The sequence below is a fragment of the Thunnus maccoyii genome, chromosome 8 (assembly GCF_910596095.1).
Source record: "Thunnus maccoyii chromosome 8, fThuMac1.1, whole genome shotgun sequence".
NCBI lineage: Eukaryota > Metazoa > Chordata > Actinopteri > Scombriformes > Scombridae > Thunnus > Thunnus maccoyii.
In genome coordinates this window covers 13595163-13667251 of record NC_056540.1, presented here as the reverse complement: position 1 = coordinate 13667251, position 72089 = coordinate 13595163, and the positions used below count along the sequence as shown (strand labels likewise).

Here is a 72089-nt window from a genome sequence, read left to right as displayed (position 1 = left end):
AAATCTGTATGAAGTGAACAGTATGATATACAGTTGAGGCTATACATTAATGGAAATGATTTGGCTTCAGTGTTAGAGGTGTAATCTTTACAATATAATCACTGTTATTATAATATAATAAAATGGCCAGTGCCATTTAATCAATTACTGTTGAACCTTTCAAGTAGGAAAACAATTAATGTTGGATGTAAGTGTTTTCTCTGATTTGTGTTTAACCTGTGGTTAACCTGATAACTCTGGAAAGTAGAATGGTCTTCTATTCTTTCCCCGGCTTCAGAGGCCCTGTCACTTCACATTAGCGCTAACAGTCAGCTGCACCCCGGCCTGCTCTGTCTGGCAATCAGCTCGAGAGTCTGAAACACCTGCTCGTGTTAGGCAGTTTCCATGGAATAATGCAGTAATTCCATCAGGAATTGATTGGGATTGGGAAAAAAGGGGAGAAGGGAAAACAAATATGCGCCTGCACATACAGTAGACTCGATTGGAAAGAATGCCACTGTTTGTTTTTTCAAGCGAAGGAAAAACCTCTCCTCTTTTACCGCAGGAGATCAAAGAGGTTTGGTGATATGAGATGGTCTGCATGCACTGCTCCAAAGTGAATTACGCCCCCCCCTCCCTTTCCCCTGGTGCAGTCTCAAACCCCCTTTGATAATTGTGAAAAAAATATGAGCTGTTATATCTGCTTTGCCGTGGGTATCTGTCTTTATTTATATGAAATAAGTCAAAGTTCAGACGTAAGGTTTAGCTCTACATTCTGATTAAAAAGCTACTTGCTGTTTGAGATTCCGTGCATATCCAAGGACTTTAAATCAAAAGTGGAACATCGACAGGCAGAGCAAATTATACATGAAACCTCTCAGCTCCTCACACAACTTTATGTCTTTGCGGTATTTCCTGGATCATGTCAGCTGTTTTTGGAGGACATGATTCTCTTTTAATTCCTCCCAAAGCACATAGAAGACTCCCTCCTTCTTCTGACACTTTTACAATCCATCAGGATTTGTTCTGACTTTTCCTCAGACGCTAACTGTTTTTCATCAGCGGTATCCTTATTGACACACAAATACACTCGTGCCCACAGTTTTAATCTTAATAGTTCAGTCGGTCCCTCTAGCTTTAGGTGTTGAAGGAGTGTCTTTCCAAGGTTGTGCCTCAGATGTGTGGGAATCATTCTCTCTCTGGCTCCCATGTTTCCCACCATTCTGACAAATACAAGTATTCCCACACCTTCCACAGGGGAGGATAAGTGTTGGTGTTCTTTCCAGGGTAGAACGCGTTGCAGGGAAGACATGATATCAAAGTGCTGGGGGAGGATTTTGGAGAGAACTACAGTGAGGTAGCAGACCTTTTTGGCCGTAGACAACTCTTCACACGTCCCTCATCCCACAACAACACCGCTAACACTGTCATTCTCCCGGCGGAGGACGGAGCATCTTGCTCAAGCTGGATTTCTCCCTCAGAACATGCAATCTGAATTCCTTCGTTCCTTTCTGAGTGTCCCTCTCATGACCTCGTCCTGTCCAAGTGTTATTTATCTTGACATTTTGTACTTCAGAGCAAACTATGGCCTCTAGTGGTTGCAAGAAAACACAAGATCGGATTTGTTTGCAGCTGATATTTCCATGTTACACTCCTTCCATATCAATGGGAGTGGTAATGACTGAAAAATGTATCTCATCTGATAGCAAAATCACGATTAACTGATGGAAAACCATCTCTCTTTGTGTCTGTGCGCGTGGAACTTTCCGCCTCCCTCTAGGAACAGGTTATCATGTTCCTGCTGTGCTCACATGCTGTTTACTTTGTCTCCTCAACCTGCTAAGACATGAGATATTGTCTTCCTACTCACAGGTATTCTACGAGCTGTCTCTCCTGAGCTTTACACACACACACACACACACACACACACACATACACACACACATGCACAAACAATTTCCCCCTGTGTTGATGGGTGAGAGAGAAAAACATTCCTCAGTCAGGAGGTGGAGGTGCCCTGAAGGATTCTGTGTGTGTGTGTGTGTGAGACAGAGCGAGAGAGACAAAGGACTTATTTCACAGCAGGTTTTCCCCGACAAGACAGTGGACGCAATCAGCTGTAATCCCTTGTAGTGGAGAAACACTATCACACACATGCTCGTATACACGCATACACACACTGACGACCACGAGAAATAAGAGAGAGCTCCTCGTCTTGTTCAGACACACACACAGGCAGCAGAAACACACTGGCTACCGCATAGCAAGTCCAGGTGGATTACATCAGGGCTTAAGTATTACTTCAGGTGATGCCTTGTCATCTGCAAGGTGTTGGTGTTGTATCTGGACTTAAATGCAGCGAACTCCGAGGAGAGGCATTTTGTCGAGGCCGAAGCCAAACAGCAAAGAAATAAACATGTTGTCAAGGCAATATCAAGCATGTTCCCTCACGCCTGAGACTGGCAGCGAGAGTATTTCCGAAGCCTCGCTGCTGTTTCTATACTCAAACACCTGTGACACAAGATATGAGCGAAGCCTGGGAAAAGCATGGTTGTGGTTCCCTTGGGGAAGCAGGGGGGACGAGGGTTGGGATGTGTGTGAGGCCTTAAGACGTGTGTGAGTGTGTTCCTGGGGTGTTTGCCACGCAGCCCAGTATGTGGTGCTGAGGGCTGCTGGGGAATCCAGTGTGTGTTCAGCTGGACCTGCAGGATGTTTTTATAAGAGAGGCGATTCCCTTTTGCACAATGCACGCACATACGCACACATGCAGGCCCAAACACACAGGTGCTTACAAGCTTTAGTTCTGACGGCGCAGGTTTACGTGGTCACTGTCACCATGCGTCACTGCGCAATATGTTCGGTATGCAGCAGGTCGGTCTCAGTGCAGCGGCAGGGCCTTTCCTGTAGACTCTGTCTGATGTCTGCTTCGTGGCAGCCAGTCTTGTACACCTTCTCCTCTCTGCTGTCAGTCTGTCAGAAGGCTTGTTCAAAAATGTGGAAGTTTGGTCTGCCCCGCCAGGCCTCAGAGGGACCTCCACTCACACGTTTCCCACAGGCAGAAGCAGGAGGAGGAGGAGGCCTGACGCTCGCAGCCAGTTTTACGTAGTTACAGTAACTGTCTGGCTATTCCCCGCCAGGAGGAATAAATAAATAAATAAAGGGAACTCCACTTCATAACATTTTAATTGGCTTTGGAGGCTTAGCTGTGGCTCGCCTGTGGTTACCGCGGTCAGGCAAGTATGGAGCACAGCAGCCACTGGATGTTTTAGGTTTTCAAACACACAAATGCACTCTAGGAAACACACACACACACACATACACACACAGGAACTGCACTCTCTCTGCCTCTCACTCTCTAAAGGCCAGGAGTGCTGTACCACAGAGGTTGGCATTTCCTTCCGATGAAACCACTTGTCGAAATCTAACTCCCTCATTACACCGTGTTAGAATTACTGCACACTGCAGCTAAACATCCCTGTGAACCCACCAATAGCCCAAACCTTTCTTCCAAACAAGTCAAATCAGACTGTAAACAGACTGAGCTTGTTTCTGTTCGACCTCCCGTTCTGCTGCCCGTGTGTGTGTGCTGAGTGTTTTGATGTGTTTTGACTTTTGGGGCTTTTGCGGTGTGTGTGGTTCCCATGCCTTTCGGAGCGGCGTTGGATGGAATCCTGTCAGCTTGGAGCCTTGCTGTGATGAAGCCTGCAAGTGGCATCTGATGATGTCATTGCCTGTAGGAGCTTAGGAGATATGTGTTAGAGTTTCTACATGCGTGCACCTGCATATATGCATGCGGTGTGTATATTTCTCATGTTTGGTTATAACAGGGATTAAGTGGTGTTTCAGTGGCCCCACAGTTCAGAAGAGATGTGAGGACCACAGCGTGCACAAGAGGGTGTCTGTGTTTCTCCTGCTTTCCTTTGCAAATGTTCCCAGTACCTCCTGAGTGATAGAAAAGTCTCCAATTAGAGCCTGAGCTCATGTCACACATCTGCTGATCCCATCCACCCAGGTCTAGGAGTTTCCTACCTATTTATGAGAAAGCCATCCATCCGCCTTCACGCCTCCTATAATCCCCCAGCCTCCATTATTCCTGGGAAGCGCACTGTCACCATAGAAATCAAGAGTGAGAAACAGAAAAACAAAACAACAGACAGGGAGGAGAGAGAAAAAACTATAATGGGGGGAAAATGTAGTAGAAGAAAACAGGGAGTGAGGCAGGATAAAGGAAACAATTGGGGAAATTCTCCAAAGGTCAAAGCACTGGTAAAATAAAAAATATTAAAAGAGAGAAAAATGAAGAAACAGAAAAAAGTATTGTCCATGAAAGTGTCAATGTGGAGTTTGTGACGCATTGTCGGTGCGGGGCTTGCCTGCTCAGGCGAATGAGTCTCAAGGGCTCTTTATTTTTGAAGCTTGACTGCAATTTGGATAAGAGAGCCAGAGGTCTCAGGGAAGGAGCCGCCAACCCTGACAAGCTGCTGGAGGAGCCCTGCGCGGGGTCACTGAGCGAACCCCATCCTCTATGACTCTGGAAGACAATACACGCATGCACTGTGTGTACGCGCGCACACACACACGCACACTCTCAGACACACATATCTTTATCCTGTGCAGAGTAGAGAGGCTCATCAGTGTGTTATTGTTTGCTGTGTCTTCTTTCCACCATTCCTGCCAGCCTCTCCAAGTTTTTCTGCCTTCTTCATTCCTCATACACATAAAAAACAAAGCATGAAGACACTCAGTCATAGCCTTGTTACTCTGACAAGAAGTATTTCAAATAATCTGTGGCCATAGAAACCAAAAAAATAATAAGAGCAGAGAGCTGTGAACAAATTGAAGCCTGCAAGACAACATCGAATGACTACAACTATTATCCTTTTCAAGTGCATTCAGACGCATACATGAATTGTTCTCCACATACTGGTCTATGCATGTGCTAATTTGTCAGACTGGTGTAACGTAATAAGGAAAACGAGTGTGAAAGGAGTGTGAGCGGGAGAGAGAGGAACATGACATGTTCCTGTTTTGATCGGGAGAGTCCATTAGAACTGCAAAGGTTAAGCCTCCAGAAGGCTGGCTGCTGACTGTTTGATGGGATTAGAGAATACATAATTGTTCGCCAGTCACATGTGTCATAAAAAGAGACGCCAAAGCCTTTGTAATGAGGATTATGTGTCTTTTCCATGGATTCATTTCTCCGCTCTGTGACATTATTGTGTGTTTGGTGAGCTGTGAGGGCCTGTATCTCCCCCATCCTGACTGTCTTTGTCTGATTGCACACGCAGGCCAACTACCTTGACTTTCCACTGTGCACTTTGAGATTTTTACTGGTCAGTGTGGATATGGAGAACCATTGGCCAAAACCCGTAAAACTAGCACAAGCATGTTTCATTGCAGTACAAGGTGTGAACTAATAGAGTCTTAGTGTCTGGCAGCAGAGAAAACTGGAAGTGAATCCTTAGACCTTGACTCAGCAGATAATTGTCTGTTATTTTGCTTTCACTCAGGAGAAGTCAAAGTGCTTTACGAAACCTACTGTTTAAGTGTTTTATGTGCTGGACTGATGAAGGACATTGGAGTAGTCTTCTTTTAAATGCTTGTGTGAAGCTGTTTATTGTTCAGTATATTAATTGACTTTAAGTGCTCACACAGGCACCATAAAGTCAAATGAAATAGCCACAGTTGTATAAATCCATCATAAGGTGAATACAAGGACAATAAGAAACCACAGATTCATGGTGTTTTCTTTTTTTTGGCTTTTGTGTGAGCTAGTGTGTGTGAGAGAGACAGAGAGAGATAGTAAGAGATGCAGTGGGACAGAATGATTGGAGTGTGTCCATGAATATGTTACTGCTGCCGCATGAAAACCTTGTGTCCAATTTTAATTATTTTTACACTTTTGGTTTAATTGAAAGATTTCATGGATATCTGAGAAATAAGACCAGTTTCCAACCATTTAAAAACCATTATAGTGTACTTACTGTATTCTTATTAAGTCAAAACAAGGCTAGTGCTTCGTTTCTTAGAAGTTGAGGATAGAAGTCTGTCAAATGAGTGGTCCACTATGGGCTAGTTAAAGCACCGGGCTTCATGGCTGTGAAGGTGTTTAGTAACATGAATCATCACCCAGTGTGAAAACATTGCACATCTGTATACAAGACATACATCGTCTAGACCCTTTGTCTGCAGGTGTTTTATTGAAAAGTGCCACTGTCTCTTTTTCTAAAATGAGATTTACTGGAGCCCTGGTTTTTTGAAATAGTTTGGGTCTTTAAGGGTCAAAAGTCCAGTAATGCTTGTAGTATGAGGAACAACTTTATTGTGAGACTAACATGTTTCAGCTTGTGGCCTTCATCAGGGTCATATGATGTCTCACAATAATTAGAGATTTGACCCTTTAAGACAAAAACCATTCACTTTGTAAGTAGGTGAAATTGTATCAGAATCTGTAAACAGTTTGAGTCTAACAGGTGAAAAATGTAGATTATTTTTACTTACTTATTTTAGTCAGAGCTTTGAGCAAATTAAAGAACATTAGACAGTCAGAGCAAGATATGCAGAGGCTTTTAATTTATTCAGGGAGCAATGTAAGCTTCCAAAGCTTCCAAATATGGTGAAGTACAGTTAGAGGTGTAGTGGGCCGCTGGGGGCCAGTCAGCAACTCTCTGCTGTTTTAAAGGACCAGTGTGTAAGATTCAGTGGCATCTACTGGAGCGGACTTGGCAGAAATGGAATATAATATTCATAAGTATGTTTTGATTAGTGTATAATCCCATGAAAATAAGAATCGTGTTTTCATTACCTTAGAATGAGCCCTTTATATCTACATAGGGAGTGGGTCCCCATCCATGGAGGCCGCCATGTTGCACTGCCATGTTTCTACAGTAGCCCAGAATGGACAAACCAAACACTGGCTCTAAAGAGAGCCTTTCGAGTTTTTCGTGAAAGGAAGGGGAGGTGTATTCATTTGGTTGCAGTCTGCAACCTCACCACTAGATGCCAATAAATCTTACACACTGGTCCTTTAACGTGGTCCCTTTTTCTGATGTTTGATACTGATTGAGCTCCCATTTCACTGCTTTCCTCCCTCTCTGCCTTTGCTGCAAACATACATTGTCTGTCTCCATCTGCTCACATAATCACATCTGACACAGATGATTCTGGATGTTTGTCTGTGTATGGCCCAAAGGGCTGCTGAGTATAAATGCAAAGTGATCACTGGTGCATGCACTGAAATAAGGCTTGGCTGTGGGGAAAGGAAACATTAAGTCTTGCGCTGCACAGCAAACATCAAAAACTGCATTAAACATTACAGTCACATTGTAATTTTACAGCCTGTTTTAGGATTGCTCATGACTCTAATGTATGAGTGAGGCAATCAGTGCCCGTGAAGCTCAGGAATCCAAATGAACTTTGAAGTGCACATTCGTGTAAGGAGTTTTCTTGCATGGCAGGCAGTTAAATTGTGGGAACTGTTGGACAGAGTGTGTCCACGCAGCCTATCAAGCTGTCTGAGGTGTTTGCAGTATGAGCTGCTAGAGGCCTGCTGCGCTGTATGGACTGGGGCTAAAGCAGTCATGGAAAAGAAAAGTGTGTCACTAAATTTTGGACAGTGATGACAGTAAAAACCGCTGGTTCCCCAACACACAGGATTGGTTGAGATATTATTCTGGAACTTGATGCTTTGGTTAAAGCAGCAATAATCAATATTATCATAGCTTGTTGCTCATAGTGAAAGACCTACAGAGAATTATCACCTCACTGCCTTTGGCTTTATGGAGCTTTATAGAGAGTTTCAGCTCATTGTTCAGCTGTCTGGCCCACAACTCTACAGTTCTGGTTCACTCTAACCGCTTTTGACTTTCTGGTGAACATAGTGTAGCATTTAGCAGCTAAAGAGCCAGATATTTCCCTCAGGAGGAAACAGCTTAAAAACAGAACTAAAGGAGAGTAAGTATTGGACTTACATCCACCAGGTGGACAGAAACAAGACTCCAAATGAATACTGATCTGTAACTGCTGGATGTGGAAATAAGCAACTGTTTGCTTTTTTACAACATATCAACACATCAACCTAAGAGGTGATGATATAAAGCTCTAAAAACTCACTAAACGCTACCTATCCAGCACAGGAACAGACAGCCAAACTTATGCCAGGATCAAACTACACAAATTCAGCCAGATTTTGATACAATTTTGTCATCACTGACAAATTTCCAGCATCTGCCCCGAATATGATATTTAGCAGCTAAAGAGCTAGATCATTCCCTCAGGAGTTGGTGGAGAGCAATACAGGAAAAGGAGAGTGAATATTGGACTTAATTTTGTTACATGGACATGAATAAGTCTCCAAATCAATGCTGATGGTGCTTTGTGTATTTTGTATGGGCAAATAAGAAACGTTTCCCAACAAGTTCACCATATCAACTTGAAAGTTGATAATGTCAGTGTTGTGATTACAGCTTGTTTTTGCTGCCCCAAGTGGCCAAAAAATGACTTGTTGTCGATTTAAAGATTAAGTCTGAAATGCTACGTGTCCAGCATATGTTTTTGTGTCAGTTCTTTTCTGTCTTTGATACTTTACGAGGTTAGACAGTGTCTGTGTTTGTGTGAGAAACAAATAGCAAAAGCTGTGAGTGTGTGCGGTCCTGCTAGTGTACTTCCTCAACACCCTGAAAAGCGTAAAATGGCCCTCAGTGGAGCGAGCCTCTACACTACCTATCACTCCATTACCAGCCGCGCCGCTTGACTCAGGCCAATGTGCAAAACAGCTGTGGAAAAGGCCTCATGCCTTTTCTTTAATAGAGTGTCCCCTTAGAAATGTTTTTCCTACTCTCCCCATTTTTATCAGAAGTATAGAAATACCCACCCACTTCTGTCATGTAAGATTGGTTCCCCTCCAAGTATGACATGATGGAGCTCATCTGGATTGAGTTAGGGTGGGGCACCCTGTGGAGATAGAGTGGACGGGAATGTCATTACTGAATCAATAAAGTCTCGTTAGCATGTTTGGGCTCACGGTGTGCGACAAACACTCGACTGTTAGGCTCAGGATGCAGTCCCCGTGTTCACAGGGAGCTGCTGTACCATGACGGTGCACCATTTTGCTCTTGGGAAGCGCCTGTCTCCCCCACCACCCCAACCCCCGCTCCTGTTTCTGGTATGTAACTTGTGAACCACATGTTGCACAAATTTCAGCACCATTAAAGTGCTCTCTGTTGCCACTCGGGCTGTAAAGCACAGATCATTCTGGCAAGCAGATTTGGTCGTCTCTAGCATTTGGGGGTTATTAGTTAGATTCAGGAGAGAAGCTTTCACATGTTTGTCACTGATTTTACTTTCCTTCTTAACTGATTTAGCATGTGCAACTAAATTAACATGTACAACTGTAAAAACAAGGAATAAAAACCCACTTCACTCATACCTGAATTGTACCTGAACATTTAGAGTAACTCTTTCCTTAATAAAGTCCTCACCTCCCTTGTTTGCCTCTACTCACACACCAAACATGTTCTCCTTTCTCCTCTAGCAAAGAAACAGTTCATGAGCCATGTGCTGCAGCTGGTGTGCTAAGGTACTGTAATTCAGTTTAATTGGTTGCACATTACAGAAGCACAATCTCTGATGAGAGTCTCTGAGAAGTCGTATCAAGCAATGGGAAGCAAAAGAGATCTGTAAACAAAATATTAGCAAGGAGAAGTGATCAAAAGAAGACAGAGTATGTGGCCACGGTACAACAGGTGACGGTGACATTGAAGATGTGACAAATATAGTCATGTCAAGTAGAAAGGTTTTGATACATAGCATAGCATTTTATCTGCTTAATATTTGACTGGATGTCATAATGTGAGGAACAGGCAATACAGTATTGATGCTTGACGGATGGGTTCACAATGTTTCAAGTCTGTTTTAAAACAATAGTCAGGTTCCTTAATGAACATTGAAATTGTTTGTTTTTCTTGCCATAATCATCCTGTTCATAGTGGCCATTAGAAGATCCCTTCATAATGCTCTTACAATGTAAGTGATGGGGTCCAAAATCCACAGTCCTCCTTCTGTTTAAAAATGTATTTTAAAATTTATCTGAAGCTAATGTGAAGCTTCAGCCGTCAAAATTAGTAAAAATCAAGTAGGTATCTTTCAACGTTACAGTTTTTTAGTGCCAAAGTCCCTCTTTTTGTTACCATACTTTCACTGCAGCTCAACCGGGAAACACTGACTAATGAAACACAAAGAGGGAATTTGATGCTAAAAAGACGTAGATGTGGCAGATATCCACTTGATATGACTAACTCAGACTGCTGGAACCTCATTAGCTTCAGATAAACTTTTAAATGCATTTTTGCACGAAATGAAATGTGGATTTTGGCCCCAATCACTTACATTGAAAGCACATTTGAAGGGATCTTTAACAGCCAGTATGAACAAGAGGAATGATTACAGCGAGAAAAACCTCTTTCAGTGTTCATTTGGAAACCTAACTGAACTTATACTAACTTTAAGACACACTTGAAAAACTGTGAACCCATCCTATAAGGTAGTTGTAGTATTATTTCATTACTGGTCTTATGTTGGCATTACTTACCCTAATAAGTATAATATTCATCTAACTTACATTTATTTAAAATTTCCATATTTGGAAGAATACTTTACTGTGAGAAGAATCACAGATTTTGTAATTACAGTCAACACAAACACTTTGTATTCAGACTTGTGTTGTTCTCCTGCTCTGGAACACAGCCAGATTTATCCAGATTTTAGTCATAAAAATTAAACATTTTTGATGTAATTATGACAGAAAACACCGGTTTGAGGCCAAGAAATTTAAATTCTAAAGCCTGATACACTACAAGATATAAGGCAAGTCCATAGTGACTGGCCTTATTTACATAAAGCAGTGCAGATCAGTGAAATCTTTTTGTGTCCTCCCTGTACATGGGGAGTGTTGTTTTTATACTATTCATTACCATTTTGCATGTGGAACTCCATTTAGCTGGAAAGAGATTTAACTGTGGGGAGTACTTGTATCAGGTGTCTTGTATCAGGTGCCCTGTATCAGGTGTCCTGTATCAGTTGCGGCTCGGTCAGTGGCTCAGAACAATGTGAAAGCTGAGAGAAGAAGAATGCTGTAAGTGTTCATTGGTCACTCTTTTTCCTGGTTCAAACACTGATTGTTTCCACTTGTCCTTTTAGTACTGCATCTGAAAAACCCCCCGGTTGAATGACATTTGCTTTGTGAAAGACATTTCCTCATGAGTGATTTAATTATATGAAAAGATTTCCATTTTCCATTTTAATCTCCCCAGCCATTTGATGATGTCTACCAATCAACCGTAGTACATTTGAATTTGCGTAATGAAAGGTGGTTTGTGAGGACACTTGTATTAGCAGCCCACTCATCCCTCTGTCTCTGCACCTCAGCATCAGGGAAATCTTTCCTATCTCAACCCCCTGGTGGCTATTTAGTGCAGATTTTTAGACCTTGTAACCATTTATGCAATCAGACGTAAAAGCATAGCTGAAATAGCTAACATTTTCCCTAAGTCTTGTTTGATTACGTGAGAAAGGTTCTAATGAGAGACATCAGGCTTGTTTTCCAGTCTTTCTTGTGCATGTCGAACACTCAGCCCAGGACACATCAGGCCCGTTCTCCCAGCCAGTCTTTGATGCCAGCGCAGAGCAATCAGACTAATTGGCCATGGCAACACTGATGAAACATTTCAGAAGGAGAGAGGGAGAAAAACACAGGGTTGGAAAACTGAATCAATATAATTAATCACAGGCAGGAATCCACTATTAATGGTGTCTGTTTTCTATTAGGGGCCGAACACAGACGTGAGCCGTGCGCAGGGATGGTGATGGGGATTATCTGGCCGGTGCTGTGACCCCAGCTGTCCTCGGCACGACCAGACACCAGAGTTCACAGCAGAGTGCGCAGCAGAGTTCACGGCACCCACCAAGAAACCAAAACAACACAGTCTCATCTCTTTCAGTATCTATCTTCTACAGTGGATGGTACAACACATGCCTACAGGTGCAACCGCAAAAATGAGGGAGTCAGTGAGAGCATTTGCATAGCAAAGGGCCGTGACAACCAATTTCTGTACTGTATTATATGTATCAGGAGGAGGTGTTTGTGTCTGTGTGTGTGACTTCCTATGCCTTAGACACAGCAGAAGGGCTGCCTTTGAAGGGCAGACGATATCAGTATCTATTGGATTCAAAACAGGCGTAGTCATCCTTCCTTTGAGCAAGGCTGTCTGGGCAGATGTCAGTGTTGCTCTTCCTTCCTTCTTTCTTTATTTTTCTGTCTGTTTCTCTCAACCAGGTCATTAGAAGTGGTGATATTACAGTCAGTGACTACACCAAGTTACATTTGGCCTGCAATAAGTCATTTTTTGGCCATTCAGGGGCAGTGGAAACAAGCTGTAAACACGACACTGACATATTGTCACCTTTTAAAATGCTTTGGCAGACATGTTAGCAAAAAGTTGCTAATCCCTAAGCAGATACGGAACAACGTTAGCATTATCATTAGTTGTATTTCTGGTCACTTTGCGAATGCAAGTACAATATTCACTCTCCTTTTAGCTCTGTTTTGGTCTCTACCGACTCCTGAGAGTTATTTAGCTGCTAAATGTTCCACTATGTTCACCAGCTAGTTGCTAACTTTGACTTTTTGTCGTTTAATTCTGGGCAAGTAGTGGACAATGTGTTTTTAGAGCTTTTTCGCTGAAAACGGCTGCCTGCTGCATCCAAGAACAATGCTGATGGAAGCAGTGGGAGTACAGTTGTGGACAGAAAACCAAAGTCATGCCAAAGTCATGCGATACATAATTAATATAGAAGTATTGATTATAGCAGTAAATATTTTACTGCTGTCAGATTGAGAATAATGAATTTTAATGTGATACATTATCAGTACGTTCAGTGTCTTGTAGAGCGTGGCAGAGGAGTAAAAAAAGCGAGACTCATGAACATGAAAGGTCCTCTGAGCTCTACTTTGAGCCAGGTAACATGAAAGGTCCTTTCACAAGCAGTTGGGACTTTATGAGAGCCCTGCAGGAAAGTAGCCTGGACTCCAATGACACATACAGACTATAGCGGCTGTCCCATCGGTAGCCATCCATCCACCAGAAAACAGACATTCCTCAAAGACCCTGCTTACCAACGAGAACTGTGAGAGAACTACCTCAAGTGGAAAGTTTGTTATGCTAATGTGTTGAGGGACTGCAGGGAGAAGTGTCAAGCGTGAAGGGTGTATGGCTGTGGAGGCTAAATAGTTAGGCTGCCGTCCCAGCTCATAGCTTCAGCGGCAGTGCGTGCCTGTTACTTGCCAGAGGGCGGGAGGAGGGAGTGGGGTACACAGGAGCAGTATGAACCGTACCCCTCCTCCCTCTCCGTTGCTTTCTCTTTCCCTCTCCTCTCTTTGCAGTCATGACTTTGATGTAGCACTGCTGGTTATGCCATATTTTTCTTGGCTATTGAATCCAAATGGAAAATACAATGTAACAACGTTCTCATTGCTGCTCAAGTGCATAGATTTAACTTTTTATGTGACTTTAAAAAGATGAAGGAACTATTTGGAGGTGACACTGGCACTCTAATTCCCCCCTAATCCTTAACTCAACACAGAGCTCTTTTGCAAATGAGATGTCTCTTCCATGCTGGAGCTCTCCTTTGTATGGAGGTAGTGACATCATCACTACAAGACATGTCCATTATCTGCCACCTGATGACATGTGGGCAAGTTGAATTTGTTGTCATGGATACAGAAACACTGCTGCATACACAATGCATATCTTAACCTGTAGAGCTGCAAACATCCATCGGCAGCATAATTTGTACAATTATTGCGATGTGGATTCTGCACAAATGCACATATTCAAGATCAGGTAACTCATTACTGACACTATAACTAATAATACACCTCAACAGCCAGTTGCACAAGTTGTTTGTAAGTTCAAACTTAGCCTAGACATAGCATAAGTAAGTGTATACTAAGTGTAGATTTACGCATCACTAAATTAAAACCAGTTGCACCACACAAACTAGTTATTATGTAGAGATTAGTTGTTACTAAATATTTACACCTACTAACTGCAGGTGGAACTGTTACCCACATTTTTTTTTTCCACCCACATTTTGCGAAGACCCGCCCATTCTCTGCATCCGATTGGTTTGGACCATGATATTCTTACCATAACCCAACCATCTCACTCCTTATGCCTAAACCTAACCAACTTAACCAATGAAGGCAACAAAGTGAATGAAACAACTGACGACATCAGTAACATTAGCTTGCTAATATCTGACCTATTAAGTTTGATGAGTAAAGGAGGTAATATGGAATATGGTCGACAAAAAACACACTTAACCTCAAATTACAAAACGTTATACCAATAACATTCGACTAAATGACCAAATAATGTCAGTTAGCTTAGCATAATCAGATATCTCCCTCTCACTGTAAACTGCATGAATACTACCAATTCTAAAAGGCACGTATTTCTCAAGGTATGCAGATATAAATAAAACAAAGTCAGACCTACATTCATGAAGGATTGGCGGCTAATTTTATTACATTTTTTGGCCCCTAAAAGAGTTATTTTTGGAAGTTATGTAACTGCTTTTTTTTTCCAGGGACGTTATTTTTATTATTTTTTCCTTCAACTTAATTAGCCAAATACTGAAATACACAATACACACAAATAATACACAAATACAACCATCAGAAAAAACAAGCAGTTGAACAATTTCAAATTTTCAAGAAAAAAATGTAAAAAGAACAATAAAAATAAGAAGAAACACTGCTTGTGATGTTATAGGCAAGTCCTGTTCACATACAGTAGTTGGTTGCTTTCTTAAGTGTTTACTAGCTAAGACATTTCTTAAGTTTATAAATCACTTTTTTGAAATTAGCTAGTAACCTAGGAAAGACTTTACATACACACTTAGTGATGGATTCCTGAACAGCTGGTGCAACCCAGTCCGGGAGATTAGCTGAAGCACAGCAACAGTAGTAGCATTCTTGTTAGCCTGAATTCAACCCAAGCCAGAAATACAGCAGTTGCTCATAATATTAATCTTACATGACTATCCAAGAGAAACATGTTTCTACCCGTTTAGTTACTGTTTCCTATCAATGAATCACACACACATTAAGAAGTGTTTGTGTTTGCACTCCTTTGACGCTCATTACTTATGTTGTCAAATTTATAATAGTCTGTGGAACGGCATGCCACAGTAGGCATTGGGGTTACTGTAGGTGTAGTCTGCAGACTGTGTGAGTGAATGTATCTGTGCGCTAGGAACATTTGGGAAATCACAGACTCGGATGAGGATTTACAGTCACACTTAGACCCGCAGGTTCTGTTTGGACCCACGAGAGTCTCTTTCCAGGCAGCTGTCGGTCTGGCCAGTGGCTCCCGACAGCAGTGGGACTGTAACACTGGATCCAACGCAGGGGAGACAAAGTCAGCTGCCAGGGTGTACATGACACTGCCAGTGGAAAGATGGAGCATTTAAAATACATCAGTGGAAAGACCTTCAATGAAACCAGCTTTCCTCTATTGATAAAAGGAGGTGTTGACTGAAAAACAAAACAAAACAAAAAAAACCCTCTTTGCACATACTGACAAAAATGAAATGAAATGTCTCACTTATTAGTTTATAGCTCTCATGTGGCAATTAAAGACAAGTGGTGGAACTGTTTTGAATATTATTAAATTGATATCAATCTTTCTTGTTCTAATAAACTCTTTCTGTCTTTACACATTTTTAGTCATGCTGGAGTCATTGCTCTATGGGGGCTCCATGAGTGTTTTGCCATGAAATCTGGTACAGATGTGGTGCCAAGAGGATGAATCCTGATAACTTTGGTGATTCATCATCAGATCAAAATTTTTTAATTTAAACCCTTCTACCTGAAGGCAACCATTTTTCAAGTTGCTTGTTTATAATGGCAGCAAACAGGTTTTTGTTGGTACTAATTTCTATCAACACAGTGCGATCCCTCGGGCGTGATGCAATGTTGTACAAATTGGGAGGAAATTTCTTTACAGCATGAGTAACAACTTACAAGACACATGGTTTATGTATGTGTGTTTTTCTATTTTTATAAGAAGTGTTCATGCGGGTGTATAGGCAACAATTTGAAATGACACATGTGCCCTGTTTGTACGGTCGCTGGTCTGTCTGTCTGTCTGTCTGTCTGTCTGTCTGTCTATCCGCACTTCAAAGGCATTTATGTATCAGATACACGGACCGGTCAAGGTTTCTTGGGGGTGCAGACAAGGTCAACAACATGTGCTATGACTACCAACCAGCCCCCTGCGGCTCCAGACTGCATCTGTTGCATTCCTCACAAAACAGAACAAAACATGGTCACCCCGTTTGTTTTGCATGAAAACACATCAGTGTCTACATCGGGGGGGGGGCTTTAAATGCAAAGGTTGGGATACGTTAATGTGGTTTACAATTCTATGACTGTACCACCTTTTGCCGCCATCCGTCACAGTGCTAGGAGCTCTAACTGCATTTCTAACTCAATAGGCCACATTCCTCCCCCATGCACTTTCTATCAGCCCCCTGTACCAGGATCTTTCCTTTGTAAGCACCCCCACACTCACGTATCTTCTTAATCTCCTTTACCTACTCGTTGTTTACCCCCCTGTCTGCCCCTTGCTCTCATTACTGCACAGACATCTCGTTGTTTTCTGCATCTGTCTCCCTCCCACATTCATCTCTCTCTCTGTTCTATTTATTTCACTCTCACAGTCTGACTCTCTGCCCCTGTGTGTTAAACTGGAGCATGGAAACAGATTCCCTTAAGTACCTGCGCTGGAATCTCCTCTGCAATGATAACTCCAGACCCTTTCCATACAGAACTGGGAAAACAGTCAACTCAAACTCACATTTTCAGAGGGGAAAAGAAAAAACAAGCCATTAAAATATTTTTGCAACCTTTGAAATGTAAATTATTGTCATTGATGGGGTAACCTCTTTACTCAAGACGTTCGTCAGAATATTTATGAGCATGTAATCTTGGAAAGCATTCATTTGTGTATGATTCAAATGCTCATAAATTACTGTAAGCACCCGTAGCAGGAGACAGATGAGCTGTTGTCACCCAGATTTTCTTAATGCCACATTACTGCTCTGCCAGACCTCGCCTCTTTGCATGATCTGGCTCTGATAGAGTGGCGCACATCTGGTACCAGAGTTTCTGGTGCTGACACTTGAGTTAACCTCTGTCCTCTCACCAACCGGTGCCATGTCCCCAGGTGAGTTTGGTGTTCACAACATGGCAGGACACATAAATTCAAAGACAGGTAGAAGAGACAATTTGCTGACTAAATGCCACCTGGATTCTTCATTATTGCCTTTCATACAGTAGGCAATAGGTCTTTAAAGTTTATGTATGCTTAAATAGTTCCACATCATTAATTGACAGAGCGACTGACTGATATATAGAGGTCATTCTGTGTGTGTTTATAGGCACAGTGGTGTGCAGTTTGTGAAGATGATTGACAGACACCCATGGCAGAAGAAGACCGATTTGGTCTCAAGTGAACCTGACCTGGTTGCGTCAGTAGGACTGGATCATCAGAACTCAATGAGGCCTTCCACTGTCTACCTCAGCCTATTCCCTGCTGCACAATCAATGAGTAATCTGTTTTCTGAGGCAGTATGGGAAAAGGGAATGTTCACATATTTGCGATCTGGTTATTGCTGTTATATGTTCTCACTGGTGGTTCTGTCTGGATTGAGTTTGAAGCAAGCAACAGTGAAAAAAGTTTTCTTCACATACTGAAAATGATAACATGCAGCAAAACATCCTTAGGGTGGGGGGTGGAGGGAGGTGAGGAGGGGGTTGTACTCATCAGTACATTTTCCTTGTGTGTGGTATTGTGCATGTTGTGACTGTGTCTGTGTTTTGTGGAAAGAGCGCAGCGCCACAGATAAGCATCCTTAGGGAACACTAGAGGCTGGCGTACAATACAAGGCAAACAGCATCTAAACCTGTGAGATGATAGACTTTCAAGCTGCCCTCCGCGTCCAGTGCAGCACTCTGTTTGTATCTCGCCAGTGGCACTTAACAACCACTTTCTTTTCATTCAGCCAAATAACACATATTGATACAACCAATCGTATTCATGGAAAAGTCAAGCTGAAGTGATGAAAATGAGTTTAAGTGAGAGGATTGCCTTTTGTTCCGACTATCTCCTAGGAGAAAAGGGTTATCACCAGATCACATTTTCCATAAGGTATTTTCAGTGGCAAAGAGGTAGTTAAGTTTGAACAGAGCACGAGCAGTGAGTCACTTTTCAAAAGGGCCCTTAAAAGCGACAAAGCCACTAAAATTGTCCTTTGATGTTCTGCTCCAAATATTATCATGTGGTTAGACACGATGTATTACTTGATCACTTAGCAAAGTGCAATTAATCTGTTTGATAACAAGCGCCGAGATCAAGAACAATCATACTGATGAAATACATCATCAGTTTATATCCTGTCTGCATCGAGACAATGAAAAGAGTTCCATTTATGTATTCACGGCTGCATGTGATAGAGAAATCGCCCACAAGTGCATGACACGCACACGGTGTAATGAAACGCCTTTATTAAAACGCATATTGCCCTCCTCGTGGCAATTTCCATGATTGTTGAAGACACACAGGTCTCCACCCTTGAGCAGATTTATTTTCACACATGCTGGGTGAGGTGTCTGCAATTCCTCCCCACCCTGTCATTGTTTGTTCTGCTGTTAAGTGTGAATATGAGCAGAGGCCAGGCAGAAATATAGCCTTGTTTAAGGCCTTCTCTTGCTCCACTGAGTACCGTTTGCTGATGTCACACTAACCCAACAGCTTTCCAGACGTCTGAAGTCCGCCGTGTCCCTCAGTGTGGTGAGAACCAGCCTTTGAGATTCTGCAGTTGTTCTCAGAGAGTTCTCCCTGATTCCAACATGACATATCCATGCATGCATAATGCACCAAACACATTTCTTAACTGTTTTCAGGGCAATGCATTGGTGTTAATAGGTTAATGGTAGAATGCATTAAATCTTTTTCTGTGTTGTGTTAAGCTGAATTGCAAATGACGTGTGTGACCATGTTCTGTGAAGTCATAGCTATGTTTTCTTGTACTGGTCTGTCTCTCTAATTACTCCTGTGCTCATGTCTGATTTTTTGCACACATACCTTTTGTCTAAATGAAGTAATGTGGGCAACTCAGAACAGCGGCTCTTTGATCACCTGGATGTACACCAATGACAATATGTTAAGATGAATGCAGACTTTCCAATATGTGCTCCATATTGACTTGAAACGGATGCACACATGATGAATTCCCCGCGTCCAGACGTTGAAGCATGCAGAGAATGAAATGGAAATCCTATCAAACCCAATAGTACATCTTCTTGCTGTGTTGCACAAAAAAAAAAAATGGAGACAGACATATAGTCTGCAAACACACAAAACAAATAATACCTCCATTCCTCTTCCTCACGCACATACACACACATAAAGCCCTGTTGCTCCAACACACACACCTCCCAAATGAATCACCCTCCCAAGTGCTTAGCATCATCAGCATTCCCTGAATCAGCCGTGACTGCAGAGCACAACTGCATGACATGAGAGTCTCAGGGGTCAAATGAAATGCACACTCTAAGTGCCACTTCATCTTCAAGGCATAACAGTGAGCAGCAGCTCAAGAGCAAACTCAAATAACACCGGATTGTGTCGGCCATTGTGCTTCTCTCGCCGGTTAATGAGCCTGCATGGCGGTACATTGTAAACCTCAGTCCTTTCGCACTTTTCTGCGGACACGCATGACTTCTCCCCAAACGGGCTCTCCTCCAGCCCCTACTGTCTGTTTATGTAGACTACCACCAGGGCGGCATGGAATGCACCTTCAACACGCTCCGCTCACACACATCCCTGAGACGAGGAGTCTGCCTCAACCTGCTGATATGAGCTGTTTGTGTTTTACTTTTACACGGGGGTAAATGTTTTGATTCAAAGGCCGTTACTATTTTGCTAGTCACAATAGCTTTGTAGTGGAGGGGTTTGCTGCCGTGCTGATGGATGGACGGCCGCTCCCTGCCTCCAGTGAGCGGTTGAATGAGAGAGGAGCTGTCATCACCCGGCTGCCGACACTGTTGCCTAAAGAGAGTGGAAGGCAGAGGGGGGGAGGTTGAGGAGGTGGTGGGGAGGAAGAGAGCAGAAATTGGATGAAGAGCCAGCAATGGACAATGTGTTGAAGTGGGAGAAAATGTCAAGGAAAGGAGTAGGCCTAAAAGAAAGAGAAGAGAGAACATGTGTGATGGAAGAGGAGGTCAGGAGGTCAATATTGGGTGCAGCTCACCTCACACCCCTATCCCAGAAGGCTTCAGCACTGCAGAAAAGGAGTCTGTATTACGTAAAAGGGGAGAGCAGGTGGTACTGTGAAGCACACAAAAGCCTCGCTACTCAGCCTGTGATCAACAGTCCTGCTGGGCTGTTAGAGTTCACGGTTAAATGCTCCAGTGACTCTGGGGTCCCATGACACGATGAAAAGTTTCACAGCATTCAGTAATGGGGAGACTATTACACTGGTTGCTATGCATTGTGTTGGACGGCCGCGTCAGAGGATGACGGCATCTCATAAATCTTCAGAACAAAAGGAGTAAACGAATGAAGCAGCATCTCTCCGAAGACATGGAGGAGGAATTAATGGGGTATAGCCTATTAAAGATGAGAGTCGCGCACTCATAAACACAGATTAGCGCTGATCTGCTCCTTCAGTGACATCAACTGTGTGTCGGTCTTCCCGGCATAAGACGTGTTTGTTTCTGTGGGGCTTTCTTTTTTTTGTTGTCTTACCAAGATCACTGTGAGCTATAAAAATACAAGTCTCTGTTCAAACATGTCTAATTACTACTCTAATTGGACACCTTGATGTTCACACACCGTTATAAAGCCTAAAATCTAATTTGATGCAGATATCAAAAACCTGTGGGATGAACACTGCTAATGAGTTCACATTAAACTAGCATTGAACTATAAGCATATGTTCAAATTCCTTCAGATTCCTTAAAGAACAATCAGTAAAAGGTGTGTTGTAGCAAACTGCTCTGATCATGTCTGCAAGGCTGCAATTCACTGATTTAAGAACAGTCTCACAGTGCCTCCCATTGGTGACTCCTGCAAAGTGCATGTGTTTGTACAATGTGATTTTTTTTTTTTTTTTGCCCCAGAATGTGTTGAAGTTAATTTAAAGTGAACACAGAAACAAACTAAGGTAATAAAAAGGTGCTTAAATGTAAGCAGTTTGAGTGAGTATAAAATATTTTTATAATGTCCAAACTGATTCTGGGTTTGTTGCATCTATGATCCTGCAGACTACAGCAAGTCATCAGCAATTATGCAATACTGAAAATGTTTTATTATCAAATTCATTTTCATGTTTATCATGTCTTTAAAAGAAGAGTGACGGAAGTGTGGAGTGGGACCACAAACCCGCTCCCCTGACCCCACAGTGAGACAAACAGCTTGACTACAGTTTCTACTGTATGTTTCCAGAGTTATGTCACCTCTAAAAGTTTGTGGATTGCCCCTTTTATGGGGATGAGGACAGTGAAGATTGAAGGAGTCTGGAGGAGAACTTGAAAGATGATGAAAGATGCTTGAAGTAAATTTTAAACAGAGCCACTGCAGTTCTGCACCTCAAATGAACTGAAAACAAAGTGGCACTGAGAAGAAAACAACACAGCAGACTGTTCTTCAGTATGAAATAGTACATCTTCTTAATCCTTACTTGAGCATTATTTACTGCAGCATTTAGGGGAAGCAGCAGCAAGACAGGGGAGCCAGACAGGACCAACAAAGTAGTGAAAAGGCTGGCTGTCATGGGGCTGAACCCAACACCCTGGGAAGAGTAACACACAACCTTTTCTTTTACCTCCTCTGTGATGAGACGATACATGAAGAACCTTCAGTTTCCAGCTCATACCTCGAGGGTGGAGCCATTGTGCAAGTATCAATCACAACTTCCTGTACTTTCTGACCAAACAGCCTCACACTAAAGCTACCAGGGGGAGCTAAAGCAACTACCTACAGTGCTTATACAAGCTTAACATGGCAGTATATGACAGTGCCTGCACAGTTTATATGAGGCACCTTGTCATCTATTAATGTGAAAAAGAGAAAACATGTTATGGTGGGTGTATGCTGCATATATATTTTAAATGCTCCCACATATTCCTATATTGATGTTGGACTTTTTTATAATGCAAACCCTTACTGGAATCCAGGTTATTCACACAATATAAATGTTTTGTACTGGTTTTGTCAGGTGTGTATGCAGTACTCATTTTCTCTTCTCTTATTTTAATATTTTCCTCAAATGTATCCTGTTACTGTTTGTTACTGCAATGCACACAGTTACCCCACAGTATCATTCAAGTTTAATCTAACCCACTCATATCTAAGAGTTCAGTTGGCTAGTTGTGTAATTCAGGGAGGGCAGTGATGAAAGTGACTCAGCGCAAAGTTATCACACTAAACTCAAATAAGAAACAACCCAAGATGATGTAATACACTGAGCATTTAGAGGAGAGGGTGAACACTATTCTTTATGTTAAAAGCAAGAGATCTGCAGCAGAAATCAGGGCTTATATTCAAAGAATGCTGATCCAATTGTGATCTTGGCAGGACAAAACATTTGAGTGATTTCGTGTTTGTGTGTGTGTGTGTGTGTGTGCGTGCGTGTGCGTGTGTGTGTGTGTGTGTGTGTGTGTGTGTGTGTGTGTGAGTGTGTGTGTGTGGCCTGCAGATATTTTGACAGAAATCCAGCTGGTTGTGTAACCTACCAACCATCTCTCTCCCCTAATTTCCCATTAGTTCTCTACTGTGAGCAAAAATGCCTCAAAACTTCCTTGTTCTGTACATGAGAAAAATGTCTGCCTGGTAATACTCGAAGTCTTGGTGATAGTGGATAGAGCCAGACAGAAAATATTGGGCAGTTTTTATCTTATTACAGATGCATTAGTATAGACTAATATGTTGGCTAATAAGTTATAAAGTTGCAGTACAAAAATGCCAACATATGTTTGTGTGAATTTAGAAGCAGTGTTGCTGTTACATAGTTTGTCCACCAGAGAGCATAGTCCAGCTCAGTACACATCTTCTTCAATAACTGATAAACAATCAAATTCTTCAACATTTATTAAAACCAAATATTTGGAGATGTATGTTTTAACACTTAGATTTCATTGTCGGTCTTAAAAATCAAGTGCACTTAGTGGAATTATTAACTACTCTGTTAGTTCATGAACAGGGGAGAAAGTGGTGAGACTTGTCGTGCTTTTGTAATACTTCTGACATGCTCACAATAACTGACATGCTCAGCTCACAAATGCTGACATGCTGATGTTAAGTGGGTACAATGTTTACAATGTTCCTCATCTTAGTTTAGCATGTTAGTGTGCTAACATGCTAACTAATTAGTACAAAACACAGCAAAAAGTGTAGCAGAGGCTGGTGAGAACAGGAACATCATTAGTTTTGTATGTATTTGGTTATGATCAGAGAATCACCAAAGTGGTAACAATTCATTTTGAGGGAGGCATGAATTACCAAACTCTATGGGAATCAATCCAATAGTTTTTGAAACATTTCACTCATTCCACATGCCAACCTCATGGTGTGTAAAACTGAGGGGATCAACAAAGTCAGTAGGATTCATCATCTGAGAGTCATGAATGTCTGTCCAACATTTCATGGCATCCATCCAATAGTCTAGTTGTTGAGATATTTAAGTATGGACCAACAGACAACATCCCCATCTCTAGAGCTAGCTATGCCACTAGCATAGCTAAAAATGTAAGTAAGCTTTGTGGAAAAAAGGGTCTTCCAAATGAATGTATTGTAGTGAGAAAGAAATGAGCACATATACAAATACAGTCCGTAGGACTTTACATGGAAGAGCTCCCAACATCTTTTGTGTTTATAAAGAAAGTAATATCAGAGTGAATCTAGCAAACTTAAATGTTTATAAATTTGGGATGTATTTTTCCCCCTGTATGCTAATGCCATAGAGTGGAATAAATTGCCCCCTAGCTGTAATTAATCATGTCAAGGTAAAAGTGAAACACTGGCTGAAGGCATTCCTGCACAGGATGCAGATAATTATGTTTTTAAAACTGGATTTTTGTGTGCTTTCTTTTGTTAATACCGTACATCTTGCTTGCGTCTTGAAAAATTGTTTTTCTCCTTATAAATGCTGTCATAGACCAAACTGAATTTTCAGACTGATTTTATGCAGTAGCTGTGGTTTCTTTTCAATTCTGCCTCGTATATTCTTATATTCTTAATAAATATACCTCAGTAAATATATTATTATTATTATTATTATTATTATTATTATTATTATTATTATTATTATTATTATTATTATTATTATTATTATTATTATTATCACTAGCTGTAGTCAGGACTTATCACAGGCTCCTATTATGGTTAACTAAGGAAGTGCGGTGAATCGCTCCCCGATGACATCGATGGATAACTCGCAGGAATAGTAGTAGAGCACAGATAAGACCAGAGGTTAGATGGAATATGGCTCTCTCCAGAGGTTTGAGATGCTGTCAGCGGGTTTTCTCCTGGATACCTGTGCTTATAATAACCTCCGTGGTGCTGTGGTCATACTACGCCTACGTATTTCAGCTATGTCTTTGTAAGTATGAGTATTTGTTGTGATTTCGACCGGTTAAACTGTAGACCGCAGATTGTCACACAGCAGTGTTGACAGAGATAACGTTACAGCTAGCAAAACCAGGCGGAAGTGGTTTAAGGGTGTTAGCGTTTATTTCGTTAACACATTTAGCTTTTAAAAAGAGGCACGTAGTCTATGTTTTATTTCAACTCAGGCGTCAGGGTATTCATACAAAGACTGGCTAGTGACTAATCTCTCTTGTAGTGTTAGCCGGTGTTGTGTCGAAGTCTGTTACCCCCTCAATTAATGTTCCCCTCCTGTCAAAATTGTGTTTTCCGTAGCACCACTTCCGCGGTTGGGTTTAGGACTTATGATTAGATTAGACGTAGTAGAGCTAACTGGTTGGGGTTTATGTAAGCTTGGGGTCCGGTTAAACACCCCAGAGGACCACTGGTTGGGTTTAGGAATAAAGTTAGGTGCAGTTAAAGGTAAGGGGAAATATGCATCGACGGGGGAACAGACTTCACCATAACACCTGTTAATGTTGTTCCTTTTAAATAGTCAAACCAGTGTTAGTAGAAACATTTAACTACTTTATTGTAAGTCCCTGGTGTCCAGTCTGTATTTTAAATATGCCTTATTCTTGTTTCTACAGTTACACTCACCAACACATTGGAAAAAGGTGAGTTAACCACTCATTTTTATTTGCTACAAGCATTGTGCTGCTAGACAAAATAAGTTCATTTCATTAATCGTTGTGACTTTGTGTTTGTAGTGGCCTATCTACTGGTGTTTCATGTTTGCTTTGTGATGTTCTCCTGGACCTACTGGAAGTCCATCTTTACCCCTCCTTCATCACCATGCAAAAAGGTATCCTGAGCATAATGTTATTGATTTATCGGACCATATATTGAGTCTGCAGTGTGTAAAAAATCAGGTGTTGATCATAACATGTTTTTTTTGCCTTAGTTTCAGCTGTCATACTCAGACAAGCAAAGATACGAGATGGAAGAGAGGCCAGATGCTCAGAAACAAATCCTGGTTGAGATTGCGAAGAAACTGCCCATCTTCACTCGAGCTCAGTCTGGAGGTGAACTATCTTAACTTTGACACTGAAGTCAAGTCAAGTCAGTTTTATTTATATAGCACTCTGCATACACAATGGTAGTTCAAGGTGCTTAACATCAGCATAAAAGCAATTGATCAACAGGATAAAATCATTTTAATGCAAAGTTTAAATATACAAAAATACAACAATTAACAAAATAATCAACAAAAAATAGAAGGAAACCCAAAAAACAATAAAAAGTTGAAAAACAGTTGCCCAGCCACACACACTCAGGCTGGTTATAAGCTTGAGAAAGCAGAAAGGTTTCAAATCTCATTTTAAATGTGGAAACAGTAGTGACTGATTTCAGATCATCTGGTGGTTTGTGAAAGGACATCATCTTGCGCATAATCCGTGTGTGTTGTAAACAAGTAGGCAGGAGCAATTAGCATTGTGCGCTCCTGAGCATCCCCATCCAGGGTAATAAGCCAATGTATCTCTTTCATTAGTGTTGATTGCTGAGACTAAGTTCTGGGCTGCAGGAAGTAAGCGAAGGGTAAGCTCAGCTCAAATGTCCTCCATTCACCTGGCCATCCTCTTGTCTCTAGCTATCAGGTTCTGCGACCGCTGCCAGGTACTGAAGCCTGACCGCTGTCACCACTGCTCAGTTTGTGAAACGTAAGTCACTCTTTCCTCCCCAATCCATTCATCTAGAGAGATTGCTCTAGGGAAGGAGATATTTGTTGGCCAGGGACTGGTCTGATAATTAGAAGGTGTCACTTTGTTGGTTCACTATCTCATAGAAAGAATCAGAGCAGTGCTTTAATTTATACAAAAAGGAATCAGCAGACTGCTGTCAGAATGAATTAAAAGTTGGACTGGAGGACAAGACAAATTACAATAAGAGTTTGATGATGTGAGTTATATTATCAAGATTTTAGTACATAAGAAACACTGTCCAGCTGATTTGTAGACACTAATGTTTTGTAAGGGCATGTATAATCAAATCAGTGACTGAAGTTTAAAGTTTTTTCTTTTTAAGGTGTGTTTTGAAGATGGATCACCACTGTCCCTGGTAAGTTGTAACCTCGTCTGTATTTCCCTTTGAGAAGGAATTTATGTATAAATAAAATTTTCTGACATCATAATTTATTTTTCTTTCAGGGTGAACAACTGTGTTGGCTTTTCCAACTACAAGTTTTTCCTGCTTTTCCTCTCCTATTCCATGCTGTACTGTGTATTCATCGCATCCACAGTCTTTCAGTATTTCCTCAAATTCTGGGTGGTAAGTGTCTTCAGTCCAGATGGTCACTCATGCTTAACATCTTAAAATGCAGTCATAGAGCAGATTTGAGTTGTAGTCAGCAGTATCGGTATTCCACAAGAACAGAGGACCTGTCATGAGTTACACATTGTTTTTTCACTGTCACTGCTTTTTTTCCACTTTATTACATTATCTATCACATCTGTTATATTTCTGATTCATATTTTGATCATCTTTAAAGTACTGTCTATATACTGTTATCACATGTAGATACATAATGGAAATTATTCAAGTATCAATATACACGTAATTCTAACACCCATAGACAATCATGTACCTTTAGTAGCGATATCCACCTGAATTACACTAATGTATAGTGTACTATAGCATATTAACATTATTGAACAGTGTATACTCAGCAAATAGTATATTACAGTTAAGGTTATATCTCTACTTTCTATTCTATTTGTAGTTATTCTGTCTGTCTGTCTGTCTTTCTTTCAAGTCCACCATTTTGCTCAAGTTTCTAGCTCTCCTGTTTCTCTCTCTCAGGGAGACTTGCCAAATGGGCCCGCAAAGTTCCACGTCCTCTTCCTCATGTTTGTGGCACTCATGTTCTTCGTCAGTCTCATGTTCCTCTTTGGTTACCACTGTTGGTTGGTGGCCAAAAACAGATCCACTTTAGGTAAGGGTTTCTGCATTTACCTGTATTTACTTTTATAAAACTGCTCAATTGGTGGAAGAATGGACAAAAACTGAATTTCTATGTGTTATAAATTGTGGTCCTTTGTAAAAAATATAAATGTGGAGAATTACAAAAACATATTCTGACCTACAGTTGTTTGTTCCTTTTCCAGAGGCCTTCTCAGCTCCAGTTTTTGTCAGTGGACCAGACAGAAATGGCTTCAATGTTGGCATACGCAGAAACCTGCGGCAGGTATTTGGAGAGGATCGGAGACTGTGGTTCATCCCTGTCTTCACAAGGTGAGCTTACTTTCAAGACGGCAAGCGAGGATCATAATTTGCTTGATGTTTCTACTCAATTTTCAGTGATGCTTGACGTTTGTAATGCACCTGTGCACTTTAATTTTAGACTTTGCTTTATAAAAGACATTTGGTTTGCAGAAGAATTTTGCAACAGAGAATAAAAACATTCTAAGTGCACAAACTAAATGATATACATAGAACATGAACAGCTCATAGGAAGCGATAGGGAGCTGGTGACTGGATAAATTTGACTGTAGGTGCATAATACAAAGTTCTTCTACATGCAGCAGAGCTGGAGCTAATTAACAAAATGTAGAACGAGGGATTGGATTAAGACTGGGTTCTTTAACTAGCCTCCATCTTCTTTTGTGCAATGTACATGTCAGCCAAGGGAATGGTCACTACTTCCCCTTGAAGAATCGCAGTGAATCCCAGAATCCCTTATTAGCTAATGAGGAGATGTGGGAGGAGTCAGATGACGGCTCTGAGGAAGGAAGCTTGGGTGAGTCACTTTAATTTTGTCATATGCTTATTTCTACATCCACATGCTCTCCGCAGTTCCAAGAATACAAAGTTAATTTCAACATCTTAAAGTTGAAATCAGTAACTTTCACATTGAGTGCGCATATACAGTATTGTTCACTTAAGTTATGATAGGCAGCGTCAGCACTGTCACACAGGATAGGTGTGGGATGACATTTCTTAGTAGCAGTCTGAAAAGTGTCAAACCACAGTAAATGTGCTTGTTTCAGAGTTTAACCACAAAAATAAATAAACTATATCTATACAAAAAAATGAGTCCCTTAAAAGGTTTAACTGAGGGAGACTGGTGCCACCAGAAAAAGAGATCTTCTCTTCCACAGACACTTTGATTATACTGTATTTCCAAGTAAATGCCTTGCCTGAGTATCCAGATGTTGCCAACATTTTAAAGTTTTTTAAATTATACCATAAGTAGCAATTGTGGCTTTGAAAGAGTTTGTAATTCAGCACTATGTAATAGTAAATTTGAAACTGCTTTTAATTACATTAAAACTGAATTGTGATAAAGTTATTTAAAACAATTACATGCAGTAAAAGTCTCTTGAGCTGCATAATGTCCCACCGTAACCATCATAATCTGCATTACCAAACCAAAATAGTTATGTCAATGCACTTTTCTTCACATAACACGTTGGTGACATTATTGTTTACCACTGATCTTGATGCACTAAAGAATAACATCAGTGTAATTTTAGTTTTTCTTGTCTAAATCCATTAATCTGCCATATTTAGAAACTACTATTGGCCATCCTATTAGCTTTAGCCTTACCTTACCTCCCAGACTTTGTTGTCTCCCAGTGTTTTAAAAATCCATTACTGACAGCTTGCAGAGTCATACAACATGATTACGTATTGCTGTTTGTCAAATATGACCTCATCATGCATTTAATTACTTTGCTGCAAAGTTAACTGTCCTCTCAAGCTTGACATGAATTTTCTGCCCTAATAAAGGTTTCTAGATCACACTGCCTGTCAGTCTATCATAGAAATGAAAACAAATAGTGTGAAATGACTACACAGGTCCTATAAATGTACCGTTTTTAAATATTCTTCTGAAAGGTATTTTTATAAATTGTCAAGATGAATTCTGATTTTAGTCACTTGCAACATCAAGTGTTTGCAAAATATTTTTCAAAGTCTCAGTAGCACTTGATTCTCACTTGATTTCACCATTTCTAATAACAGAAGAATTTTCTGGAACCTGAAAAAACAATAAATGCAATAAATCTGGATTCATATTTAGACCCCATATTTTCCATAACTCAGTTTTCCATAAACATAGAGGACACACACCTAAAAATGACAAAACAAAACAGTATCTAGTGTAGAAAGTCAAAAAGCACCCAATTTAAACAGCTAGGAAGAGGACACACTGTCACCTTGGAGGGAAAAAGTTCATTGAACAACAGTAATCACACCAAACAACTGCGCATGAGAATGTGCTCAAATTCAGTAATCTGCAGGCACCAATCTCACCCCTCATTAAGTGTTGTGATGCTGTGTTTGGGTTTGCACCACAACATTCTGCTACCACCTGGTGGTCATATGCATCACACTGTAACTACTGTGTGAGCTGAATCAGTTACAACCAAGATGCGGAAAACTTAAAAATGTCTCTCTTTTTTTTTTTTTTCATTTCAGTTGAGGACCACGACCCTTCTGTTACCATAGAGATGGAGGAATAGTAATTTAATGTAAGGACAATTCACACTGGTACAGAAGATGTAGATTTCTATCGCACACACTGTGTTTCAAGAGGCAAATGCATTCCAAATCTCGTGGATGTTCAGACACTCCGAAAGAATTGTGAAGAGGGCCAAACGTGTGGATGAAACCTGCATTTGGACTGTCATTGCCGCTCTTACCCTGGTGTTTTACATAACAATGATAAAGAGAAGAACTGGATGGACAACCAGCAGCATCACGTCATCCCCCCTCATGGATAGATGAACGACAGTATTGTTTGATTTGGGGGAAAGAAACCCTGAAAACCTGTCAAATATCAGCTCACATATGTACAAGACAACAAACCATGGGTGTTACGTTTCTCTCTGGTTGTTCATCTCAAGGCGTTGGCCTCTATTAATTACTGTAAATTGGGAAGCTTCTATCTGGCACTGTACTGTTTTTATATGCCTCTGTTCCAGTGTTGGGCTGTGAGTTTACAGTGTGTACAGTGTTGCACCTTAGCGCCTGGTCTGTGCTGGGTGGCATCTAATTTGACCTCACACTCATATTACTCCGGAGGTCTCTTGTAGCGATTCAGTTGACTGGCCTGATCAGTTAGGGTCTTGCAGCATATTATCATATTTTATTTTATTTCCTCGACAATGCATATTAGAATACCTGACTTAACCTGCGCCTTACATATCTATTTATATATTCCTGTGTTTTTGGGAATCCATTTTCTCAAAGAATGTATCCAGCACCCTGCTTCCGAGTGCCAACATTTTAGGCGGCACACAAGAGAACCTATCATACGCTTTAATAGATATTTTTCAGCATTACTACGTATGTCTGATCAGACTGGTGACAGTAATAAAAACAAAACTAGCTTCAGTTCACAGCTACAGCTTATATTTTTTTGAGAAATCATGCTGAAATCTCACCCAGATTATGTAGAGCTGAGTAAACATAATGTTCATCTTTTTTTTCTTTTTTGGAATCATATCCTGAATCTACTGGATATCATGTCATGAATGCTGTTTTAAAAAAAATGCAGTGATCAGTTTGATAAGTCTGGGATGTGCATACGAAACATACTGTGATAGACATTTTTTTTTTTACTAAATACTTGTCACAATCTTGTTTCTTACCATATCAGCCATCCCAGATATAATAATAGTTCTGTGTGGATGCAAGGAGGCAGGGGAGTGAAGTGAAAATAGCTTTCGTTATAGGCACAAAATAATACATAGAGGAGGACACGTGTTCTTCTTTGTCTATGTTTAGTTTTTGATCTTTTTAACCATGCAGTTAACTGTACGCATTTATAATGACTGATCCTCATCCACTGGTTGGTAGAGGTCAGTGGTCTTCTGCAATATGATCTATTTGTTTTTCTACCTGTGTTTATGTATTTTGAAATTTTTAATACCAATGAAACAGATTCTCCTCAGTGGGACTGTTCATGGTTTGTATGTTTGTGTATTTACTCATTAGATGTCCGCCGGTACACTTTGTTGAAAACCTTTTCTTTAACCCGTCTGTTCAGTTCCAGGGCGATTTAAGCCTTTATGGTGTTTGATCTTGACACTTTTACTTGCTTCATCAGATCTCATTTTCTATGTTGGCTCAGCCAAATCAAATGCTGCTCTTGTCTGAGAAATACTTCAAGTCATCTATTGATTAAAGTTGTATGTTGTTTTTATGTGAGGTATGATTCACAGTGTTTGAAATCATTAGGAAAGATGTCGATGTTGAGTGTTTCATGTTGTCTTGTGTCTATTTATTGTTAAGATTTTCTGCTTTTTTCCTGTGTATTGAGTTTACTGATTCATAACTGCTGCAGGCAGTGTCTGTATATTTTGTTCCATCAAGTGACACTTAAAGTATTGAAGTAACATGCATTTATCAAATACTTGGACATTTGTAACACAAGATGACAAATGATACCCAGTATTTTACATGACAAGTTTGCAGACAGGAGTTCAGTATCACTAGAGAGCAAATGTGGTCCCTTCTTAAAATGTCTTTGGAGTACGTGACTGTGGCGCTTCCCCTTTTCAGTACCTCTGAACCACCAAAAATACTGATATTGTTTCATTTGCTGTTCTGTCTGTTAACAAATATAAATCTTTATTGATCCATCAGTTGTAACATGCAAAATAAAATGATCCAACTTGAACTCTTGACATGACTCAGCATTGTTTTGTTTCTATAGCATGAGTATACACAGCAAAAAAAAAGGGAAATAAAATAAATACAGTCGATCAGATTAATCATTTTAGGTCAGTTTAGGAGATATCGTAGTATTTGGCACAACAAGGAGAACATGAGATACATTTAAATAAACCAGACAAAATATACTTGAAACAATTTACAGATCATGTTCCTCAGGTTGTCCTTGGTTTAGTCGGTGCCAAAGTACCTCTGTCCGAAATGTGTTGGAGCCACTGGATGAACCTCTGTGGTCAAGATGGTGATATCTGGGAACTCCTGGATTATAGATTTGGCCCCTAGGAGAAAAGAGAAAAGATGTTAGATATCTCATTCTTTTTTCAACTTTATTCAACCATAAAGTCTCTTTAGATACATTCTGACTGCATTCAACATCAGTCTCTATTTACTTTTGTCGTGCATTATATTTACTGTCCACCATTTTATTTGAGTGTCTGAATTCTGAGTGTTAAATTCATCTATTAGTGCTTTCAAATATTCCACAATGGAACAAATAAAGTCCTGTCTATGGCATGTTCACTACTTTCTGCTTACACTTCCACAGTGCAATGCAGAAGTGATTTCAGACACAGCCCATTTCTTTTGCAACATTCACAAATATGCATGATAAAATAGGAATAAAAGGAATAAAAGGAGACTATTTACACAGTTACATTTTTCAGAAAACATTTTGGATGTGACCAAATAATGGAAACAGGGAGATGAAGGATAAAAAGGATAAAGTCTACGCAGTAGTAGTGTAATCCCATGTATGCATGTACAGTATGTCACCATATTGGATGAAGTTTTTAAAATTATCCTAATGCGTTACTGCTTTTGTTAGAAATGAGTAAAATTAACAGTTAAAAGAGAGAAACAGCAGCTTAGGAAATTTTTGGTAATAAGTCCTTCAGATTTTAATACTTTTTTGGACATTTTGGTCTGATGGTGTCACTCCTAGAAAGAACATTTCTAAACATCCTCTTCTGGGAACCATTAATATCCGCAGCAAATGTCACCAAAATCTGACTATTAGATGTCCTTGATGGACGGAAAGATACACCAACCATCTAAATGACATCACCACACTCAGGCCCTGATACTAGTGGTGCAAAAACCAAATACATACTTACAGTTAATGGAAAAAAACTGTTAAAAGGACGAATTCCTCAAATTACCCCATAATTACAAATATTATCTTTAAACCTTCAAAATCTACCTGTATTTTGCAAGATAAACCTAATAAACAATTTCTGGTCCAGTTTTAAATGCTGGGCAGCTTTGTTCGCTAGTTTGAAACCATTGTTGGTTGAACTCCTGGGCAACACTGATCATTAGCATTGTTACTGGATGGCAGTGTGGTTACCAGTCGTATAAAGGCAGTGATACAGCAGGAACAAGAGTAGAGAGGAGAGTGCAGAGGAGATTGGAGACTAAATGTGTGATGTGGTGGGTAAACAAAAGTAAATTGGTGGTGCAGCGAGCTGGCTGTGGTGGTATACCATGAGGCGTGGAGAAGAGGCTGAGGAGGATAATATGTCTGGGCTGGACTCCGTGCTCTATCAGCACCCTCACTGCCTCAATCACAGTGTTCCCTGTACCTGCAGACACACACAATTTAAGGTTACAAGTTTGGGTCACATTTCACACTTAAAAACATCACTTTTTTTTTTCTTTTTTTTTTTTTTTACAGAAAGACAAATAAGCCAACAACAGAAAGAAACACAGTGTTCATTTAAAACGTGCCTACTCCATTTTTACAATGAATCAGGTTAATAAAGCATCGTGACATAAATTTATAATTTGACTGTTTGCATTATGTTATCATCTCAAAAACGTTCTGAACTGCATGACCACTGATCTGCACATGAGTCTGGGCCACTTGGCAGGCTTTAATGTCTGTGACCTTGTTAGCATGCATCAATGCAACCATATGTTCCATCATTCTGACATAATTAAACATACCTTAAACCAGGCTCGCCATCATATATATATATATATATATATATTTTATTTTTTATTTATTTATTTATTTTTTAAATTGAGGGCAGAAAAATGCTGAAAGATACTATTTTTGCTGGCCCTCATTATGCTATTCAGCAGCTTGATGGCTATCTCCCAGGCAGTGTATAATTTCCCCCATGAGAGCTATAATTATCAGAACAGTGTGAATGGGCCTGTGTGATGTGGAAATGTAGACTTGGTGGTGAAGGTCAACTCAAAGGAGAACTCTCAAAATGAATAAATACATGAAACTGTTTCTACATTTGCACCAAAATGCACATCTCTTGACATTTATGTGCCTCTGTCGGTTGTAAACTGGAGTCATCAGTAGTATAAACTACAGCACAGCTCAGCCCGCTGTTACTCACTGAGGATGGGGTACATGAGCAGCACTTTCCTCCGGTAAACATCTGGGGGGAACTTGGCATAGTAGACCTTGGCTTTCTGTGTCTCCTCATCACTCTGAATGAGGATTTTGCCGATGCGAATGGAGCGGCAGCAGTCGCGGAGACCTTGCTCCATGGCCTCACCTGTGGAGAGACACACAGAACACAACTGGGATGGAAATGTTGTTCATTTTAAATTCATTTATGGTTTGGAGATTTAATTGACGATGCTTCCCAATGGCCACAAAAACATCAAGATATTCTCATTATGCCGCATACAGTCAGCAGAGGGGCTGTGATACACTATTACAGTATTTTAGTAGATTTCTTGCAGTGACATCATCATGTCCTCATTTTTGATGAAATACACTTACCGAGCACTTTATTAGGAACACCCCATTAACATTAACGAGGGGCTATTATTAATAATATTAGGAGCACTTTTCAATATAATGCAGTCCAGTACACCACCACCACCCACTACGACCTCAATTATAAACATAAAATAGAATTATCACCTTTCTGATAATGTCTGACGGGTGTTCCTAATAAAGTGCTCAGTGAGTCTTTATTACAGTTGCTAACTTGTTTGACTGCTATCCTGTCCAATACCAATATTACTAGAGCACATACTGTATTGTTCCTTTTGACTTCCCTATGGAGTACGTGAGTATTATGCTTCTGTAATTCCACAATCTCAACCATCAAAACTAATGATACGCTTTCAATTGCTGTTAACAAATATAAATTCTTTACTGATCCATCAGTAAAACTGTTTCACTGACAAAATGTGTTTGATCTAATAAGACACTGTGTTTTTCACTTTCACTTTGTTTATCTCGCCTCTAGACAGAATGAATAGACTCATAAAAAACCACTACATTACATTAAATTCTATATTTCTCTGAACTGTGTGTGTGCTACTATCTACGCAGCCCACCACTCTACAAATATGCACATTACAGTGGACAACTGGATCACAAGTACTGTGAAAAAAAAGTCCACATTTAGAATATTAAAAAAATATATCAATACTTGGCACGTATGCTCTCATGATCAAAAGATCCATTTTTACTCCACCTTTACCAAATACACTACCTTCTGTGAAAGAAAATTGAATAGTAGGTTCTAGGAGGAGTCAATGTTTGTTATCAACTGAATGTGATGAAATGTCATTGTCATTTTAAGGGATACATGTTGGTGAAGAAATCCTACTCCTAGGCTAGTTGAACTCTTGAACCTGTTTCTATCTGAGGGTTGCTTGCTGACCTCTGGGGTTAGCTAGAGATATCTGTCTTAAGCCTACTGTTTTAGAGACCATACTTGTTTGTAAGAAGGTGTAATGGTTTGTGGAAGTGTCCATTTAGGGACCAGACTGTTTTTAGCTTTGCTTCTGGAGAGGTATAAAGCTGTCAAGTTTGAGTTCACAATCTTTAGAGAAAGGGCTGGCTTTGAGGAAAGGGCCAGCTGAACAACATGCTTTCTCTCCAAAAATACAAGATGATTGTATTTTTGTTTGTGTTTGGACATTTGTATAATTGTTACTGATGATGTGATGGATTGTACAGTGTTTACAACTGCTTCAACAAGTAACAATGTTTAATGCTTTCTTTATGTCTCCGTGTGCCTCTTTCTCGAGAGAAAATTTCCACAACACTTCTCACACTCTGTGCAAGTCAAATGCGATACACATCGGCCACATGAAAGCCCATATAACATCCTGGACGCTCCTCATAGTCATACTAAAAATAGTAGGAAAGGTATAGTAACCTGGATGTTTGAGAGCAAATGTAATGAAATTGCTGCTTTTTTTGGGGGGTGCTGACACATCCTGACATGTTGATGCATGTCAACCCACAAGGACAATCTGTCAAGAAGCCACCGCTGTGTGGATTTCCATACAAAACAACAGGCCCAAGTGTTTCGGCTTGCGTCATGCACGGCTGCCGTGTTTCCTTTTAGATGTAGTGTTTGGGCTATACTATGTGTTTAACAGATGTATGTTTTACAGTTTCTGCCCAAGCGTTACCGTCATAAAAGGATAACACGGGTTTTGCAATAACAGCGTTAGATTTTGCACATGACAGTGATAACAGTCTCATTAAATCTGAAAGAGAACGTAAGAGTCACTTCGGCTGACTGCGATGCCCTCGGAGAACATGCTGTGCTAAGTACAGAATTGTATCTGTCTCAAATGCCCCGTGTAATATGATTCTATTGTATTACTTAGTATTCAATCAATTTCACTGAGATAAAGAAGTAACTGCTGCTGCTAAAAAAAAAAAGTATGATCAAGTGCACACAATAGTCTGACCTGATGAATACCGGCAGAACAGAATGTACAGTACGAGTGCACGGTGGGCACAAATCACATATGCATGGAAGACATAATACATGTCCTTACAAAGGAGAAACTCTCATTTGGTAGGTGAGCTACGGAGGGTTTGACTTACCACTCCTCATAATGCTGACTCCACAGTTGCCTCTTTCAAATTTGACACCTTCATACTTGTACCCTGAAGGAAAAAAATGAAGAAGGAACAGTCACAAATGTAGCTGTTCTGAAGAAAATGTAGCTGTTCTGAATGAGCCCACTCAGTCACATATTATATGCTGGACGTAAAACAATGAAGGATGTGAACCCAGCATTTATTTATGCATTAAGGTTATTGGATTTAGTCATTTTTATCCATGGACCAGGAACATCTTACATATTTGAGCTTGGATTATGTGTCCATCCTTAAAAACAGGACCATGAACTTATTCTTATTAATTGTTATTAACTTTTTATTGGAAAGAGATTCTCACCTGTTGGTGTGGTCACAGTACACTCTGAGTAGGGGAGCTGATTCAAGCCTTCTTCAACTACTAGTCTGATCTTTTGGTGGAGAAAAAAAAAACAGGAAGTAGTTTATAAATATACACACACACAAACACACACACACACACACACACACACACACACACACACACACACACACACGCTCAGTATGTAGTAGAAAGTCATGATCTTACCAGTCGGTCAGCACAAAACACAAAATCTCCTCTGCTGGTAGTCCTGCAAATATGAATAAAAACATTAGCGATGTGTGATCAGGTAGTTTAGAAAGTACATTACAATAGGGATGCATCAAATCCACGTTATCTCTCCCAGTAATGAATACTAAATCAGGTTTCAGTGCTCTTTTTTCATTTTCTGTTGAAAATGTCCGTACCTCCCTGTGTGGAACTGATTGGGATCATTATATATGTGTGAGGTAAGTTGACATGAGGATGAAACAACTGAATAAAGTATAAGTGGAGACGTTCACTTCTTAACAATAGTTCTAAGACAATAACAATAGTGTCTAAGTGACTGTAACCCTGTTTGGTCAGTACAACATAGTATGTTGGCTGTTCTAGTTGCATTATATCCAAATTACTAAGGTTTTTCCCCAAAAGGCTATATAGGGGGAGTTTATATGACCATGAAAAAAATACCATCAGAGATTTTGCTGTACCATTTATACCATGGTTGCTATCCCTTTAATATTACTGTGTGGTTTAAGACATTGTGGACTATGCTGCAAATCTGTTTTATGACAGACATTGCCATCTGGTTACTGTATACAACAGTTTCTAACTTGTATTTCCAGAGAATGTAATATATCATGATATACAGATTATATCACGATATGCAGTTACATATATCATGATAGAAGATTATATAAATATTGCCCACTCCCAAGACCATAATAATAATATAATGGTAATTATAATAATAATTAGTTTTGAACAAAACCTGTCATGACGTTGAAAACAAAGTATTGAGTCATAACTATTGTGATGCTTAAGGATGCCCTTCAGACATATTTTAAGATGTACATAAAACATTTAGTTCCACCACCTATAAATATGTAAATACATTTCATTTCAAAAGTTTAACTGTTGGACATAAGATGTTTCCTACTTAACTGTAAAGTCTATTATCAGTGTTTGTGCACTGGATGCTTCAAGTTTTTAATTTACACTTGTGTAAGTTAAATATTGGACCAGGATTGGCTTCAAAACTAGTTGTGTTGTCACAAATCCTGCTCATAGGCCCTTCCTTTACAATGGGATTTTCAATGATCTAAGAGAAACTTTCCACTTTCAGCAGATGAATGTGAAAACAAACTCTGCACACACATTATTCTGCACAGTGAAGCTCAAACATCCAACGGAAGGAACAAGAAGCAAAACACATTTTTGAGTGAAAGGGGGGCTTGAATGTTGAATTGTAATGGCGTGTATATCAAGATAAAAGAGCAGTGACTCACTTGTCCCTGATTATAGTCTGTAATTCACGGATCTGGTCATTCAGAGGAAGCAGCTTAAGCTGAGGTCCCAGTGTTTCTTGGTTTACAGGCTGTGTGGTGGCATCACTTGGCTCAGAGCTGGACAGCACTGCGGGCACGCTGCTGCTGCTGTTGCTGTTTGCAAACCGTACCTGCTTCATGGGTAGCTCCTGGCCATTATTCACATTGTTCAGTTGCTGATTATGACATGGCATCCTGAGTACGAGGTCAAGAGTTCCCTAGCACACCCGTGCTATAGTCAAAAGTTAACGTGGCTTGACCGAGCTGTCTGACAAAGAGGAGCAGCCAGACAACGTGTTTTTCCTTTAGCTTCGGCCGTTGTTTTGAGGTGAAAATTCCCGATTCACGTAGCTACCGCATTAAAAACAACTACTGGGACCACATTCACAAACCTTAAGATACTCACTCGCGTCGTGTTAAAATCAAATTAGCGGCTGATTTCTCCCTATAATTATAGTGTCAAATAAAAGCCGCTCTCTTGCTAGCTTTGACACTGACAGCTTTTGACGAAGGCCGGATATGTCGTCAACCAGCGTGTTCGCTAACCGCCGTTTTTTTCCTAGGATGCCAAAGTTATGACCCGCCCTACTCTACCTCTGATTGGCTTGTCCTAATGTTCTTCCCCTAACCCTAACCAATCTCACTCCTCATGCCTAAACCTAACCAACCCAAACAACGAAGGCAACGAGTACTAGCCAATCAGAGGTAGAGTAGGGCGGGTCATGGCTTCCTTATCCTAGGAAAAGAAATTAGCATCCTGCCTCCTTCGTCAACATGGCGCCGATGTTGGCACCGCTAAAATGCGGCTTTCACTTTCAAAGACGAAAATTAGCGTTTCTCCTTCGACAGTCGAGCTCATATCATGTTTGGAGTAAAAGTCGCAGTGAAAATGGGACGGACCATAAACGCCAAAGTACATTTGTGGTGAGTGAGGCGTCTTTTTTGGAGGGGGGGTTGAGAGGACACTATGTTTGGTATGACAGTCACTACGCAAGGACAGAGACGGAAAGTGTTTCCTAACTAACTTACCCGGCTCCCAAAGTTGAATCAATCTAGTTTACATAATTTCATGCGTTTCATGTGTGTTTTTTAAGAGCGACAACTGTCATGTAAATGTATTTTTGAGCTAATTAGTCGTCTGAACTTTGGCGTTGGGCGAAGGCTAACCGGCTAACTCAACGTTAACTAACGCTAGTTGTGTTATCTGCGCAAATATCTTTAAGACAGCGTCGTGTTGTTAAAAGCACACGGTGTCAATAGTGTCTACTTTAGTTTCTTCGATTTGACTGTATGACAAGTGTGAACGGAATATAGCACACGTTTCACAGTCTGTTTAACAATAGCAGTCAGTATTTACTGTGTGTGTGTTGCTGTAGCCTGTCAGTGGACTCAGTCACATGTTGCAAGACAGTAACTGTTAGATAAGACTGTCAAAACAGCTGTGGAGTTAATTGTCACGATTTATTGCTGATCGTATCTTCCCTCACCTTACATTACTTCGGAGAAAGTGATTTATTGTTTGGATTCACGGATGAATATGACAGGAATCTGCTCGCAGTTCTGTTTAATTTGCTTATTATTTTGACCCTTTTTTTATAATCAGAAATACAAATTCTTAAGAAAAAAAAAAACTAACTTTTCAGAGCTGACTGCCTATATCAAACAATACATTTCTTCAAAAAAGATATTAAAACGTATAACCACTGTAAGCTTTCCAAGATATTTATTTAACTATTTCTTTATTACAACCTTTAGTCCCCCTGTCGTGTTTGTGAGTTTAGACACAAGTTGTACATACAAAGTGCTGTAAACTTGTTGTATAACTTATCTGTTTTAATAAAGCTGTTTAAAAAAACTGTCTGTGCCACCCAGTGGACTCATGTAACTGTCATCACGTCCTGACAGCCTGTTATTGATTATTAATCAGACATTTCAACATACTGTACATTCAGTTGTCTCACTTCACTAAGGTTATACTGTTGAGTTTGTGTTGAAAGGTGTTGATTCAACTCAATTGCCCTTTTCGAGGTTGTTGTTTTTGTGGCTGTTTTAATTGTTTTGTCTTATTCCTGGAGGTGCTTCTAATATTTTATCCCTCCCGTTCATATCAATGGGGTCACTGCATTAGTGTTTAGTTGATGTACCTAAAACTGGCAGCTGCGTGTATTTAATTTAGGAAATAAAAGTTACCCTAAACTTTAATCCAGTTTGCGTATCCATAATGTAAACCCAGTTTACAATCAAATCACACATTTTCAATCAATGTATGATGTGGTTTGTATGACAATGGTATAAATAAGTAAATACGTCTCATAATGACAGATGATGCTTTTCTCAAATGCATTGTTGATACAGTATTTGTTTACATATATACTATGAAGTAGTTTGCATAACTCTGGTATAAGTAATATGTAACCTTCCCACAATGACAGATGATGTTTTTGTTTATACAGTATTTGTTTACATATCTGTAGGTCATCATAGGTAAGATGATGGGATGCACTGATATGTTGTCTTAAAGGAGACATATGTATCCATTATTAGCCCACTCATATCACCAATGGATATGTGTATTTTTGTGAGTCTTAGTATAAATGTTGCTACAACACAGGATAAGCTTTAGCTCAGTATGCTTATCATAAAGCACCCAGAGGATGTCTTCTTTTATCAAACACTCACGCCTTGTAGGCGTGTTAGTGGTTTTTAGTCTTTGTAAGTTTTTTTTCACAACTACAAACTTTGAAATAATTTCTGAACATCAGTTCACAAACTCAGAAAAGTTCTGACCTTGTATTGCTTCCATAGATTTCATGTTTGTTAAAATTAATTCCATTAGTGAAAAATATTCACAGTAAAAACATCAACAACAATCAAACATTCATAGAAATTTCTCAAACCAGGCCAGCAGCTTAATCAGCTCTTTTTACTGTGTACCTGTACATTCAATACTGAATGTGCCCAACACTTCACTAAAATATGGCTGAATACACTGCTGCCTTTTATAGTTTGTGAGTTTTGCAGCTTATGATTGTCGCTTGCTTTAAACGTATAGATAGAGATAGTTTGCACAGCTGCTGAGTTCATATTTGTTTGAGGTTTAACCTTTAAACTCCGATCTGTTGTAACTGTCGTGATTAATGTCCTATGTCCTCTTGTATGTTGTGTTTGTGTTTTTGCCCTCTACTGCAAATCAAACTTCCCCTCGAGGGACAATAAAGATCTGAACTGAACTGAACTGAACTTGATGACCGTAAACTTTGGGCATTTTGGCGGAAACACACAGAACAAAATGTTTTGTGCTTGTTTGTATGTATGAATCACATGTGTTTGCTTTTTATTTCACCTTGTTAGTGGAATCTATTGTTTGTTCTGTTTGTTATTGGATTTGGTGTTTTTGTATGTTAATACATCCAGAAAGATGAAACATCAGTCAAATGATACATCTTATGTGTTTCAGCTGACTTCCCCTCCGCACTTACGAACAGCGACATGGAATACAAACAAAAGCGAGAACAGTCGCCACATTTTGGAGGCAGCAAAAGTAAGTATGGTTGAGAAATAATCGCCAATCACTATGTTATCAAAATCTAATACGTACACAGTATAATAGCGTATGATGTTTCCACAGCATTTACAGGTGATAGACAAACGAACATGTTGGCACGGACATGCGGGAGGAGGTCTAAGTGCAGATCCCAAAAATGTGGTGAGTAACTGCACCTTCGATCATTCATTGAACTTTTCTGTGCTGCAGTTTTTAAGGAGTAATTTTGCATTTGCACACTAAACAAGATGCCGACAAGATATTCATTTTAGAAAGATATGTCATGGTCAAAGCAAGCAAAGTCTCATATTTGAGAAGGTGCAACAATTAAGGCTCTCTTTTGATGACTGACAAAATGTATTTATTTTTATTTTATGCCTGTCAATCCAGTGTTTGTCATTCTTGGGGTTAGGATGCCATGTGGAGATGTTTTGAGTAAAATGAGAATTTTAGGGCTGATCTGTTTTGACATATTTTAATAAAAAATGACAGGTTTGAAATACATTATAATTTCTCTGTACATTCTCTTTAAAATTACATTACAAAAGTATTCCTTACCAAACTGATATGTCTGTTTAATGGCCGTCTATTTGCTGCGGTCATGAGCATTTCGGGATCAATAAATTGGTTTACAGGCCAGAAAAGTTTGAAAAACCCTTGATTAATTGATAGATTATTTAAGCACTATGGTGGATAGTTCTTTGACTTCACATGATCAGTTTACAACATTATTTTACACTCTGAATGCTGAGTCAGATTTAAACTATTTTTACATAAACCAGAGTTCAGATTTTTACCACATTCTACGTGATCTCCACCACATATGTTACAGAAACCATCACAACTGTTGATGTTAATCCTCTCTTCGCAGTGCCGTATATTGCTTGATTGAATTTGATTAAAGGCAGGTGTTGGGCACAGTTTCACTGTAATTTGCTGCCATACAGCAGGGCTGTAACATGGTGCCACCATATTGAGTGGATTAGAGGAATTACTGCATATACTTTGGCCTGCGGAGAGTCCCTGTGGCAGGTGTGTGGTGGAGCATGGGTAAACAGCCATGTTGGCACCAGTGGGCTCTCAACCTCAGCTGGGATGACAGCCCAGGTGTCTCGTGGGACTTGTAGTGTCAAGCTGGATCCCCAGGTCCACCTGGAGACTCTGCTGTCGTTTCTGCTCCCAGGTCTCCCAAGGGACCCCTGTTGACATTTGATGTTCCATCTGTCTGCCCAGAGAGCCATCTTTAGGTTATTGTGATTGTCAGACTGAATGAAAAATGCAAGTTACTTGCCAATATTGGCAATCTGATGCTCAGTAGGTTAGAAAATTGACATTATAGTAAATACTGTTTTACCCATCTGACCTGTATTTTACAGGACAGACTTGTCAATCAAACTAAGGAGAATGTGATCTAAGGAGAGGCTTTGCTTTTGGTTTTTCTCCTCAGCTGAAGGAGGTCAATTCAGCCACGATCCTGTCTGCTATGATGTCTTATGTGTGGCCAAAGGACAGACCAGACCTACGGGCCCGTGTTGCCATCTCTCTGGGCCTGCTTATTGGAGCCAAGGTATGTTCACAGACAATGTCATGGGTATCAAAGAAGTTGTTTTTGCTTTGTCAAGCTGATAGACTTAAATAGTGTTTAATTCAGGATATTAGATTAAAACAGCTAAGAGAAGAGAAAAACAGTAAAGACTCACAACATGATCAGTGCACTGATCTAAAGTGATTAAAAATGATAAAGAAAAGCAGATGATAATCACATCTCCACCAAAAGACTGGTATTGTCCTACCATATCAAATATGGCTCACATGTGTCTTAATGCCACTGATGATCCTCCTGATAGTAAAAAGTGTGGACTAGAGATGTGCTGATACAGTTTTGACATTATACCGTGGTGAAACATTTTGACAGTATCAATACCGCCAATCGTTTTCATTACCATCATTAACGTGGATGTTGTCGTTTTCAGCTCTTCTGCTTTCACTAGCAGTTTGATTTTGTTAACCATAAGGACGGAGCTTTCTACTGGTCACACAGAGACAGAATAACCACAGCACAGGAAACCAGGCTCTTGTCTATCGAGCTCCATCTACTCTGGCCAGGACTTTCTGTATTAATATTAGCACTAATAGTAGGATATCAGAAAACGTTATAATTATCATGATAATTCTGTTAATTGTGATATTTTTGCCTACAGTGATCGTAGCGTGAACATTTGATACCATCACATCTCTAGTGTGGACAGTGATGCCATTATTTATGTGTTGATGGCATGTTGTTCGTCATCACTAGCTTTGCTGTAACTTAAATAATGTTTCCAGTCTTTAGTCATCATCCATCCATCCAGTTTAAGAGTCCTTCTTGCACACTGCTGCACATTTTAATTTGTCTCTGTTCTCAAAAATGATGCATCGTAGAGGATATGAAACCTGGAATTTGTGATTATCAGTTTTTTTCTCCTTGATGAATATTTTTCTCTGGTAAACAAGTTGACGTTGGGATATGTTACATCATCATCAGCCACCATCCTAACAATATTAAGTCCTGTTAGTGGCTAATGGTTTAAGTAGGTTTATTAAGAGCCACAGGTAAATCTTTTAAGTTCATACTATTTTTAAAATTAGTGTCAGGAGTTATGAAAAAATATGTTGAATTAAGAGATTGAGTAGTCATACCAGATTTCTTAAACACTAACTCATATTTTTACAGAAAGCTGCATCTGTACTCAGGTTTATTTAAATCGTGTTTCACAACAAAATAGTTCACCATTAGGAAAACATCACGTCTGGTTTTATTTTTGTCAGTGTTACGTCATTGTTGTTTGGCACCGCTATTAGGAGAGTGGATTGATATGGAAAGGTGCTCTGTTCTCTGAAGTCCAACAGCTGAGTTGCACTCATTATGCAATGCTAAGCTTCAGGTTGTCGGAAAATTAAACCTGGAATAAGCAAGGACCTTGTGGAAAAGGTCAGTATTCCACTATTTGATATTTATATAGTTTGTAAGAATACAATAATTATAAATATCTTTTGTCTCTTTTTGCATTAAAGGATCAGTGTGTAAGATTTAGGGGGATCTATTGGCAGAAATGGAATATAATATTCATAAGTACGTTTTCATTAGTGTATATTCACCTGAAATTAAGAATTATTGTGTTTTTGTTTTGTTCGAATGAGCCTTTTATATCTACATAGGGAGCGCATCCTCTTCCACAGAGTTCGCCATGTTTCTACAGTATCCCAGAACGGACAAACCAAACACTGGTTCTAGAGAGGGCATTTGGCGTTTTTCATGAAAGGAAGAGGAGGTGTGTTCATTTGGTTGCAATCTGTAACCTCACCACTAGATGCCACTAAATCTCACACACTGGTCCTTTAACGTGGTCCCTTTTGTCTGATTTATTGATTGAGATCCCCATTTCACTGCTTTACTGTCTTTTGCAAGTTTCGCAGCCACTGTAGTTTCTCCTACATGCTTGAAAGGAGAGGTGTATTCAGTTAGTTATAATCTGCAACCTCACCGCTAGATGCCACTAAATCTTACACACTGTTCCTTTAAAAAATGTGTATAGTACATTTGAGGTATCCAAAAGTCAAAGACGGGAAACATCAGTTGTGCATCTTAACCAGTAGTATGAAAATTGTTGACACTCACATTTTCAAAACCTGTTAGAAAAATAAATCTTGTTGTGCCTTCACCTGATTTATTCAGTTGGAAATAATTCACGATCACTTACTTACTTGTAAAAGGCCTAAAAGATGGCTTCAGATACAACTAACTAACAGTAGCCAGAGATTCAAGCAAGAGAGAAGACAAGAGAAGCTGTCTCCAATCAACAGTGATTTTTCATTAGCTTGTTGTCATTGTTGGCACATCATGGTTTATGAATTAGACTGGCTGTTGAGTTTAGCTGGATCAACCATCCCCCTAATCACTGCTTTATAAGCTGCTTTAGGTTATTGATGTTGAGAAGCTTGATAATGTTGAAAATGACCTATAACGATGTAAATGTAAGACTCTGTGTCAGTATAGTAGAATTGCAGTAAAGGCCAGCTCCACCTTCTTGTTAAACTAAACAACCTCTATGCTCTGACCACTGCTCTGAGCACCTGTGTAAACCTAAAAACAGAGTGCATTTAAAACATTTTTTTAAATAATTAATTGCAAACATCAATCAGTGTGTGATGTATTTCCTCTTCCTTTGTTGATGGTCTCTAATTTACACCCTGGAAAACAAAATCACAAATTCACAGCTCCTAAATAAGCATGTCCTGCTGCCGCTCAGCGTGGCTCCCTCTAGTGTGTGTAAAGGAGGAGAGAACATGCATGCAATCCAATCTTCTCCTATTTTCCTGCTTGGCTGGAGTTAGCCTCGATTTCTCCAGTTTGTCTGTTTGAACTAAAACCACCAGCAGTGTAGAGGCAATTTTTAAATCAGCTGAATAATTACGTGGTTACAGTGCATCACACCTCTGCACTCCACATAATCAGTGACATTTTCATTTAAAAAAACTGATTATATAGAGCCTCTTGTTTTTGTTGGCCCCAAATGAAGCCCTCCCTGTCCGTGTGCCAATCTGTGTGCCTTACTATAAGCTTAGGCTAATTCTTGAAAGCCTGGAGCCTCTTCTTCACCACTTGACACAATATCTCTATTATGAGATGACATATCGCCAGGTACAGATTGACATGGTGTCAGTTTAATCTCCAGTTTTGGCTATGAATGGATTAAAAGAGCACAACTGACCTTATCGTGTGTTAGTGGTTAAATTGACAACATGTTTTGGCCCTGTGATAATAGGCTTGGGCTATTTTTTTGCCATGTTCTGTTGTCTTGGTAGCAAAGTGGCACATATTGCTTTTCCTTAAGGGACTCAAAAGGAGTATAATTGTCTGAGTATAATAGCCAAGTGTTTAAAGCGAGAACCCTGGAGATGCAGCTTTTGCAGCATAAATGGTGCATTATTAGGCGTCCTTTTACGTAAGTAAGGTCGACATGTTTTTTTTTTTTTAACCCTGTTTTCTATAATTAGTATTATTTTATCAAAATTATATCACGCAGAGTTCGACAGGAGTAAAGAAACAAAAAGAAAAGTAAAAAACGAAAGCCCTCCCCTGTGTGAGAGGTTGAGAGGTTCAAATGAAATGGGTTTCAAATGAAAATGCTGTTCTGTGTGCTGCTGTGTTCTCTGGCTGTCCTAATGTGCCGTGGACCGCCTAGCCTGAGTCACACAGCTGTCCCTGTGCTTTTAATTAGCCCTAATAACCATTTCAATTCCATTAGCAGGAAGCACCAGCCACCTCACCAGCACCAGCACAGCACAGTCAAGAAGAATACACACACACACACACACACACGTGCATGCACAATCAGTCAGCATACCAAACATACATACATATCTTCAAATGCACCTGGCAGTAGAAATTCATCTCTCATGTGGGGTGCAAATACATCAATAGAGATGCACTACACAGGACTAGAAAAATGGCAGCGGACTATATTGAGCATATGTCTGTCTAATAGGCTATTTGAAACAATTTCCTCTCTTTTCTTTTTTCTCCTCCTCTCTGAATGTTCCCTCCCTCCCTCCCTCCCTCCCTCTCTGCCTTCCCAGACCACCAATGTGTTGGTGCCCTTCATGTTTAAGTATGCAGTGGACGAGCTTAACCAGATGTCGGGACACATGCTGAACCTGAATGACGCGCCAAGCACCGTGGCTACCATGGCAACGACTGTGCTGATTGGCTGTGAGTCCCAGACTTGTATTGCACTGGAAGGTGCCGCGTTCATCAGAGGGGACTGTGGGACTGCCTATTATCTACAGGCTGACCTTTCCCAACACATTCATATCAATGCTGCCCCGCAACCTCCGCCTCTCCCTCACATTATTTACATTATGTGCTCCGTTCTGCGTCGGAGTTCACTTTTATTAATCTACACAGCCCTCTCGTGAGTACTGACGACTTTTCAATAAGAAACATGTGCGCTCCCAAGGTACACAGAACGTGATTTCTAAAGCAATGGTAAAGAAATTGCTAATATCCTTTGAAAGTGGCAGGATTTTTTATTTTTACTGTTACACGGAGGCCAGGGATGTTTCTTTCACTTCGTCCCTTGAGTGCACCTCCCTTTTTTCTCCTCTTTGTCCAAATGAGCCATGTGAATACAAGAGGGGTCAGGGGTGAGGTGGAGCATGAATGTGGAGTTCCTTCCTGATTAGAGTTTTTTTTTTTTCTCTGAGGTGCTGATGAAAAGCATAAACAAATAAATAAATAAATATTGTGAACCTGACACCCACTGCAAGTCACTCTGGCCTTGAATGAGATCAGCTCGGATGCAATATTCACCTAGCCCTGTAGCCACTTATTTTAATGAGCCCACTTAGGTCTTGGACACTAATGCTGCCTGTTGAATAATTGGGGCATATGAACAGGACTCCAGACAGGTCGAATTAGGATGACTAGGAAGAATGAAGGGGATGCTCTGAGAGAAAGGAATTGTATTATTTTGTTCCTTCTCTGCAATGCTCAGGGCCCAGTACTTGGAGCCTGTGGTGACGGGTGTAATTTGGCTGAAAAGGTTGCTCAGTGCTCATCCTACCTTGTCAGATGTGGACACATTGTTCATTATATGAGCATTCCTATTTAACGCCACATTACAGCCCCATGAAGACCGGCAGACAGAGCAATTATTACCCTGACTTTGGTCTCAGCAGACAAGTCATGTATTCACACAACTCAGTGAAATCGCCACAGGAAGTCATTCAAACACAGACTAATATTAATTTGTGACAGTCATGCTAGCCGTCTGCTTGTAGAACAGTTTATAAGAAGTGTACGGGAACGAATAAGTGATGCTCCTACAATTAGATCACAGATTTTATTGAACTGACACTGTTTCAGTTTTGCTCCTTATCAAGAAGCCTCCTTAAAATAAATCTCAAATTAATAAGATACCTTAAAGCTATGTAGCTTACATCCACCCTCATCCTACAGATCAGCCAGAGAAACTCTAAACTCAGGCAGTGATAAAATTAAGTCTGTTCATTGACAACTCACTTCTTTCTATGACACTCTTATTAAAACCTCCTCCCCCTCTTCTAGTATTCTGCTCACACATGTAGCCTGCTCCCCGCCACACACTTGTGTACGCTCATATACCTTCCCCTCCCTCCCTCCCTCCCTTCCCTCAGTCTGCAGTGTGCTGGCCTGCCATAGTAGTGACGCTTCAGACAGCATCCAGCTCTGTAATTACAGAGGCTTGGGGAGGCTGCTGCTGTAGCACTGCAGGGGTTGCAGACCATTATGTGAAAGACCTGCCCCACTACCTCATACAAGCCTTCACTTAAGAGCAGTTGACAAGCTTCAACCCCGTCTAGTCTGAGCTCCCATAATACTGCAATACATTCTTGTTTGCTGCCTCATAACAGCCCTCAGTGTTTAGGATGAGGATAGATTCTCACTTTATAGCACCGAGACATGCTGTTTGAACCTCCCTGCTTTTCACAGCAGGTGCGCTAAACTTTCTGTGTCGTCCGCTATCCCAGATGGCGTGTCACGGGCTCTCTCAGCCCTCTTCAACGAGCTAAGGAACACTGTGTTCGGCACGGTGGCCCAGAGCTCCATCAGACGCATCGCCAAGAACGTCTTCCTCCACCTGCACAATCTGGATCTGGGTTTCCATCTCAGCCGCCAGACGGGAGCGCTGTCCAAGGCCATCGACCGTGGCACACGGGGCATCTCCTTTGTCCTCAGTGCACTCGTCTTCAATCTAGGACCCACAGTCTTCGAGATGGGCCTTGTCAGTGCTATACTGGTGAGTCCTATGGTAAAATTCAGACACACATACTGGAGATGGTGGTTTGTTTATTGTAGCATACAGGAAAGACTGCGTACAATTTTCTTTCCATGTGATTTCTTGTTACTGTTTCGATCCTTAATTTTAGCTCAGGACCTTCCATCACATTTACACTCTACACAGCAGATTGTCTGGAAAATAATTTCAGGATATTGTCTCATTTACATTCTAAATGGAATATGAATCCTCATGAACTTTTGGTGGCAACACAGAATCCATTAGTGTCAATGATGAATCCCAAAGCTTTGTAGCAGCTTAATGTCCTCCTGTGGAGTATGCCCTGAACAGATGCCCCCCCCCCTCCTTGGCCACCACTGAAAGAATGGTTCATCTATAGCTTTGTGCTATTATTCCTCTCTGGACCATAATGTCAGCTTGCCTGTAATGAGGGCAGACTCCATTGCCCAAATAGCTAAAACATTAGCACGATTAGTTCTTGTAGTTTCCCCTTCATTTGTAACACTCTATTTCATAGTGCAATGGTCAAAAACAGTGCATTCTCAAAATACCTTGTGATGCAAACATTGGAGCCCGGCAGTCTGAAGTGGTTGCTTTGACTTTTTTATCACAAAGCTGTTGAGTCACAGCACATGGAAGATGTTTTGTCTTGACTGTGCTTTTGTCCTCTGCAGTATTACAAGTGTGGTGGACAGTTTGCAGCAATGGCCTTGGGTACCTTATCGGCATACACCCTTTTCACCATTCTCATCACTCAGTGGAGGTAACAATGAGCATGTCTATACTCCTGGTTCTGTCCATGATTCAATTGGTTGTTGTATTGCTGATGTTTGTTATCTTTTAAGAGAGATTCAGTTCTTTGGTTCTCTTGTTGCTGGTAATACTTAAGAAAGTGCTTACGTCATTTCTCATGTGTCTCTGCACGCAGGACTCGTTTCCGGATAGAAATGAACAAAGCAGACAATGAAGCAGGAAACGCAGCTATTGACTCCCTCCTTAACTATGAGACCGTTAAGGTGAGATCCAACCCCCCCACACAGACACACACATACACAGAGACACATACACAAACCTATCACACACCCTTTTTGCAGCTCCCCCTCGTCCCCACCCCTCCTCCCTTCATCAATCCCTCCCTTTTATCTCTTCCTTTCTAGTCTTTTTCCTCTATTAATTTAAGCTAGGCACACTGACGTGAACAAATATTTACTCTTCTGTGATAATAGCGTTTCACTGGCATGATTGCCACTGTCAGAATTTGCCTTTTAATCAAAGGAAAGCTCTCTTTTCCTGTCTGTCTCTTTCTTTGACTCTCTCCCAATTTCACACACAACCCCCATGTCATAACAAGTACAAGTTAAACTCTAAAGTTAACTTTAAATATTTTTCTGATTGAGAGGAGTGGCTTATGGCTGAAAGTCACTGCACGCCTCTAGTATAGGGTTACTAAAAGGTTATTGACATACCTCTTATTTATTATAGAGCGGTGTTACATGAGGATTAGACCCAGGTTGGGAGAAGGGTTGTGGAACCTGTTTATAATGCAGTAATTTGATATTTGGTCATGACTCAAATGTATGTGTGATGCAATATGATTCATCTCAGTAATATTCAATAGACAACAAGGCAGACTATAAATCTTCTGTGTTGTTTGGGTAAATGATGATGAACTACATTAGTAGTAAACTGTTTGCAAATGTATCTATTCTGCTGTATGTCACAACATCTATACTGAATTGATACAGTCGCATCATAGCTCTTAAAGCAGAAATGATTGATTGGAATCCATGAGGATGGCTAACAAGTCGATTATATCTATTATTATCTCTATATAGTTTTATTGTCATATTGAGATATTGTAGTTCTGATGTCTAAAGTGACGACACCAAGTTAAATTTTACCAAAAGCTACATCTTTAATATTTTCATAAAAAAATATGATCAAGTAAAACACTAAAATCTTTGACTCAACATGAACATGGGGTAATGATAATGATAAAAATGAGGTAATGTAATTGTAGTAACTTTGTACATATTGACCTAGGGCTGTAACTAATTTGGTTAACCAATTAATTGTCTGTAAATGAGGTTTATTGCCAAGTAGGTTTGCACAAACAAGGAATTTTCCTTGGTGTTGTTTTGGTGCATAGCGGTCAAAAATCAAGTAAACCTAAATAATTCAAATAAGAAAGAATTTACAATAAAAAAAAATATGTGGCACTCCATCAGAGATCAGAGATCACAGATGTGCAAATATATGTTTTTATGTTAATATAACGTGTAATGTCCATGGGAGGGATTGAGTCTGTCACAAAATACTGAAAAACATCCATCACAAATTCCTAAAGCCCCAGATGTCTTGTTTTGTGGACCAACAGTCCAAAACCTTAAAATGTTCAGTTTACTATCACACAGGACAAACAAAAGCAGCAAATCCTCACAATTGAAAGGTGTTTTGCAACTATCAAAATAGTCACCAATTATTTTTTTTGTTGATCAATTAATTGAGTAATCTTTTCAGCTTTATATCGACCTGTTTGAAAACACATTTTCCTCTTTTTTTAGCTCATATTTTTTGTCTCTCCTGTACTCATTCTCTCTGGCTCTTCTTCTCTTTCACTGTTAAATGGATCACTTTTTTTTTGTAAATGTCACTCCAGTCGCTACAAACAATGAGACATTTATCACTGGCCACTCAGGACTATTTCCCCGGTTTACTCCATGACCTAAAATAGTGTCTCAATTATAGTTTTGGACTGAAAGTGTCTGTCACTGGCAGCTTTATTTTGAATAGAAATGTCTGTTGAAGCAATGGCGGTTTATGAGTGCGTGTGCTCTCACAGACACCCGACAGATATGATGTAGTGTGAATGTAAACATTGCTTTATACTTTTCTCTGTCGCACGGTTATCCTGCATCTTTATCTTTTGTTGTTTTAAGCCTCTTTCTAGGTAACCTCATTGTACACAGTACACATACAAACATAATCACCATCCAGTTTCGGGTGTTTTATTGGTTGTTCCAGATATATTTTGGTACCCATGTTATTTTCTTTGCTGTATTATTTTGCGTCCTGTTTTTCTTAATGTTTTGTTCTGTGTTATTTTGTGTCATCTGTGTCAATGCGGCCGGATTTAGCATCACTCTGAGCTGTGAGTGTGCATATGTAATTAGATCTCCGCCCACTCAGAAATCCGTTCCACTTTCACAAAGGGCTGAATGAGAACCTGAACATGGTGCCTTGCACTGCTTCAGTTTGGCCTCCATGCGCTACTTATTTCTCTCTCTTTCTCTCTCTCTCTGATTCCCTGCATTTCCCTATATGCAAATCAATGGCAAGTCAGTAGCAGCACAGCACCAGCGCCGTTAGCTAGAGAAGCAAATCGCCCACTTAACCAGAGCAGAGAAACAATAGTACAAACTAAACAAACAGAAATATTAGGTAATTGGCTGCAGAGTTGAGGAGGGTGGTTGATACTTATGCTGGAGTTTTGTGTGTTGAATTTAAGTGATGTGCTTGTGGCTGATTTATGAGGCTTCTTCCTCTAAATGATAGCTGTATGTCTTAATCAAAATTAGTGCTGCTAAGAGAGCTATCTGTGCTCTGTTGGTGGGTGACTGTGTAAGCTGCTACAGATGTAAATACGAAGGCTGACGACAAGGCCTATAAAGGATGTTCTGCAGTGAATCTTGTTTAACCTGCAAGTGATGTTTAGGTTTTTTTTAAAATGATAACTTGGTTTTTATTATTTTGTTTTAGTCATTTTTCCATCACGATCCTCTGCCGAAGCTTCTTCTGCAGCATTATCGGAGAAGCAGGCTCTGAATTTTGTTCTTTCCCCTTCCACGTCCTTTCAGGTCAGTGGGGAGGAGATGAAGATACAGAGACATGAATAAGTGCTTTAGAGGCCAACTGAGACCCAGACTATGCCCAGAGCGGTCACTGAGAACAAATGCAGCCTTGAGGCAGGCTGCACTTAAGTGTCTATCTGCCTGACATCGCACTCCATGCTTCCTTAACCTCTAACCTTAACCATATTTTGTGTCTCTCCCTCTCTTCCCTCTCAACTTACACTTTCTATCTTTTGTAAATCCTTTCACTGTCTGTCTGCTCTGTGTCCCTTCTTCCTCTCATCTCAACTGCAGTACTTCAACAATGAGAAGTATGAAGCTGAGAGATATGATGGATACCTTAAGATCTATGAGTCATCCTCTTTAAAAACCACGTCCACACTCGCCATGCTCAACTTTGGCCAGAGTGCCATCTTCAGTCTTGGACTCACTGGCATCATGTTGCTGGCCAGCAAGGGCATTGCGGCGGGTGAGTAGGTTTGGACTTTTGGGTGTGTGTGTATGTGTGTGTGTGTGTGTGTTTGTTGGAAGGGGGGGGATCTTCCAGTTCTTGGAAAGTCACTCCCTCATGTTATCAAAATTTGATAACATCCAAGTGTAAAGGTGCAAAATATCTCACCTGACCTGAATTTACTTCTTTATTCCGATGATGGCAACAGCACAATGGGAAAAAATTGTGCATTTGAAAGTAAGAAAGCTTAAAAAAAAAACCTCAAAACAAAAACAAATGGACAAGTAAAACCCTGACTGAACTGGATAATAGAAATGAGAACAAAGCACAGCAAGCATGAAAAAGTGGCATGAATGGGAAACAAAATAGCTTTGATGCAGAAAATGAAATTACAGGGGGTGGAGATAGATTCAGACTGTAACATGCTTTGTCTGCTTTCACAACTTAAAAGTAGAACAGGGTTGAGTGTTATTTTTTTTTTTAGATCTTCTATCCAAAGACACCTATGTGATAAATAGAGGTAGATAACATGCATCTCTGTAAGTTGTTCTGCTGCTGTCGTGTAGGTACGATGACAGTAGGAGACCTGGTGATGGTGAACGGCCTGCTCTTCCAGCTCTCTCTCCCTCTCAACTTCCTGGGTACAGTGTACAGAGAGACCAGACAGGCCCTAATAGACATGAACACTCTGTTCACCCTCCTCAGTGTCGACACCAAGATCAAGGTAACGTGTCGGCTTGACATGCACTTCTCCTTTTGCATTGTAGCAGTAAATCACAAAAATGTTTTTTTTTTACATTTTTTTTTCTCTCTTCCTCTAACAAAAGAAAACAGAAAAGCTGAACTTGTACACAACAGGAAGTGAATATAGAGTTCAACATAAACATTGAAAACAAATATAAACCCTGAAAAATAAAAATCTTGACTTTTTTTCTCCAACAGTAGCACATCATGTACAACAGCAAGCACAAGTGGTAAAAGATTTTAACACAGTACTTTCTCATGACTGCGTGCTTGACATAGCTAACCTAGTGACATGTGCTGTAAAAAATGATGGGTTGTAGTCAAACACGGTAATTACACACTAGTCTGTGCTTGATGTGACTCAGGTGCTTCTCCCTCTGGTGCCACTTGTAGTAGATGACATCACTTGCTGCAGTGATCTGTATCAGGATATTATGATAAATTATAGCTGAACTGTGATTGGCTACTTCTCAGTGATTTATTTAGAGCACTTATTTAACAGTTATGATCAGCACCCCTATTTTTTACTGATTTTATCCAGTATGAGGTTACTTCCCTTCTTTTTCACTTCTTTTTGGCTTTCCAACATTAACCTTTTTTTTTTTTTACTTAAATCATTAATCTGTCATTAATCTGTAAATTATCTTCAAAAACACCAAGAAATACCAAGTCATGTTCAAATATTCAAAATCTTTCTTCAACCTAACTGTCAAAAATTCCCAATACTGTTTTGATTTTAAACATGTAAGCCCTCTGCTTCTTCAACATAATAGCCATCAATTGTTTTTATTAGACATTTCATTGCATTTATCTTTTTTTTTTTTTTTTTTTTACACATTGCGACAGACCATCTTGCATCAGAAGAGCACACTTAAGTGCAAATGTGCGCCTGCCGCCTAACAATATGAATGCCATCCCCGTCTCCAGCCTGTAATTACAGTAGGAGAAATGAATCTGTCCAGTTATTTTTCACTCATCAGTAATACTCCTCTCCATTGTGATTCCCTGTGGAATGGCATTGCCCAGCAGGCCATTACAGTCTGAATGCTTTTTTTTTTTTTTTTTTTTGAGGAACACATAGGACTATTATGTAGATGTGAAATAATTTAACCCACCCTACCCCCCTCACTTGAAACTGCTCCACAAAATAAAAAATAAATTATTTTGGCTTTTTTCCATGGGGGGGGTGGGAGGGGCTTGTGTGAAATTATCATCTGTTTATACTAATGGACTGTGAGTTATTTGTATTAATTGCCTGAGGTGGATTGTGGGTGCTTATGTTGCTATTAGGTAGTATAGAAATAGAGCAGAACAGGCTTTTACACACAGGGAAAGGACAGCGCTTTATTCACTGCTGACCTTGGCTGCATTTCAGCACTATGGCTGAGCTCAGTATGTACCGAAAGTTTTCACGCTTATTGATCCCTCAGTCACCATGAAGGGCAGCGTGTGAAGATTCAGACGGTCTTTCGAAACGACCTCTAGAATTTGCTGTGAATCTCTGTGCTTTATGCAGCCCGTGTAGGCTCAGTGCTCCAGCATTATCCCCCTTTACAAGGTGTTGGAGTAACGTTGCATCATGCCAGGCCTTGTCTGCCAGTGGCTGTTCTGTATCCGACTCCTCTCTTTCCATTTCGTCTGTCTCAACTCCCTGATGATTTGCTCTAGGAGAGGGATCTCGCCCCGGCTTTAACCATCACACCACAGGAGGCCACCATTCGCTTCGAGGATGTCTATTTTGAATACCTGGAGGGCCAGAAAGTCTTAAACGGAGTGTCCTTTGACGTGCCGGCTGGAAAGAAGGTTGCTATAGTCGGTGGCAGCGGGTCAGGGTAGGTCACCTTTAGCACAAATATCTACTGTAAAACCTTTAGCCAGGTGTGTGCCATCTCATTTGTATGTGCAGGCAGTCTTATCACCAGATATCATCAGTACACTGTGGGGGTGCAGCTCACAGACAGAATGATGCTGACAATTGGTTCCACGTCTGGTTGCAGGAAGAGCACCATTGTGCGGCTGTTGTTCCGCTTCTATGAGCCCCAGCGGGGGAACATCTACATAGCGGGGCAGAATATCCGAGACGTCAGCCTTGACAGCCTGAGAAAGGCTTTGGGGGTCGTACCTCAGGTCTGAAATGCACCAACACAACAATAAGATAAACAAAAACAAACTATGAAAAAGTAATTTTTTCAACACCACATAGACTGTTTTTATGTAGCAGGAGCTTTGCATGTATAAAGATTTAAATGTAAAATTAAGATAAAAATTAAATTTAAATCTTTTTTGTGAGTTATTATTAATAATTATGTACAACAAGGGGGCAGCATAGAACAGTGTAACAGTAGTAGTTAACAGCATTAGAAATAAGCTGAATTCAGTTAAGCTTTCACTGCAATGAGCTCACAGGTTGATCTGAACAGATGGTACATGAACAGTATTTTTGTCATTTGCGTTCTTTCTCTTTCTGCCCCCTACCCTCGTCTTTGTATGTGCAGTCCTCTGTTTTTGTCTCTGCTGCAATAAAAATATTCACTGAAGCCTTTTTTTTTCTCTCTCTCTCTCTAACTGTGTTGTTGTCAGGATGCTGTTCTGTTCCACAACACCATCTTCTACAACCTGCAGTACGGGAACATCAATGCTACACCAGAGCAGGTGTACCAAGTAGCGCGTCTAGCAGGCATCCATGACGCTATCCTCAAGATGCCCCATGGCTATAACACCCAGGTTGGGGAGCGGGGCCTCAAGCTGTCAGGTTTGCTGCACCATTATGACTACTGTTTAAATATGGTCTCAGCACAAGCAAGTGAAAGAGCTGTGTGTTTTGCGTATTCCCTTGGACGGTAAACTAAGAAAAAGAGAAATTATTTCAGTAACCAGCTGCAAGTGATTTAATCCAACACATAAATCCAAGTAGAGCAGGAACATATATTTTTATGGTATATGGCTGAAACTGATGACTATTTTCATTATCAATTTGTCAATTAGCTTTTTCAGTTAAGCAATTAATGTTTGAGTCTATAAAATATAAATAAAAAATGTCACAATTTCCCAAAGCCCAAACAGACATCTTCAAGTTGGTTATTTTGTCTGACCAACAGTCCAAAACACATTTATTTTATGATGATATAACAAAGAGAAAAGCAGCAAATCCTTACTTTTTAGGAGCTGGAAAATGTTAGCAATTTTGTTTAATAATTGACTTGAAGGGGAACTTTGGTATTTTTTGTCATTTTGTGTCTAAATGACTATTGGAGACAACAATTTATAAAACTGGTCCAGTATTGAGTGAAAGCACTGCAGCCGGCAGCCACGAAACGAGCTGCAGTGTAATCCTTTGGGGCAATAGAGCACCGTCAAAGTACATCCACTAAAAGTGCTTGTTTCTGTCACTGACAGGCTCAGATTGTTATTATAAGTGTTTCACATCATTATGGATAAGACCACGCAGAGAAATTAAACATTTCTCTTTACCTTTTGCTTGATCCGTCTGTTTGTTATTGTGTCTCACCAAATCTGGCTCAAAGAGAAATCTCATTCTGAAATCTTGTGAAATCTCAAAATCAGCTAAATATTCAGCCATGACAGAGTTGGAGAGAGGAGTGCTGGGAGGAGTATGTTTTGTTGTAGCACAGAAAGCCTAGCTTAGTGTTATCGTAAAGATTTTCAAAGTCAATGATTTCGACAACGTAAAGAAAAACGTTTTATTTCTCCGCATGGTCCTTTCCATAATGGTGTCAGACACTTATAACGACAATCTGAGCCTATCAGTGGCAGAAACAAGCACTTTTAGTGGACATACATTGATGGAGCGTTATCGCCCCATTGGATTACATTGCAGCCCCTTTCGCAGCTGCAGCGCTCTCGCTCAATACTGGAACGATTTCAAAAAAACGTTGTCCCCATTAGTCACTTAGACACAAAATGATAGGAAAATAGGGTCCAGGTCGGAAAAATACCAAAGTTTCCCTTAAACAATTTATCGATTATCAAAATTGTTGGCGATTCAATTGTCTGTCAATTGACTGATCAGTAATCAATGTATATTTTTAGCTCTAATAAAATATCAATATTATGATATGAGATTAGATACTGTATTGTCTGGGAGAATGTTTATAGTATCAGTTTTTCTGGTCTTAGTGGCTGCTACAATCCTAAAATTTTCTGACTGTATCTGATTGTTTTAGCTGAACTCCTAACTACGTTATATAAGTAATTATATGTAATTACCCACCCAATATTTTAAGAAAGCAGAAAGTGTCTTACCCAAAATATTGTGACATTATTGATCTTGAAGTATTGGGTCTAAAATGTTAAGATATCTGATTAGGTCAGTTTTACACAGCTCAACAACTGAGCAACATATGTTACTAAGGATATATATTGAGAATGGTAGATTCCATGTTTGCATAATTTGAAGTACTATGACTGAAACATCAGCATAATAAACTATGTGGAAGATCTATGTGGATCTGTTCACAGCTCTGAAAATTAAAATATTAAAATTTCTAAGTAGGTAGTAATTGAATGAGCATAATTGGTGACCTAAGACAGTATGACTCATTTGAGCATATTATGACATTAACACATAATGGGACTGAATCTTTAGCTGCACCATCGTTATTTTATCTAGCTGTTCTATGTAGTGTGTGAACTTGTTTTAAAGCCTTGTTGCCTTACAGTTAAAGTTATCCTCATTTGATCTGAAGTGATAGCACAAGACTGTAGTATATGTCTTCTAGCATCACCCTGAAACTCATTTAGCCCACGTAAACACAGTGTGTGAGCACTTTCACTCAACATTCAAGATGCAATTACTGGCAGCACAGATTTCTTTATGTGGAGTGACTGAGTGAGTGAGAGAACGGACAAAATAAAGACATGACTAACTTCTCATTAATTTCACTGCGGCTCTACGTGACAGCTGCCAGTGAGTTTGTCAGAGGGAAGGGCGTTCGGGGGGCAGCAGTCTGGGCTGTGAGGCTCCTAACTACATTCATTGCTGTTCTCCACTGTCGGCAATATTTATATCTGCACAACACCACTTGCTTTAAAGAGGCCACACACAGCTCATATGTAATAAAGGCCGAGTCAGACACAGTGGGAGAAATCTTTGTATCCCGCTGATTTTTCCCTCACAATTAAATGAAAGTTCTTTTGTACCAGTCTGAAGCCTGTCGCATCGGTATTGTGAAATGTTTGCCCTCTGTTTGAGGTAATTATCTGATGAGAAGGGCCAAAGAGAGACCTGCTGTATCCTCGCATATTTCAGACCTTTCAGCTTTAGTCTGCTTTGCTTTTATTTATGACGTCTGTTGTTTTATTTCAGGAGGGGAGAAGCAACGTGTAGCCATCGCCCGTGCAATCCTGAAGAATCCACCTGTACTCCTGTATGACGAAGCAACATCATCCCTCGACTCAATCACAGAAGAGGTGTGTCTGACAGCGCATAAACACATACACACTGACAGACACAGGCATGCGTACCCACAAATGCCCATTCTCTGCTGCAAGTACAGGTTGACACCTCATCACGCCTGCATACACATTTAGTAGAACAAACACCCACTCAGTCAACTGCTGTAGGTACACAATAATTCAGCTCACTCCTGCGTCAGATACCTGCTGTGACAGACACCCCCTCTCTCACACACACACACACACACACACACATACACATACACACCACCCCCATGTTCTCCCTCGCCACCTGCCACTGTTTTCTCCTACTTAATCTCCAGCTCAGCTTAAAGGGGATCCTTTTCCTTATTTTCAGTCATAAATATGATGTTACAATGTCGGATGTTCATATTCAACGTGGCAAAAGTGTCAAATAGAGAGGTAAACATATGTAGAAGTAATCCCTGTGAGCAAAAAGCACCAGCTTCAGGCTGCTCTGAACACTCCCAACGATTTTTTTTCCACTTTCAGCCCGAGCTGATGCCAACTCGTGACTGATTTCTTTATATAGTCAACTGCTCCACGCACAGCGCGCAAGTTCACTGCTCTGCTCTGCTAACATTTTGGCTTTTTTTTCGGGATAGTCACCCCGAGCCATGACTCGAGTCGCGCCGGCACACTGTGAGTCTTTTTCCATTATACAGCAAAGTAAAATAAGTTGTTAACCTGTTGGAGGTGTGCCGGTCGTTTGCAGCTCTTCATCAAATATCATCATCACTGTGGCTGTTTCTGCTTGTACTATTCCTCCCTGCATTATTTCTAACTGATCCGCTTTACAAATACCTCCAAATATCTCCAGATGTTGTTGTGTCGACTGGTTTTTAGCGCCACTAACGAAGCTCCGCTAATTCAGTGAAGAACACATTTCGTTTCCTGTAAATTCTTAACAATAAAACTCTCTCATTATTTAGTCATTTAAAAGCTTTTAATAAGAAGCAGCAAAAGCAGGAAATGTTGGGTTTTTATCAATGGTAACTTAAAACGACTCTGACATGGCTGCCCCTCAGCAGGCTTCCAGAAAGCCGGCCAATCTGAACAGAATGGGCTCATATGCAGGGGCTGCATAAATGGCCAGTATAAGATAAATAAGGAGTTTTTTGGACTGTGAATCATGCAAAGCTACTCTAGTGGAGTCCCAGAATAAAAATATAGAGCTGGAAATGAGCATAATAGGTCCCCTTTAAACCCCACGGTCTTTGTAAATGTTACATTTAATGAGATCAGCATGTCCTCTCTGAACTTCAGGGAAAAGAGTGGGGCAGTAGATGTGGTTGTTAATTGACATTTTCTGTTGCTTCTTAGCACGGTGGTGTTCTTAAATTATCATATGTAAACATTGGAAAGAAAAGCATATGAAGGTGGATGTTGCTGAGCAACATTCTGTTGATTTAGCTTCTCCTTCAAATCAAAGTTTGGCAGTACATTTCATATATATCCTGTCATTCATGTGTTTTTTCTTTCCTATTATTTTTGCAGAGCACCATTATTGCAAACCTGGGAAACTATTTTCCTTTGGATTAGGGGAGACTCTTGTAAAGCTTAACACTCTGATCATGTTATTTGTCTTTGTGTGCTTCCAGAACATCCTCAGTTCAATGAGGGAGATGGTGAAGGACAGGACATCAATGTTCATCGCCCACAGGCTTTCCACAATTGTAGATGCAGACGAGATTATAGTGCTCAATGAGGTAAGAACTCATCCACTTATTTTTTACTTGATCTTGTTCCTTCCCTGATTAACATTTCCAGTTGCAATGTCAGTTTCATAAAAAGCAAATTATATGACAGTTCAGGGTTTCTGAGTATAAACATGTGCTGTGTTAATTGCCAGTCCAATTAGACGGTTTTGCATTGAAGGGAAGACGATGACCTGCACTTTGCATGACCTTTATTGCACTGTGTCCGCCTGCAACAAGAATTTAGCAAGTAGCCTCTGTTTTTTTTCTCACTCATTTATTTCCAGTTACCTTTCTTCAACGTACGTGATGAAAACATGCTTTGTTTAGCTTTTCTCATTAACTTCAACAACAACAGGACACTGTTGGTAGAAGTGAATGTATTATTTTCTCCATAAGGGCTCATTAAAGCAGTCAGACTCGACTGGCTGTTTTGGTCAGATGGCGTGTCTTGTTTGTCTCGGTGACTAATAATGTATGGGCCAGCTTCCCAGACACTGATGAGGCCTTATCCAGGACTAAACATGTCGTCCAATGTAGATATCCATTCAAATGGTCTTTCCATCTAGTTTTTGCTCAGATGTGTTTAAGTCAGGCTGAAGGTGCCATGGAGACAAAGACAAGGTATAAAAAAAAATGTTTTTTGGTGCATTGTCACTGTATTGTGCATCAGAGAAATATCCAAGTGAAGAGAAAAATGCTGCTGTATGTTACGGGTTGGCCTTGGAGACACTGTGAAGCACAAAAAGAGAGTGAAGTCAGTTATCATCTGGCAAGTAAGAGTTAAGATGAAATGTAACACAGGTGAAGTGACATTTTCCACCAGTGCTGGAGTCAGATATGATAAAACAAGAAGAGGTTCCTTTGAACTGAGGCGAGTGAGCATGTGTCGTTCCATGTTCCCAGAGTCAGATGGCGGGGATCAGAGGGTCGTGGCGAGGAGGCATGTTTGCATGTGATGTCGCCATGGCGTTTGCTGGTGTCACCAGCAGAGGACTGCCTGGGGTGCTCATTAAAATAACGAGCGGAAGCAGTCACATGCTTATCTTGGGTGCACTAAAGATGATGCCAACACCTCTGCATGCTCATGGGAGGTGGGGGAAGGGGGTGCCTTCGTTTGTGTTTGACTGTGTGGGAGGGATGTGTATTTGTGGCGTGTGGATGTGCGTTGTTGTCTGCGAGTCACTGTTTTTGCAAGAGGAATGCAACAGTTGTTGGGGAGGCGGCAAGGATTCTAGGGGGGAGCTGACTCTTCGCAGAGAGTGTGGTCAGTGTTGTGTGGTCATGAAGAGATGCTAACTATAGGACTCTATGTTCATGGCCCCTTCGTTTTAACTTCATGTGCATTGCAGCCATTATCATTTTTGCATTTCTCATTTTGTTTGTTTTTTTCCTTGATTCTCTGCTCTTTTTTTCTCCACCAGGGTAAAGTGGCAGAGCGAGGCAGCCACTACGCACTCCTCAGCACCCCAGGCAGCTTGTACGCAGACCTGTGGAACGCCCAGAACAGCAAAATCCTGAACAGCAGCAAGAACTCGTCTGAGCCGCCGGCTGAGCGTCTGTCCCAGAAAGAGGAGGAGAGGAAGAAATTGCAGGAGGAGATCCTCAACAGTGTGAAGGGATGTGGGAACTGCTCCTGTTGAGAGAAGCTGCCACCTCCATGTCTCTTCATCCCTCACAGATGGCCTTTGCTGGAATCCCTGGTCAGTGTGGTATTGAGGAAAGAAGGGGAGGGGGGGAGGGGAGGGGTACATCCCCACTCCCCACTTCAGCCAAGCCCCCACCCATGCGACCATCTCTCCTCCTCCTCATGCAAATAAAGGCCAATGCTCGCCAAAGTGAAGGAAGAGGAGCAGAACAGGGAGCAAGTGTGTTTAGCACTGGCTGGTGTCCAGAGATAGAGCTTCTATGCCAGTTGCCTCAGCTGAAGCCAAGCATAAGAGACCTTGTATATCACATACGTGTGTGCAAGACATCTGTTAGTCAACATGGTTGCCCCCCTCCTCTTCATTTCTGACATCAGGTTTATTGACATCTTTCATTGCACTGGAAACAGATGAGAGTACACGTAATGATTTACATATGCCTTGATGTTGACACAAAATTTGTATTGATTTAATTTTTTAAATTATTTTCAAAAGACATTGAACCTATAGTTCGCTTTTTTTATATTGAGGATGTGTACATATTACAATTTATTCTGCAATTAGGCTATCATAATTAAAATCCAGATTGATTTAATTATGTGTTTATTTTTAAAAAAAATTCATATAACAGATACTTCAGTGAGGCTCATTCATAACACACATTTATGTTTCTGATGTCCATGACATTGTTTTCAATGCATGTTCTAAAAATGTTGAATTTGGCAGATAATCAAGTCTTTTAGATGTATCACAACATAATATGGATGTTGGGATTCATGAACATACTAAATGGCTCCCAAGTGAATTAGCAGTATGTCACAGGCACATTCATGTAAATATAAAACTCAGACTAATAAATCATGAATGGTTTTCACCGCAATTGGAGCCACATTAAGAGGCAACAACTTGAAGGCCTCCTCTGGGAACATTTTACAGTCATATCATTTAGCCTGGGTTGGCAGGGCTTTTCTAATTTTAACAGAGCAAAAACAGCTTCTTGGATTGTATGATCAGAATACATAACAGGTTACTTGTCAATGTTCATATTTAAAGATGACAGTACGTGTATGTCCTCATTTTCTGAGGGCTGTTTTGGCTGTTAGACGCACATTTTGTTAGGAACCTTGCTATGATATTGTATCTATAAATGAAAAAAAATATTCTTTGAGTGTCTTGTGCTATACACACAATGTAAAGTCTGTTTCATAGTATTCTAGACTGAGATGACTGTGTGAGTACACTACAGATTAATAAATGTTGGCTTTTTTGTCTAAATAACAAGGTTTCCAGGTGCTGGTTTTCTATTGTGGTTGGGCAACATGACAATAAATACAGTAATATAAGACAATAGAAATTTATTATAGCATTTACACCAAGTTAACTATCTCTTTTAATATCTGTGGTTGTATTAGTCCACTGACTCCCAACCTAGGAGCCACAATCTCTCTAAGGGTCATGTGATAACTCTGAGGGGTCGTGAGATGATTAGCAAGTTAGAAAGAAACAAGCAAACATATCAGCTACGTAAAACTGTTACATTACTCATACCTTTGCTTTTTAGGCCTCTAAAAAATATAAAGAATAAGCAATCTGAGAAAACGGGGAAAAAATGTTAGTGTTTTTATCACTTAAATTAATATATTTAAATTATTTTTACAAATAATATTTTTTGAGGTGGTACTTTGGGGCACATTGCCATATGGCAACATTGTGCAACAGAAACAATATATTCGAATTTATTATGAAATTCATACAAGATTATACAACTTTCTTAAATGGATTACTTTTTTTTCCACTGGAAAATGTTAAAATTCATTTTCACAAATACATGTGCTTAAGAGTGGGTCCAATGGTTCTACTGGTGGGCAAGGTTCCTGGGGCTTGCGCTTGAGACCTGGACCTGGGCTTTGACCCCTCCACAGGGGTTAGGGTATGGTATGGCATAGAGGGCGGCAATGGGGTAAGGGGCCATGTCAGAGGGTACGTGGAGGCCTCCACTATGGCTCTGGGGGTACGGTTAGGTATAGATATAGGAGATAACGGACACTTTTCGAATGCCACATCCTCAAATAACTCCCGACAAGTAGAGACTTGAAAGTCAGTGTGCAGGATTTCCTTGGGGATGCACTTCAATGAGAGGTAGAGCGGGGTTTCCACAACCTTTCTATCTAGGGGTCGCCCTACTGTAAAATTTGGAAGCCAAATTTCACCAAGTGCCAAGGGCAAGATCGTTCCCCCAGAAACAGTCCAGCAACAAGTGTCAGGCCATTCTGAGTCAATTGGACAACATTTCACACATAAACTAATGATGCCACCAGGTGCTGCTATGGTCACCAACGTTGATGTGCATCTACCGGGGGTAGCCCCGAGTGCATAGTTACCAGTTACCAATCCCCCTAGCTCCTTCATAGCCCAGGATATGAACTTACAATGGGGGACAGAGTGACGGCTCACTTTGGTCAAGGTGGAGTCTGACACCAGATTTTGTTTGTAACTAGGTGGCACCATAGACTCTCATACTAAATTTATTGAAAACCAATTCACTGTGTCTAAGAGTGTCTATTGGGCCAATCTGAGTTCAACTGGACTCCACTGGAAGTAAATGGACTGCATTTATACAGCGCCTTTCTAGTCTTCCGACCACTCATTCACCCATTCACGCACACATTCATATGCTGATGGCACAGCCTTCAGGAGCAATTTGAGGTTCAGTATCTTGCCCAAAGACACCTGGACATATGGACTGAAGGAGCCGGGATTCAAACCACCAATCTCCCAATTACTGGACCTGTTCTAATTCCTGAGCCATCATTCATTCATTCATTCATCATCATTCATTTTTTCATCTTTTTATACAGCAGCCCAAGGTTATGGGTGCCGACAGGAGGAATTTAAAGGTTTTTGCTTCAACATTATGTCTCAATCTTCATTTTTATGTATTTAATTCACTGAATTAACAAGTTCTCTTGACTGAATTTTCTCAAATTTTTCTTTGTCATGATACTGTAAATTGTATATCGATAGAGTAATATATAAATATCAGAAATATAAAATGGCATATACCAAGATATGTGTTTTTGAAATTTACAATTTTATCAGTATATTCTGAAAGTTATCTTTTACATTTAGAACTTGTTCTAAAATGCTTTTGTCTTTTCATATATTTAAATATTCTATTATTGTAATGAGAAGAAATTTAATCCGTGATAACTATGAGCAGTCAAGATTTTGTAGTTAACAAATTATTGATCTGTTTTAAGCTAAATACAAGTGGATTTGATGTGTCACAGAAGTTGAAGTGATCCTGACACCCGCCGTGATCATTGTCTAGTGGACAGAATGACAGCAGATCCCTCTCAAGAACTCCTGCAGCTTCCTGGATCCTCCTTTGGGACCAAATACATTACACGACACTTTCCATAAGGCCTTTTGGCAAGACTATAATTGAAACCGACAATAACAAAAACATTCATACAAACGTGACAGACCAAGCCCTGCTGCGCCGCATAGTGAAGCCTCCACCACCTCCTGAGGAAGTCACACATTATAGATGAAAGTAGACTTTGATAGAGCCCTGCTTAAAAGGAAACCAACTGGATGATTACTGGTTGGATGGGTCTCCTTTCATGCGTCAGATGTCCAGGCAGATGAGTTGATGTTAATGGCGTCCTTCTAATCTAACCTAGGAAGAGATTATGAGACTATTCATTAGCGACTCCCAACAACGCTCAGCTGCTGCCCCGAACAGGTTATTCGCTAATTATTCAGTGAACATAATTCACTATGATCTGCACGGGTTCTGTGAGAGAGCCTTAGATATTACAGAGCAGTTTTTTTTTTTTTTGCTTTTCCTCTTCTTTGCTGTGTGTGATTCGGTCAAGGACATAAAACTCTAAAGCACTGAAGTTACTGAGCAATCTGACATGGAGGTATTTGCTTTCTGGCTATTTACGTTAAAAACGGAATCACAAAATCTGTTGTTCACTGACCCATAATTGTTCTGTATGGCGTGCTTGTGATTAGTGCTGTTGTGAGCTGTTTGCCTGCATTTCTTCAGGAGGTAATGAGGAAGCCATCTCCCTGTTTACCATGCAGCATTCTGCAGGCAGAAAAGGAAGACAGGCACACAAAGCCCTCTAATAATATCCTTAATATGGACCACAGCAGGAGAGTCAGCCCCTAATGCAAACCACGACCTTCTGCTGAAGGAGAGATTTGGAGAGAACATGCTGCTGATGTGCAGATAGGACGAAACCTTCTTGTTGCACCCTTCTTTCTGTCTAAAATCATAGTAATATTATCCTGCTTGGTGATTCAGTGATGGGTTTAATGTATAGGTCCTCTAAACATGCCCAAAGAGCTGCATCCATGCTCCCATGAAACCTGTTCGGAGTGCACAGGTGATAAGAGGAGTTCAGCCACGCACGTCAAATCTCCAGTGACCCTTCCTTGGCCTGTTGCTGAAGTCCGCTGCGCTCTTTTTCATCGTGATAACAGGCAGAGAAGGCTGAGACTCAGGGCGATCCCTCTGCACCAGACAGTCAGCTCACTCCCATCCCACTACAATAGAACTAGTATGTGGCCAAGGGCGTCTACGCCTTGATAAATATGCATCAATGCCTCAGAGAAGATGTAGTTATTTCCACCGTTTTGTGTGGGTGTGTAAATTTATGTGCGTAATCCCTGTGTACTATATCAATGCTCCTGGTCAAAATGAGAATGAATATTCACACATATTCACACGTGTGTGCGTGTCTGTGTGCACACACACACACGTACACACATGGCTTATCCTTTTAAAGTCAATAAATACAGATATAGTGATATTACCATCTCCACACAGACATCGTACAGTGTGCTGCAGATGACACAACCTCTGAGCAGAGTCCGGATGATCCAAGCCACACATTTGTAATATGTATGCTTGCTGCAAATACAAAACTTATTAATCTCTTATGAATTTCAATGTATTTTATACTCACAGGCAAAACATTCTTCCTCCCTTTTAGAGCAATGAAAACAACAAAATCTTTCAACATCTGGTAATGCAGGGCAACTGGCTTCTCTTTCTGAGGTAGTTGCACTATCATCTCTGAAGTTATGACTGCACAGGTTTGTACAAGTTTTGTACTCTGTTCCTGGGCTCTTTTATACCGTTTCTCACAAAGCTTGTATTGTATCTTACATAAAAACCTGGTATTTTATGTAAGATGCTAAAAGCAGATGGAGAGTGAAACCTGTTGGACTCAAAGATTCCTTCCTAATGTGCTTTCAATGTAAGTGATGTGTAAGTGTCCTTGTTTTTGTGCAAAAATGTATTTAAGCGTTTATTGGAAGATAATATTAACCTTCAGCTGTCCAGGTTTGTCAAATCAAGCAGATATCTTCCACAGTTTAAATCTTTTTAATGCAAAAAATTTCATCTTTGTGTTTCCCTTCTGAGCTGTGGTGGAAGGATGGTAACAAAGAGGGAATTTGGTACTAAAAAGACTCAAGACTTAATTTGACTAAGCTGGACGTCTGAAGCTTCATATGGATTTTGTCCCCCATCATTTACATTGGATTTGCATTAGGAAAGTATCTTTAAATGGTCAGTATTAGCGGGAGGGATGATTACAGCAAGAAAAACCTGTTTCAGTGTTCATTTGGGCACCTGACTGTTGTTTTAAGACAGACTTGAAAAATTTGTCAACCTGTCCTTCAAAAGGGAAAATCCACCGTAACAAAAAAGAGTTTTACTGATTTCACAATGAAGTCACGTGATTCAAACACAGCTGCATATGAACTGTTGATGTCATCAGGTGTCACAGGTCGACCGACGCTGACTTAATGACTGAATCTGTGGACATTTCTAAATGTAACTCTGCTGGCTGTGAATCAGAAAACGTCCCCAGTAAAATCACATCACTGTGGCGGCGGTGGCTGTCCCAGAGGAGCTGCTCCATTATTCACTGTCTGAGGAGCAGCTTTGGGGTTTGTGCCTAGATGACATCATCATCATCATCCTCACTACTGTCTGTCTCTGCTGTTCAGCTTGACAAGTGAATTGACCAAATTCACACATTTAAACCAAGAAGTATTGCAGAAATAACATATGCTATTAAGAGTCCAGTTTAAAATCAGTCATGTCTTGAACTGTTGATGTTAAAAACATATTTCCCACTGATATATTTGGACATTAATTTTATAAACATTTCAAATCATCATAAAACTTTCTTAAAGCTTGGTTTGCCAGGTGTGTGTGTGTTGCCACAAAAGCTCCCAGAGCCGTATCACTGAATTTGGTGAGTAGAAATCTATGAAACCGGATCAAATGCCTGAGGGCAGAGTCCTGGTGAGGAGGATACGTGCGCTTGTTCTGGTCATGCTCTGTCATTCAGTCGTCTTTAAGACTTTCAAATGGATTCACGTAAATCGCTGTGAAACTGCATGCACATTTCAGGATTTATATTTGAATCAGGCTCACCCCGTTTCATACAGAGCTGACAAATCATACCAAATGGCCCCTTCTTAGACTGTTTGGTCAGGCCCACTAATACAAAGATGGATGCATGCAGGTTACAACTGTTATAATCTTATTGGAGATTTCACACTGACTGTCAGACCTGGTGAGTGTCAAAGCCTGAAATTTCAACGTTTACATTCTGCTCTCAACTTCTTACAGCCTTTAACTTCACATGGGCTTGAAGGCCACAGTCACCACCTGTGGACTTATTTAAACTTTAAACTGTGACGTTGGGAATACGACCATTTACCACATGTAATTCAGGTGAACCTTTTCTGCCGCTCAGACTAGAAAATCTACATCTTTATTATTATAACCTGCAACATTTTGTCACCACGCCAGGTCTGTCTGTATATGCTCATGTCATTCTACACAGGCTGGATTTTCAAGTTCATTGTCTTGAATTAATTTTGTCACAAATACTCACAAACATCAGTGTGTTTTTCTGACTGAAACTCAACAGCTAATTTCAACCAGATAACATAAAAAAGACTTCACAGTGACAGATACTGAATAAACTACTTGGTCAAGTATTGAACACAAGCCCACAAATACTACATTGAGCCTCTGTTTCAATCTTTGGTTAATGAACCATGTAAGGTCATAAAACATTTTAACAAAAGTAAGTAAATATATTGCCTATACTGCAAAACAGATACTGTATATGCAGCAGGCTTGTTTTACAGTATTAGAAGTACAGGCAGTATATTTACATACTTTTGTCAAAAATATAATATGTGAGCTGTTGTTTTATAATGTAACAATAAAGGAATAACAATATGCATATGACTGTAACCCTCAACACCAAAATGCAGAAACATGGACAATATATTCATTCAACACTTGCGTAAAAAGAATTTAGACCCGTAAGGCTTCCAGCTGTGGTCTAAACAGCTGTTTAGATGTTGCATTAGGATACCTTGTTAGTGATGTTGTTTCCCAGAAATACAGAAATGCAAACAGTGTTCCATTCTTTATTTCTGTTCCCTGAATATCTATGTTTTTTGTCAATGACATTATGTATGTTGTTATTTTATTAATTATATTTTTATACTGCAAACTGCTGTTTTTGACAAGAAAAATTGAATATTGTTGATGTTTCATGTGCATACTGAATGTGATTTGTGTCAAAAACAGCTGAAAAAAACAGGAGAATGTCATTAAAAAGTGAAGTTAGTGAATGAAACAAAGGTGTGGAAAATTGCAAAGAACTGTAAAACATTTAAATTGTCAATTTGCCAACACAATGAGAACTTAAAAGTT

The 72089-nt window shown here is 40.2% G+C and overlaps 3 protein-coding genes across 4 annotated transcripts; 2 read left to right on the top strand and 1 right to left on the bottom strand.

Moving 5' to 3' along the window:
• The first annotated feature begins 24564 nt into the window (after positions 1–24564).
• Positions 24565–32378, top strand: zdhhc15b (zinc finger DHHC-type palmitoyltransferase 15b). 2 transcript variants are annotated; one of them, XM_042418947.1, is made up of 11 exons: positions 24565–24705; positions 25340–25366; positions 25460–25554; positions 25654–25774; positions 26341–26410; positions 26775–26807; positions 26897–27017; positions 27549–27681; positions 27854–27980; positions 28370–28485; positions 30168–32378. In XM_042418947.1, exons 1-11 carry the CDS (start codon positions 24588–24590, stop codon positions 30209–30211), a joined length of 1005 nt encoding a protein of 334 aa, XP_042274881.1. In that variant the 5' UTR covers positions 24565–24587; the 3' UTR covers positions 30212–32378. The 2 variants fall into 2 exon arrangements, with proteins under 2 accessions (XP_042274881.1, XP_042274882.1); XM_042418948.1 differs by lacking the exon at positions 24565–24705 and adding an exon at positions 24956–25172.
• On the bottom strand, positions 32302–39669 carry uprt (uracil phosphoribosyltransferase (FUR1) homolog (S. cerevisiae)). The gene is made up of 7 exons (XM_042418949.1): positions 39094–39669; positions 37811–37853; positions 37604–37673; positions 37249–37311; positions 34778–34939; positions 33908–34006; positions 32302–32704 (listed from the first exon to the last, which is right to left on the bottom strand). The coding sequence occupies exons 1-7, from the start codon at positions 39324–39326 to the stop codon at positions 32598–32600; spliced, it is 777 nt and encodes a 258-aa protein (XP_042274883.1). The 5' UTR covers positions 39327–39669; the 3' UTR covers positions 32302–32597.
• Positions 39670–39876: 207 nt separating this feature from the next.
• On the top strand, positions 39877–65599 carry abcb7 (ATP-binding cassette, sub-family B (MDR/TAP), member 7). The gene is made up of 16 exons (XM_042418582.1): positions 39877–40056; positions 42590–42673; positions 42761–42838; positions 44124–44243; positions 48296–48428; positions 50228–50496; positions 51171–51259; positions 51425–51512; positions 54642–54816; positions 55365–55522; positions 57211–57374; positions 57540–57669; positions 58123–58294; positions 60869–60972; positions 62580–62687; positions 64100–65599. Exons 1-16 carry the CDS (start codon positions 39907–39909, stop codon positions 64316–64318), a joined length of 2241 nt encoding a protein of 746 aa, XP_042274516.1. The 5' UTR covers positions 39877–39906; the 3' UTR covers positions 64319–65599.
• Positions 65600–72089: the final 6490 nt, after the last annotated feature.

What these genes read in the sequence shown, in the direction of transcription:
- zdhhc15b (XM_042418947.1), top strand. Translation starts at nt 24,588, where the DNA reads ATGGCTCTCTCCAGAGGTTTGAGATGCTGTCAGCGGGTTTTCTCCTGG. An exon ending in CGTATTTCAGCTATGTCTTT is followed by an intron (nt 24,706 to 25,339) that starts GTAAGTATGAGT and finishes TTGTTTCTACAG; the next exon opens with TTACACTCACCAACACATTG. An exon ending in CACCAACACATTGGAAAAAG is followed by an intron (nt 25,367 to 25,459) that starts GTGAGTTAACCA and finishes TTGTGTTTGTAG; the next exon opens with TGGCCTATCTACTGGTGTTT.
- uprt (XM_042418949.1), bottom strand. Translation starts at nt 39,326, where the DNA reads ATGCCATGTCATAATCAGCAACTGAACAATGTGAATAATGGCCAGGAG. An exon ending in CAGACTATAATCAGGGACAA is followed by an intron (nt 37,854 to 39,093) that starts GTGAGTCACTGC and finishes TCATATTTGCAG; the next exon opens with GACTACCAGCAGAGGAGATT. An exon ending in TGTTTTGTGCTGACCGACTG is followed by an intron (nt 37,674 to 37,810) that starts GTAAGATCATGA and finishes CTCCACCAAAAG; the next exon opens with ATCAGACTAGTAGTTGAAGA.
- abcb7 (XM_042418582.1), top strand. Translation starts at nt 39,907, where the DNA reads ATGGCGCCGATGTTGGCACCGCTAAAATGCGGCTTTCACTTTCAAAGA. An exon ending in AACGACTGTGCTGATTGGCT is followed by an intron (nt 48,429 to 50,227) that starts GTGAGTCCCAGA and finishes CCGCTATCCCAG; the next exon opens with ATGGCGTGTCACGGGCTCTC. An exon ending in ATTCTCATCACTCAGTGGAG is followed by an intron (nt 51,260 to 51,424) that starts GTAACAATGAGC and finishes CTCTGCACGCAG; the next exon opens with GACTCGTTTCCGGATAGAAA.